Source organism: Mus caroli, unplaced genomic scaffold (assembly GCF_978045245.1).
Source record: "Mus caroli unplaced genomic scaffold, Mus_caroli_1 scaffold_3, whole genome shotgun sequence".
NCBI lineage: Eukaryota > Metazoa > Chordata > Mammalia > Rodentia > Muridae > Mus > Mus caroli.
The window spans coordinates 94,979,210-95,041,232 of NW_028227258.1; the positions used below are offsets into that span (position 1 = coordinate 94,979,210).

General features: G+C 44.8%; 1 protein-coding gene across 1 annotated transcript; it reads left to right on the top strand.

Moving 5' to 3' along the window:
• Nucleotides 1-24,819: 24,819 nt before the first annotated feature.
• Nucleotides 24,820-60,032, top strand: Rarres1 (retinoic acid receptor responder 1). The gene is made up of 6 exons (XM_021158372.3): nt 24,820-25,269; nt 42,969-43,034; nt 47,884-48,064; nt 53,465-53,601; nt 59,173-59,235; nt 59,315-60,032. Exons 1-6 carry the CDS (start codon nt 25,015-25,017, stop codon nt 59,462-59,464), a joined length of 852 nt encoding a protein of 283 aa, XP_021014031.1. The 5' UTR covers nt 24,820-25,014; the 3' UTR covers nt 59,465-60,032.
• The last annotated feature ends 1,991 nt before the right edge of the window (nt 60,033-62,023 follow it).

Sequence of the window (62,023 nt, forward strand, 5' to 3'; positions counted from 1 at the left end):
GAGAGAATGCAAAGGGAGAAAGAAGGTGCTGTTAATGAAAAACACAAGAAGTGAGGGCAGATCACCTTGGGTCGTGTTAAGAGGCTTTGCATCATGAGAGGCAATGGAGTAATCTAAACATAGGAAGTAAGCAAAACAGATTGCAGTCTACAATCCCCAAGATGTGTCGACTCAGGGATATGGCAATACAGTAGAGAAGCAGCAGCAGAAAGAGGTGTCTTTCAGGACACTGTGGGGGAGGCCATGTTAGGTGACTGACGGGAAGCTCCAGTCAAGCCCAACACTTCCAGAAGGAACAGCTGGAGCACATGGGTGCTGTTCCTTGAGCAAGAGCTCCCAGAAGAGCAGCGACAGAGAAAGCTGTGAAGACGACTGGACTGTAGTCTGATCCTATTGTCGTCATGTTACCTGAGGAGACCAAGTTCTGTTAATGGTTATGGAAAACAAAACAAAACAAAACAAAGCAAAACAAAACAAAACCCAACTGGCTATCCATTTCACGGCCATGGCCTCAAGCAGCTAATTGCTTAGCATTTTCATCTCATCAATTTTCATTCTGAGGATGGGTCTCACCTCTTCCAGAACCATCAGCTTAGAGAGGTCTGATGAAAGACCACTTAGATCAAAGCATTGAATAATAGGTGACCCACTGGGAAAGCGAGCAGGTGACCTGGGCACAGACCACTCACATGACCTGAAGAACAGACCAGCGGGAGGAGCTTAGTGTCCTGACCTTATAGGTCCACGGTTCATGTTTGTTCTTTTCAACACAGATATCCAAAACCTTCCTAAGAAGACAGGGAGTTTGCACTTTTGCTTATTTTTTTTCCTATGAATTTGAGACCTCAGTGCCTACCAGACGCATGGGTTCTGTGCCCAATGGCCTTGGCAGGAAGGCAGCTCAGGAATTTAGCATGAATCCTGTTGATCTTTCCATCTGTGCTCAGAACCTTTTTCCAGTTACTCTGGTTTTGTTTGGTTTGCCACTGAGAGTCCGTGTTTTTGTTTGTGACTGTACATTTATGTTTTGCCCAGATCAAATTTAGTTTCATCTCCATTCCAAAAAGAGAGACTTGTTCATTTTTTTCTTCCATGTCCTGACTCCTCTGTTTCCAAAGCTCCCAATAAAAGCAGAAATAGTCTCAGACCACGGCCTCCAAGATACATTTGCTGGTTTCTGCTCAAGGAGGTCTCCACAAGCTCCAAGATGATGGAAAGAGTAAAAGAGACGTCTTCTGATGTGACACGCATCTCCCTTTAATTAGAGAGCAGCAAAGTGCTTGTTAATAAAATTCGTCTCAGTGAAAGATGCTTGATGCTGAATCCAACACATAGTCAACATAGTTTCTTTAAATCTAAAAACAAGTTCCTAGAGTGAGCTTTAAAAATATAGAAGGTTGGTACCATACTAATAGAGAATCAAAAGTAACACTACAAGAATAATAACTCATCCATTCCATGAGATAAAATAACTGCATTTTCCACTATTAAATATTAAAGACAGATATAAATTTTCTTCGAAGTCTCCAGAAAATTCATAATTAATCCCCAAAGATATAAGAATCCTGGAGGTCAAAGAGAGAGACATAGGAATGGATTTCATAATCCATAAAGCACTAAGATTTTTGGAGATGTGATCTTAGGTCAGACTCCTTTGGACTACAGGATTTTTCTCAAGCAAAGCAGAATTAGAGTTGCCAAAATCTCAAACAAGCCCCTTCCAAAAAAGTACTTGGGTTATAGCAGGACATGGGTCTGTGTGGTTTTGTACGGCTCATTTCTATATGTCAGTAACAATATTTAGCACTCCTGTGGAGCTTGCAACACCTTAGAAGACCCTCAAAACCTTTCTGCAAACCTGAAAGTTGCTGAGGAGGGTAACGTCTCCAAATGTCCTGTAGCTTGATGCCATCTACGTTGGTGAGCACAGAGAGGAAGGGGCCCCTTCCCCCAGCTGAGTGTCCTACGTGTCATATTCTCACTGAGCCTCAAGCAGCCTCTGCCTTTGGGGGCATGTTCACTGCAGGGCAGCCCATGTGATGCCCTCAAGACATGTGTTGATTTCAGCCCCCGTCACATCCCAACAGAATCTTCTGAGCTTCGTGTCTGTCCCACCATTCATTCTGCTCTATCAGCGTGCCTTAGCTTAGGTGACTTACACATAACAGGCACTTACTACACATAGCTGTTAATGCTAGAAAGCCCAGGATGGAGTGCCAGAAGTTCTGCTGCCTGGTGAAGGTTTCCTTCTAGATGGAAGCATCTTCGTTAATCTCATAGAGGCAAATAAGCTCCCCTAGGTCTCTTTTGTAAGGCCACTAATTGCTTTCATGAAACACCCACCCTAATCAGCCAACTCTATGGAGCAGAGGAAAATGGGATGTGGTTGACATACATTCAGTCTGCAGTCATATGTGACTCATACTCATTCAATTTATTGAGCTCTTCCATGTCCTGACCCTCCTACATGAGCCTTCTATGAGTTCCTCAAGTACTCCATGTGGTCACCCTCTGACCATGAAGCCAGACTGCCCCTTTACCTGCAACATTCTCCCTTCCCCACTCCCTTTACCTAATCTCATAAGCACACGCCACTTCTCTTCAGAAGAACCCTTGCTCTAGATTAGTATGCCTTTCCTTCAGGAATTTATCATAACATTCAATTATATATGATTATTTGTTAATATCATTTCACAAACACACACACACACACACTAAGCTTTGATTTCTACCATATCTATTTTGATTACTGTCTTATTTCCTACTGCCTGGCCTAAGTATATCAGAATCTCTTAGTAAATGCTTGATGTGTGGATAAATGTTTCTGAGGCAAACCATCCTCTATAGAGGATCCGAGTTTACTTTCAACCACTGCAGCACAGGATAGAACCATATAAATCTCTATCCTAAACACAGATGGAGGTTTCTCTTGAATTATGTTATCTAGAATTTATTAATAGATGTTGATTATCTTAACCCATGCAGAGTTCCATACATCATTAAAGGGTTATCTCATCTATATAGTTTGTGTGTCAGCTAAATGTTGCATGATCCAGTTAGTGTGACTGAGCTTCCTCAAGTTTTCCCGTTAGAGCCTTGATCCCTGCCTTTAGCCAGAGAATGAAACATCATCCACCACCATCTAGCTGAGAGTAAAGGGCAAAGGTGAAGCTGGTTTGAGTTGTGTGCTAGACAGTTTTATGACAACTTGACCCAAGATAGAGTCATTGGAGAGAATGAAGCCTCAATTGAAAAAATGACTCATTAAGATCATGCTGTAGCAAGCTTATAGGGAATTTTCATAGTTAGTGGTTGATGTGGGAGGGCTCAGACCATTGTAGGTAGAGCCACTCCTAAGCAAAGATTCTGGGTTCTAAGAAAGCAGGCTAAGCAAGCCATGGAGAGAAAGCCAGTAAGCAGCACTCTTCCATTGTCTCTGCATCGGCTTCTGCCTCCAGGATTCTGACCTGTCTGAGTTCCTGTCCTGACTTCCTTCAGTGATGAACAGTGATGTGAAAATGTAAGCCAAATAAACCTTTTCCTCCCCAACTTGCTTTTTGGTCATGGTGTTTCATCTCAGCCATAGAAATCAGGTTGGCTCTATGTCAGGCTAGCATTGATTTAGAGTGAACAGAAGTCTATTGGTCTCAGTGATAGAAGCTGGAATTTCACCATCTGATAGAGGCTCACATCTGATGAGACGCTGGGGTAGCTATTCTTTGTTGTCGACTACATATGGAATTAACTAAAATTCTAGGGATCTTCTTGCCCTCACTCTTTCTGGCAAGTCCATTCCTTCACTGGCATTGGAGCCTACTTCTTCAAAATTCTGACATCACTGAAGATGGGCTGAGACATCCAGCCTCATGGACTGAACAACTACTGGACTCTTGGACTTTCCATCGGTAGACAGTCATTTTTTGGCTATAAGCCATTCAAATATACATATTAGCAGAATACTGCTTCCAGGCCTCATAGGATGAGGGTTTTAAAGCTTAAAGCCCACACCCCCAGTGATATACCTACTCCAACAGAACCACACTTACTTCAACAGGGCCACACCTTCTACACATACAAACCATAACAAGAACCCTGACTAATACAGAGTTTTATTTATTTGGTTCTGTTGTTATTGATGATGATGATAATGATGTTGTCATTGTACAATAACATTGCTGAAGGCATCATATGGACAAGAGAGAGCAAGAGTGGAGAAGACCAAACACTCACCTATATAGCAAATTCACTTCCTAGTTAACTCATGAAGAGAGTCTTCAGGCTGTAACATCTCCCACTAGAATAAACTTTCAACACTATTGCATTTGAGACTTACATCATTCTCCCAAGAATGATTCTCTCAAGTTACTAAACATTTCCAGGTCAAGGTTATAGAACAGAGCATGCTGAACATGTGAGAAAAGGTTTGTACTAGCAGAACAGTTCATAAGGACTCAGCCTTGCCAAGCTCCTAGTGCAAGCCAAATGACCTGCTCCCCACTCACAGAGATGGCATGAGATGCACATAGACTCTAGCTTAAAGTTCTTCATCTGCTCCCTGGCACAGGTGCTTGGAAAAGGTTAGCTCTCTCTGGTGATCTGACCTCTCTGCTCCAGCTGTTGCTCAAGCTATTCTGCTTGAGGAGAATATGTGTCTGAAGCTGCAGGTCAAGGCTGAGCAAACAATCCTGTCAATCAAGCACTAAACTTCATTCATTTAAGGACTCATTTGATTGACAGGAATAATGTTGGCAAAAGTAACAAGGTGCAGTTGCAAGTTGGGGAGAGGAGGAGGAGGAGCTGGGAGCAGATAGGAGTGAGGCAGCTTAGAGACGGAACACCCTTGACCTACTTTGGGGAGTTTCCACCCACCCTTAGAAGGATAAGAGAGTCAATGGGCAAGGCGAGTTCAGGGCTACAGTAGATTAGACTAAAGTCAGTGTGAATCCATAGTAAGGATGAAGTCAAATGCCTTCAGCACTCAGAATGATTTACTTCATCGGGAAATCAAAGGGAAATCCTGTGTTTCTATATTAAAAAACAAAAAACAAAAAATAAAAACATTACCCTAGCTCATTCCTACTACCCCAAATGTAGCACATATGGTTATTTTGTTTCTTCACTCAAAGTGATTATAATTCTGAATTGGGACCTACACTCTTTCTACCCACCTATGAAGATGCCAGGAGGTCAAATAAACTGCAATCTGCTCAGTAGGTTGTAATGCATAATGACACAGTAGAGAAAGTTGTACAATCCCTGTTCCATAGATTATATAGGTTTCTGTATTTTTTTTTTAAGTAGGAGGAAAATCTTCAGACTACCTGGTTCACAACCAATCCGGTTCCTTTCAGTTTCTCAAGTAGAGAATAAATTATCCAGGATAGCTCCGGATGAGTCGGTAAATGACTGAGGCCAATTGGCTTAATCTCATTAGTGATTCTGTCGAGTTCAAAAGGAGATGTTTGAAATGCACTAGTCATGTGCTACAGAGAGAACCAAAGTAGTTGGGTAGGATGTGATCATTAGATCTCCATGACCCAACCAGGTGTCCATGGGACATCAGCCAGTCTAATCCAACTCCATGAAAGAGGGTCTGGAACAGCTATGCTCGCACACATGCCTCATGCCCGCCTGATGGTGTCCCAGAGTTTGTCATCTGCCTTCGGATCTTGAATAAAGCAGAGTAAATTCTCTGCTTCTCGGTGTTCGTTTTGCAGTACTGAGAATGAAAGATGGTTTTCTATGTGAACTCAAACCCCAAGCCTATCCTACTTATGGGGACAGAGCTCATGTTTACAGTTTTACTGGATCATAGGAATCTTGATCAAAAAATAGAAAAGAAGTGCTGGTCTGGGACATCCCAGACACTGAAAAATTAAGGGGAAAAAAAAAACCCAACCTGGGAGACTACCATGAAGGAATTAAGAACTACATTTTTAGACAAGTGAACCGGTACCATTAGAGATTATTTTCTGTCACATCTAAAACTGTTTAAAAACGTGAAGGTTTCCCAAATCAACCACTGACTAAGCAGCAAAAGTTACCTCCTAAACATCTAAATACAAGGCCAGATGCAAAGAGTACACCTGAAGTTAGAGTGCACCTAAGAGGGCAGCAGGAAAATCACGAGTTCAAGACTATCCTCAGCTGTATTGGAAGTTCAAGGCCACCTGGGCTATATGAGACCCTGTCTCACAAACAAAACAAATTTCAGAATCATTCAGATCAAGGTCTCAATAAAATAAAATAAAGCTGCAATAAAATAAAAATAAAAAACAGGGAGATTCAATGTATTTGACTCTCATCTAAATATTCATCACTTAGGGAATAAACAATTCAAAATAATAAAAAAGGTTATAAATATACAAAAAAAAATCCCACTCAACATAAGCGTGGCTAACAAAGAACATAGTTGGGAATGGACATTTTTAAAGAAAAGAAAACAATTAACAGCAGCTTTCAACTCAAGAAATTATAAAGCTAATAAGAAAAAGCAGAATAAACTAATAACTGGAAGAATGGAGTAAGGGAAAAAAAAAAACACCTAAGAACTAAAAAGGTAGATTTAGTAAAACCCAAGACTTTATTAAAACCCAAGTTTCTTTTCTGGTTGCTGAGATAAAATAGTCAGATAAACCTAGAGGAGAAAGGACTTATTCTGGATCCAAGTTCCCACTTACAGCTCATCATTGTGGGCAAGCCACAGAGGCAGGAGCTGCAGGCAGACGCTGGTCACAATGCACCAGACAGCAACAAAAGCTTGTGGTCAGCTAGTGCTCTCCTTTTCGCTCGGTCCAAGAATTAGTCTCACCCACAGTGAAGATGTTTCACCCCACTGGGGGTAGAGGGATGGCTCAGTGGTGAAGAGCACCTGCTACCTTTTCAGAGGCTCCAGGTTCCATTCTAAGCACCACCTACCTACCTTACAACTAGTCTGCAACGCCAACCTCATGGATCCACCGCCCTCTTCTGGCTTCCATAGGCACTGCAGGCATGTGTTGCACAAACATACACACTGACAGGTGGTATGTTTGTACACATGAAATACCTGTTCACATGAAATAAAGATAAAATACATCTTTAAAAAATAATATCAGCATCCTTAGTCATCAGGAAAACACAAATCAAAATGACCCTGATATTCCTTACACCAATCAGAATGGCTAAGATTCTTGTTGAGCTCATACACAGTCCCATCTCTGTACCATGGCCACTTTGTTCATGAGCCCACTGGGCAATGACAGGGGTGGCTGGAGAAGAGGCTGACTGTCCACAGGATGGGTCATCCTATCTACTTGATTACTGAACTCAGCTGAAGTCACCTTTTGGTGAGCATTTACTTGGGACACAAATATCTTCACATTCTTCATCCATTTGGAGAGATCTATTCACATACCTTTTCTCTGATGTCTTCCTTACCAATTTTTCTTTTCTTTTTTTTTTTTTTTTTTTTTTTTTTGGTTTTTCGAGACAGGGTTTCTCTGTGTAGCCCAGCTGTCCTGGAACTCACTCTGTAGACCAGGCTGGCCTCGAACTCAGAAATCCGCCTGCCTCTGCCTCCCAAGTGCTGGGATTAAAGGCGTGCGCCACCACGCCCGGCCCAATTTTTCAATCATGCTCTTTCCAAGCCTCTGACCATCCAGCTGATCCATTGGCTTCAGCCCATGAGTCAGTGAGCAATCATACATCTCGCCATTTCTCCTTCTAAACTGTATGAACATGTGTACCACCCGAAGTTCTGTCCACTGTGAAGATTTCTCTTCACTCATGTCTTTCAGGGTTGTCCCAGGGAAGAGGTTGTAATGTTGCAGCTCTCTGCTTCTGGGTGCTGCCAGCATAATGTGGAGAACCATCAGTAAACCAGGCCCTCATCTCGTCCTCCTCCTGAGTCAACCAATCATAGGGCACATTCCATGAGGCTAAAGGCACATGCTTAGCAGCAGACAACAAAAGTCGAAACCATAGGCTTTTGGGCAACTTCTTCATGTATGTTGCATGTGCCTTTAGGATCTGCTCAACTCAGATCACATGTACAGCACTTGCATTTGGTAATGGAAGGACACTGTGCACACCCTACTTTGTGACTTGGTGCACAAAACAACACCAGATCATGATGGATAACTCAGGTCACGTGGTAATTTGGTAGCCCATTATTAAACATTGTTTCCACTGAGACTCATTAATAGGCCAAGAGGTTATCTCTCAAAGGGATAATAGTTGTCTACAGATGATGGTAGAGCCTTGCTCCAAAATACCAAAGGTCTCTTCTATGATTAACCTATAGAGGTCTGTCAAAGGCCCCAAAAAGCATCCCTATCAGCCCCTGACACCTCAAGAACCATCAGGTCTACTGGATCATATGGTCCAAGGGTAGAGAAACATGCACAGCAGCCTGGACCTGTTGAGGAGCCTTCTTCTGTTCAAGGACCCCTCAAAGTAGCAGCTTAAATCACTTGGTGTACGGGCTGGTTTATATGACATACCCAAGTCAGGAATGTTCTGTCTCCAGAATCCAAATAGGAAAACTAACCATTGTGCTTCTGTCTTGGTGGTGGGAAGAGCCAAGTGAAATAACATATCCTTTACCTTAGAAGGAATATGTCTGCATGCTCCATACCTCTGGATTCAAGAATGCCATTGAAGTAAAAGTCCCTTGAATTTTGGTTGAATTTATTTCCCATCCTCTGGTGCACATATGTTACCAATGAGTCCAAAGTGGTTGCTATCTCTTGCTCACTTGGTTCAATCAGGATTACATTGTCAATAAAGTGAACAAATGTGATATTTTGGGAAAGAGACAAATTTTCAAAATCCATTTGACACAAGGCTGGAGAGCTAATATATCTTTGAGGTAAAACTGTAAAGGTATACTGCTAACCTTGCCAACTTAAAACAATTTGCTTCTGGAGGTCTTTACAGACAGGTACCAAGAAGTAAGCATTTGTTCAATCAATAGTTGCAATAACGTGTACCAGGAGATGCACTATTTTGCTCAAATCATGCCACTCCATCTGTTACAGCAACTGCAATAGGAGTTACTGCCTGATTTAGTTTTTGATAGTCATCTGCCATTCTCCACGATCCACCTGCCTTCTGCCCTGGTCAGATATGAGAGTTAAATAGAGATGTGGTGGGAACCACCACACCTGCATCTTTCAAGTCCTCAATGGTGACACTAATTCCTGCAGTTCCTCCAGGGGTATGACATTGCATTTGATTTTTGATCCACTATTTTTCTTGGAAGAGGCAAGTCCAATTAGCCTAACTATAATAGTCTTCACTCCACAGGTCAGGGAACCAATGTGAGAATTCTGACAACTTCTAAGTATATCTTTCCCAATTATACATTCTGGGGCTGGGGAAAACCACAGGATAAGCCTAAGGACCCACCAGGCCTACTGTGAGTTTGACTTCAGCTAGAACTCCATTAACTACTTGCCTCCATAAGCTCTGGAATTAACTGGAGGGCCACAATGTTTCCTGGAACCTCCTGGAGTCAGTGTCAATTCAGAACCAATAGACCCAGGAAAATCTGTTTATTTCTTCCCCCCCTCCCCCCAGTGTACACTTATCCTTGTAAAAGGCTATAGGTCCCTCTAGGAAAGAGCTGGAGAAAGACTAACAGTAAAACTCTTAGGTATTTTATCAGTGTCATTTTTCAGGGTAACCCCTTCATTCGAGGGGTTCTGGGTCTGCAAACTGGCCATTGGTTCATGAGCTGAGATTCCCTTTGGCCATGCTCCAATGGAGCCTTCTTTCATTTGTTTGAGAAATTTCTCACTTATGCAGCTCAAACAAAAATTTAGTAGGTGTCTTATCTACTTCATGTCTGGAAACACCATGATTAATTAGCTAGTACCAACGATACATATGAGTCATGACACCATAAAATTCACTTGCCTGTGCTGACCATTATGGATTAGGCCATTATGAACATTACTTTGTCTGTGCTGCTCATTACAAAACTATGACCACCTTGCTTTGGAGATTCATGCTTCCAAGTGGCCTCTGCTACTTTGGAGCCAGTTAAACCTATTGTATTTAATTCACCCAACAGAGCAGCAGTGTCTCCAATCCTAAGGTTTGGCACAAAGAGCATAGAGCTCTTCAAATGTGCTGGTGCCCATACATCAGTTTGTGTGGTATAGGATTAGTGAAACCATGTGTTCTGAGCCTTCTTTTTGTGAAGGAATAGTGGAGCCACTCTCACATTGCAATTTCCCTGAGCCTCAAAATCCCTTCATCAACACTAAGCCAAGGGATATCAGGCATCTCTGACTCTTTTTCAATAGGCCACCTTTTGACAAATGTTTCAACCAATCATTTAAACAAAAATATAATGCCATTTTAACTATGTGAGCTTCTATATTAAATCTAGAATCTCCATTCAGTGAGCCCATATCCATAAACTCAGCCTGATCCTTTTCATGTTTCTTACACCATGACCCCACAACCTTGAAACACACATATAACCTCACACTTATTCCCCGGACCTCTGTTTGAATGAATTAGCAAACTCATTATGTTCTTTAGTAGTGTAGCACAGCTCTGATGGACTACATTTTGTATCTCCCCTGTAGAAGCTTTCGTAGACTTAAATCTATTTATAGGTTTAGAGGCAACTATTGCTGGGTCCTGAGGAATGTCCATCTTGCCTGGACTTGCCTTCTTCTGAGGTAAGAGGGTAGAGCAACAACTTTCTCAGGTGAGATGAATCCTTGAGTGTCTGTGGGTTCAAAGGTCTCCGCTTCAATAGGGTCCTCCCCAAATCCCCATCCCAAGATACAGAATTCCATTCTTTACCAATTCATGCCCTGACTTTAAGAAACAACATCTTTGGAGGTTGGGACTTGAGTTTCTGAAATAATTCTGCCATATAATGAGGACTTTAGTTTGATTTTCTGAAACTTGAGTTCTGTGGAGAGAGATCCTCTTCCAGAGCACACGTAGGGACCTTTAGACTGTTTATGCATATCGGAGGCAGGTCGATGTTATCACTGAGGTCAGGGTCCTTCACTGTGTTCAGGGATGCTAGAAGTTGGATAATTTTATCAAGGCGCTCATTCTTTTCCTTTGTCAATTTATCTGAAAATGTTCAAAGCAACCAACAATTATCAGTGTTTTCCTTATTTTTCAACAAATTTTTAAAAGTTTTATTATATACAGAGTCACCAAATCCATTGCTTTCTTTCTCATTTGGTGAATTAGAGTTTTCGGTGCATTTAGCTCAAGTTTGTAAAATAGTTCACACGATGCACTGTCAGTACTCTCCAACCTTCCAGAAGAGGCACCAGGAACTGGAGAGGCTTCAGGAACTATAGTTTTTTGCAAAATAAAAAAGCCTATGCCAGATACTTTTTAAAAAGTCATCCTTATACTTCTGTTGCTCTAGACACACTCCTGGTACCAAATCTGTATGAGTCAAAGATCTTTAGAGGAACACAACTTATAGGAGATTTATTAGAATTCTTTACAGGCTGTTGTCCAGAGAGTCCAACAATGACTGACTACCAATAAAAGGTTCAAGAATGCAGTAGTTGTTCAGTCTACAAGGCTGGATGTCTCAGCTGCTCTTCAGTATATGCCAGAATCCTGAAGAAGTAGGCTCTAATGCCCAGGAAGGAATGGACTTATAGTGAGAGCAAGAGCAAGGAGAGAGAGGGAGGGAGGGAGGGAGGGAAGAAGGGAGGGAGGGAGGGGGGAGGGAGGGAGGGAGGGAGAGAGAGAGAGAGAGAGAGAGAGAGAGAGAGAGAGAGAGAGAGCTTCTTTCTTCCATGTTCTTTAGATAGACTGCCAGCAGAAGCTGTGACCCAGATTAAAGATCTAGATTAGAAATGGGTCTTCCTGGGGCTGAAGAGATGGTTCAGCAGTTAAGAACACTGACTTCCCTTGCAGAGGTCCTGAGTTCAGTTCCCAGCAACTACATGCTGGCTCAAAACCATCTGTAATGGGATCCGATGCCCTCTTCTGCTGTGTCTGAAGACAGCTGCATACAGTGTAGATTAAACAAACAAACTGATTAATTAATTAATCTTTTAAAAATGGTATGATCTTATAAAAACAATGGGTCTTCCTATTTCACATGACTTAACTAAGCAAAAATTCCTCACAGGTGTACAGAGTAATTTGTGTGATACAGTGACAACCAAGAATAGCCATCACAGAAAGGAATATTATCTATAGATCCTCAGTCTTTATTGCAAATATTAATCATGCTGGATTTCTTGCTCTTTAGCAGGTGAGAGGATTCAATAAGATGTGGTTAAGCCACTGCTTTCCTTTCTCAAATCCCCAAAACTTGCCTGTCTTTCTATCTTGCCTCATTCCCAGAGTGTTCTTCATATTACCGACCTAGTGATAAACATGGAATGGTCCTTACAAGGTGGCATTACATAGCCCGGTCTTCTGCACACCTGAATGGGCTACTTCATTTCCTTCCCCAAGAGCAGCTGTGCCTATCTGCAAGGCCAGGCCTCAGCAATTTCTCTTATTCCACAAACACAAGGTGAAGGTTTGAAGATCCACCTTTAATCTGGGTCACACCTTCTGCTGACAACCTATATAAAATGACATGGAAGAAGCTCGCTCGCTCCCTCTCTCCCTCTCCCTCTCCCTCTCCCTCTCCCTCTCCCTCTCCCTCTCCCTCTCCCTCTCCCTCTCCCTCTCCCTCTCCCTCCTCCTTCTCTCTGCTTGCTTGCTCTTGTTCTCACTATAAGGTGTAGCAGCTATGGCCCCAGGGGCTTTCCTGATGAAGGCGCAGGGGACTGTCTGTATGATCATGAGCTCCTGACTCCTTCCATGAGAAGACCTTTAAATACATTCACCTAATAGAAAACTCAGTGTAGTCAAAACCTCCAAGTTCAGTAATGTGTTATATAAAACCCACATTGATCATGTTGTTGCAGTCTAGAGGTCTTGAGTCTGTTCATTTTCTCTGCCAACTAAAGAACTGAAGTGTGGGAAGAATCTTGAACTCAACAGGCATCAACAGAAAAATCTCAAACATGGCCAACAGAAGCACACAGAATCAGTAGCTGAAGAAAGACTTTTATTGGGTGTGAGGAAACAGACACACAAGCAGCAAGCACATAGACCCTCCACAAAGCAGAGGGGGGACTTGGGAAGCCAAGTAGCTGGTCTCTTCTCAAGGAATGCTTGTTTGTTTGTTTGTTTGTTTGTTTGTTTAAGTCTCTGAAAGATCTTCTTCCCCTAACTTAGGGTTGGTCAGTTTGAAGAAAGACAGGATGGTTGATTGGCCCACAACTGTTCCATAAATGTGTCCTCTTTCCACCTGGCCTTGAATTTGTACTGTTCATCAGAAGGGAACCTACTGGCAAGGCTTTTCATCTCTGGTTAAGAGGATGAGGAAGTTCCCCACCTTTGTTACCTAGCTATGGCCCCTCTCCCTATCTTTTTACCTACTGAGAATCTATCAAACTCCTAGTCCCTCAATTGATACATTGATGCATTCAGAACATACCTGAGCATGTATGTAGAAGGCATGATTTAGTGTAAGCCCCTTCCCACACAGTTCTCTGTTCATGCAGTTATCAGGGGACAGAGAGACCCTGAGTGTTGTCCAATATCTTTCAACTCCACAGATCTATACTTTACAGATGCCACACATATCTTCCTTTATTACACACACAGCCTCCATTTGCTGCTTCATCTTACATAAGACTCTTGGGAGTTCTGGAAAGTGACATTAAATAGAATCAAACATTCAGGCAACAGCAAAGAATCAAAATTCTAAGGGACTCAGATCTTACCAGATACTCAGATCTACAGGACAACCTTCATTTCCCTGTATCCCCAAAGCCGTGAGGAAACAGAAATTGGTACAGAAAGTAGATTTACTTACAGTTTAGCCACACAGAGAAAAAAATCTATTTCCTCTCCAATGTGTAGGTGGCTGTTATGAAATAGATAGAAAACCACCAGACAAAGGCCAGAAAGCAGGTAGCTTTAGCTGTAAGGTGGTTGAACCCATTCTTTTCTCTCAGAAGGAGACTGACCCCCATTGTCTCTCTTCTCAGAGGCTGCCTCCATTCTCTGAAGCCCAGCATCCCTTTTAGAATTTAGAGTATCTTGGTGTCTTGCCTGGGTTCCAGACCATTTTCAGCATGGGAGCATGGACCTGGGCTTTTCCTCTTCTCAGTCCTGATAGGAGGGTGAGGAAGCAAACAAGGGAAGAGATGGTAGGCAGCATCCTCCAGGAATAGCCAGAGTGATGGTGGGGCCAGTGGAGATAGGGATTCAAGAAGGACATTGAGGTGGATCGTTGGAGATATAGAGTTATAAGAGAAACCATTGTTATCACGGACAAACAGACAGCAACAGCATAGTGGCACTCTGAGGAGAGTTCAGGCCCCAGAACCAGAGACAAACAGCATACCAAGGGCTCTGAAGAGAGAAAATCAGGGCCCACGGGGCAGAAGTGGGAGTCTCGTCTCATAGCTTTCTGAGGATGAAGATGGTTCTACAGCAAGGCTCTCTGAAGACAAGCAGGGAAGGAGCAGGAAATAGGATGTATGGTCACCAACACCCACTTGGGTATAAATTCCTCAGATAAGAACCCTGGCCCCTGGAAGTCTACCAGCTTGAGATCCACAGGCAATGTCTCAGTGGGCTGCTTGTGAGTATCAGTGAGATGGAGCAGCTGATGCTGTTGATACTGCAGCCTGAAAAGTGCTGGATTCTAACATTACATTCTCAAAGAGGAGAAGAAGAGAGTATACTCCAGTCCAGCCCTGAAAGAACAGTCGTTATGCTGATGAAGGGGTTAGGAGAGTAACCTGTATCTGGATGGGGTATATACAATGTGGAAGGCAGAGCTGTGAGCCTAAGATGATAGATAGATACTAAAGACAGAGCCCAGGGATTGAGCCTGCAAAGTCCACAGTGCTGATGTATGGGTTAGATGGATGTCAGACTCAGATCTGAATCTAACTCTACCTTAACAGCTGTGAGACTCAGATATGCTATCAACACTCTACGCCTTAGAGTCCTCGTTTGTAGGCTGACCTGCCAAGGGCTAGGCATCCAGCTCAACCAGAAAGTATTGGTTAACATTGCTGTGATCCTGCTGTTTATCGTGATCATCAGTGGTAGGGACACTTACATGACACTCCAAACCCTTCTCTTCTTTCCCAGACTTCATACTGCCAAGGCAGAGTCTGCAAGCAATGTTATGTGGCCCTTGTAGGAAAGATATGCTAAAGAGAGATGGCTGGGCTCCCCTCTCTCACTATCAGACTAGAAAAACAATGGGCCCTAAAGAATGAAAATCCCCTCTAGGATCCCATGCTGGGTTAAAAGAAAGGCTGATGCCTTCATGCCAACAAGAGGGAGACTTATCTCCCAAGAAGGGCTTTCACATTTATGTTAAGTTAACATATAAATATTTCCTAGCTTTTTTTTTTTTTCAACAAAATTGAAGCTATAACTCACACACAAGAAGACCCAAAGAACCTAGGGTCCCTCCCTCTGGTTTGGCAAAACTATAAATAAATCTATTATTAATTCTCCTCCTACTTCCTTTTAAGATGTGCAGGATTTATGGCTCTTTTTGTTTGTTGGTTGGTTGGCTTTGTTTTTGTTTCTGTCTTTTGTTTTTTTTTTTTTTTTTTTTTTTTTCAAGACAGGGTTTCTCTGTATAGCTCCGGCTGTCCTGGAACTCACTCTGTAGACCAGGCTGGCCTTGAACTCAGAAATCCACTGCCTCTGCCTCCCAAGTGCTGAGATTAAAGGCATGTGCCACCACCGCCCGGCTAGGATTTATGGCTCTTAAGAGCAGTCTTGTAATACCATCCCCGAGAGGACTCAAAGACTTTAGGAGGGAGTTAGGTACAGGCCACAGTGTTGTGCTTCACAAAGAACTCCAAGATTTCCCAAGAAGGGAGGCTAGTTAACCCTCAGCCTGAGTCCCGATTATGAGAAGCAGCCACTCTGGAACTAGGAAAAAGAATTAAATCTTTTTTTTTTTCCTCAAGACTTTGGTGGAAGCCTGGTGTGGTAGCACACGCCTTTAATCCCAGCACTTGGGAGGCAGAGGCAGGCAGATTTCTGAGTTCAAGGCCAGCCTGGTCTACAAAGTGAGTTCCAGGACAGGGCTATACAGAGAAACTCTGTCTCGAAAAACCAAAAAAAAAAAAAAAAAAAAAAAACCTTTGGTGGAATTTGCATAATGTTCTACTGAAACCCTCTGTTCTACAAACAAGAGCAAAGCAACTGAAGGGTGAGCCAAGAGGAAGCAGGGCTTGAGAAGAGGGGCATTGCCTGGTTTGTGAAGAAACTGAGAAATGATGAAGACCTAGACCTGCTTAGGCCTTTTCCAGCTCACAGTTCTGACTCCCTGCTTACTTTAGTCCAGTTGCCTCTGACATCTCTCATGTGCCCAAACACCCAGAGTTGGAGAAACAAAGGAAGAGGGTTTCCCAGAAATTCACCTACAATTTTCTACATGGCACTCCTTGTGGTCAAATGGGGACCAACAGCATTAATATCTCCTGAGGACTCGACAGAAATGCAGTATTTTAACCCATTTCAGACCCACTGACCTGAAAGGTCCAGGGACACGTCTACCAATTTGTGTTTTGCTCAACAGAGGATTCTGATGCACACTCAAGCCTAAGAGGCACTAGTAGAAGTCTGTGTCTAATTATAAATATTTAATGAAAATAACCAGTCTATGATTTTCTAACATATAGCACAAAATAAATATTAAAATCAGTTAAAAAAATAAAACTTATTGTAGGGTATCCGGACAGTGTAAAATCACCCTGCCATTGACCTGCTCCGAGCTCCAACACTTGGAAATCCCTGTCCCGGTATCTCAGTGTCAAAGGCCAAATGCTGTTTCATAGTTACCAACCAAGCAAACCTTCGGCCATGCTGTACTGCACATGCTCAATAAAAGACGTGCTCCTACAGCTCCTGACAGGTCTCCTAAACCGTTAGAAAGAGCTCAATGCCTCCAGCCACCAGATCATTGTCAGTCCAGCATGGAGTTGGATCCTACCTTTCTCACCCCCCTTCTCCTCCTCTTCCTAATCCTACTAATTAATTAATTGTGCCCTGTCTCCTAAACTTCTTGTCTCTTCAACAGCAGAGCCAAGAGCTTTTTAACCAGACATTTCATTTATTGTCATTACAGGATTATCAGCCCCTAACTACAGGACCAGAGGCCTACCACCCCTGATTATAGCCTGAGGGTGAAGATCAAGCATGCCCCAAGGACCTCAATGCCTCCTTATACAGGAAGTAGTCTAACCATGACATTGCCCTCTTTCTGACCTGATTAGTTATCAATAGTAAACAAAAAGAAAGAATATAAGGCAACTAGCCAGTGTAAAATCCCCCCTCCCCCACCCCATCCCTGGCCTGCCCCTGAGCTCCTTAATGGCCAATGTTTGAGTTAACAGCCAAGCAATACTTCTGGACACACTGTAATTTTCTACTAGCTCACTGCACGTGCTCCCAAGACCCTATAAAAGCCTGCCCCTCTGCCCAACCCACTGCCATCTCTGTTCCTGGTCAGAGGCAGCTACCATTCTGTTCTTCTCCCCAATAAATTTCGTGTGTGCTGTTTGTTGCATGGTGTGACTTGGTGGTTTTCCTTAGCTCCTAACAACCAGGATGCTCTTGTGCTAGAAAAACCTTTATTAGGGCACAGGCAATGCCGCTGGCCTATCCCCAGGGACCTAGCAATTGCTTACATCATCACCTACTGCCATCTGGGTGTGTCGAGTGTGTGCGGCTAGAGAAAAGGACTCACTGAGCACTCAAAAGCTCTCTCTTCCTGTCCTGGCGCCCCTCCCTCTCTGGTCCCCTTTTCTTCGCCCTCATGGCTCTGCTCCTGTCTGTACCTCTACCCCTTCTCCAGGTCCTCACTCCTTTCCCTTCCCCCAAATAAACCTCTTTCACACAAACAGGTGCCATGTTATTGCAGCACTTCCTAGCTTCTCTGGACTGCACCGCCAGCTTTCTCACAATTTAAAATGAGTTGTATAATTTGCCGAATTTCCAACACTCAATAGCTTTGTTTAGTGCAAACAACAGATGTTTCGAAACTATTCATCTCTGGGGGTTTGGATTTCTAAAATTTAAAAGACCTTACTAATAAGGCACCCACGTGGTGGTCAGAGGATTCTTGCAGAAGGTAGGCAATGCTATTTAGTCCAAAGACAAGACAATTTGACTGTATTCCCTTTAGAGAGTAGGTGCAATTAAATGAGAATTCTTCACAGTGGACGGTCACTCCAAATATCACAGAATCCACACATCTGCATCTGTCATTTTGCACAGGAGAGGCTGAGCCAGTCGGGTTAACTGTGTGGGGCCGGATCCCCGCTACTGTGCCATGTGCCTCAGTACTTTTCTTTCTTTTGTAAAGAATGTGTTGTTCTTGTTGTTCAAGTATGGGAGGCGAGGGGCTTACGTGAGTACAAGGGACCTTAGAGGCCCGAAGATGACATCAGATGCCCTGGAACTGGAGGCCAATGTACCCAGAATCAAATTCACCTTGGGTAAGCTCTTTGCAGCCCCGAAGCTTCTGAGATGTCTGCCAGACAGGTGTCCACTGTAGGACTCGGAGTTCTACTGTTCCTCTCCCTCGGGAGGTTACTGGCCCTGTTCCAGGCGAGCTCACTGTTCCCCTTCCTGATGTCCCTCTAATGAGTTCTCTCGAGCACCTCCTCATGTCTGGGACAGCCGCCCTTAGCTCTTCTGAAAACTTACAAATCCAGATTTTCTTGATTAGCTTCTTAACGAGAAGATCCACCCACGGCATCATCAAAGGAACTCAGGCCACTGGAGTCTTTGTATCCCAAGTCACCAAGGTGATTCTGTCATGGCCCCATTAGCCAGGCGGCTTCCTTATCAATCCACATAGGTTTATCTCTACTGTTGTAAGCACGTCTTGCAATGCTCTCTGTGGAAAGAATGTGAAGGAGGAGAAATACTGACCACATGTCCTCTCACCCATTGTTATCTGCCCCTGGGATGTGGGCCGTTCACTTTTTTGGTATGAAGGGCTGGCTTTGGTTTGCCGTGATAACATACTCTATGCAAATTTAGCTTATAAGCATTAAGGTCTTGCATACAGAGACTAAACAAAGGAAACAAGAGGAAGGGCCCTTTGTACTTTTATGTGTTTCTCTCTGTGATGAATATATCAGCTTCTTAACCAGGAAATAATAAAGCTTATTATTTCAAGCTTTATTTCAACGTTCTTTGCTTGGAAAAAAAATGTAGTTGCAATGTGTAACGTATTTGATGTCTCAGTTTATAGATGACAGATACAGTGTCAAGTCATTCTTGGAATGGCAAATGTCTGGCCTTAAGTGACTGATGGAAAATAAAACCAGGCCAAACTCAGCAGAACCATAGGACTTAGCTTTACAGACGCTGTCTTCTTAACTAGCACGGCATGCCAAGATCGATGGCTTGCTTTGGAAAATTGAAAAATCTAACAGACGTTAGTAATTATTTCCATTTCATTATATTAAAAAACAAAACAAAACCATCTGCTGGCAATTACATGTTAAAATCGGTCTATAAAGTCTTTGCAAGAGAAGCATTTTTCCCCCAGAAATCCATATAATTTAAATTACCTTTAGCTTCTAACATGAATACATGAGGATTTTAATAGAATGGTTTCCTGACTACAGCTAAGTGGAGTACAAAATTGAATAACAAGTCTATTTATTAATCACCTCATGCTTAGGGATCCCCCTTCATCCAGAGCAGAGGCACACACACAGGTTCCACTGTGAACTCTCATGTACAGGCAATAGCAGGATCACCAAATAAACACAGGAAACTTGATACTTCATCTCCAATAGGAACTATAGAAGTTTCTATAAAGTTTCTGGTTAGCCTAACTAACTGCTACATAGCTAGGCTTCAAGCTTCCCCTAGACCACGTGTTAGACTTATGAAGACCTGACTCCAGGCAGGCTTTTTACTGGGCACCTGGGTACATAAACCATCACCTCGGTTTCCGTGTATTTCAAGAGAAACTAGGAGAGTGATTTTTTTTTAAAGTCAAAATAAATTAGGAAATGGGAATTGGTAAAATGAAATTATGGTCTATCATGGTCTAGACAGAACTGGGGAAGCTCTTTGTTTGTATCTCTACTGTATGTGCGTGTATGTAAATGTGTGTGTGTGTGTGTGTGTGTATTCATACATACATACATACATACATACCAAAGGCAGGACATAGGCATGTATGAGAACTGTCAGGGCTCTAGGCCTCTCCCCAACCTACCACACTAGCATGTGATTCCTGGGGAAATTTATGTTCCTTGTTGTAGGAGGTTTCTTTGTTTTGTTTTGTTTTGTTTTGTTTTGTTTTGTTTTGTTTTGTTTTGTTTTGTTTTGTTTTGTTTTGTTTTTTTGAGACAGGGTTTCTCTGTGTAGACATGGCTGCCCTGGAACTCACTCTGTAGGCCAGGGTGACCTTGAACTCAGAGATCCTCCTGCCTCTGCCTCCTGAGTGCTGGGATTAAAGGTGTGCACCACCACTGCCCGGCAGGATGTTTCTTACACCATGTCAAGCTCACTGAGATGTGAAGGGAAAAAAACTTTATCCATAGCCTTCATCCATTTCCCTGTGAACTACAACATAATGCTTTTCACCAGCTGGAAACAAGGAGAAAGACATTCTCGTAATAAACAAACAAAAACAAAAACAAACAAACACCCTGCCTTTTAGTTGAATGTCTCTATGAGAATTCTTCTTCTGAAATAAAATCATCCCAACTTGCCTCAGTTCATTTTGCTTCCACAGTCCAAACTCTTCAGCTCTCCCTTAGTCTCCTTCCTGTCCAGGCAAGAGCAAGATGCTCTCAGATGTTCTGTGCCCTCCTTTTGTTTCTCAGAATACTGAAACAGTGGAACCCAAAGAATTACAGTTTCCCCTAGGGTATCCCATTTTGGGGGAAGGGGAGGCTGGCACCTGGTACAAACCAAAGAAGTTTACCTCCATAAGATAGATGTCACACTGTTGTGGCATTCATGACACCACCCTGCAGGACAGACTGAGCAGATGGCCTGATGGGTAAGTCACGGCAACAGCACTGGGGAGAAGACTGCTTGGCTGCACACACTTCCTGCCCGTAACTCTTGCATCAGGACCATGAAAACTGATTTCTTGCTTCTTTTCACTATTATCTCTGTAAGTGGCCATGTCAGCTTGGTAGGACTGTCAGGGCTCAGACTTTGACTCAAACAACCCTGGTAACATCTGAAGCTGTGGAAGAGACAAGAAGCGCCTGGTGTGAACCTGGCCTTACTCCCTGTTTTTAGGATGATATAACCTGAGTGAGCGACTTAACCTCGTTTAGTTCCCAGTGCACTCCACTAAACTGTGAAGACTTATAAGATCATCCTGCAAGAAGAAACATCTAGCACCTGTTCTAAAGCATGGCTTTCCAAAATATCACATCCCATTTTATTAAATCAGACGTCACAGCCAAAAGTCAGTCAAAGTAAGCTTTCAAATCTGTCACCAGCCACAAATAGTTAAGTAAGTTTAAATTAGGATTTCAGGTCTTCAGCTGCATTTGGCGTATCTGACGCATAGCTGAAGTTACATATACCGAGTGTAGATATGACATTTTCATCAGAAAGTTGGGTTCTGAAGTACAAACATCAAATGCAATACGTTTCTTTGAAACCTTTCCTTGGTGGTAGAAGAAAAACTGATCACCCTGTCTTCTACAGCATCTCTTTGGGAAAGACCTTCCTTGTCTCTAGGTCAGCCATCAGAAAGAATTTGCTTCTGCAGGGAAGCCTCAGCTCTTAACCCCCCACCCCACCCCCCACCCCCAGATTTAGAAAACTCTAGCAAGTGGCTCCACAGCAGCTGGTCTCCCTTTGCCCTGCAGCTTTGACTCCCTTCCAGAGTGTGAGACAATGTGGATAGGTGCTGGACCCCCAAACTCAGGGTCTTTCTCCTAAGCAAGGACAGTCACGGTGATCCTCAAGTGGCTCAGACACACCACGAAATCCCCCATGAACCCAAAGCAACTCCACGGCAGAGACCAGAGATGCCATATCCACTAGAAAAGTATTGGCACTAATCAAGTAGGGCTCCTGTTTTTCTGTAGACAGCCAAGAGCCTTCCTCAAGGGGTTCTGAGACAGATATTGTGGGCTAAGAACACCTTAAAGAGCCAAGACCTCCCAGAACATGAAATGAAGCCAAAGGAATCAGACGAACTACTTTTTCTCCACTAGTGTCCCTGGTTCCATGGCTCAGAAATAAATATCTTTCTCATCCTGTCTGGACTTCACTGGACTTCAGCAATATGTAGTCAAGGTGGAGTTACCCCTATCCATCTGCCAAACCCATGTACCTTCACCTTTGCCAGGGGGAAGAACTACAACAGGAATATAGATTTACATATGGCTTGATTGCTAATAGTACTTATAAAAGACTAGGTGATAGAAGTTGGAGGAAATATCTTTATTGATTAGCTTTAATTGAATAGCCCAGCGGTTTCTTTTAATCACAACCCCTTCTTCATTTATAAAAAGAAAGTCACAGCTGGATTTATTCTTTGTCAAGATTCTATCTTCTTTTCAATTTGTTGTCATGATTCTTTTTAACTAGTTAGCAGCAGCAACAATGATAGCAATTTCAAACAGCCATTACTTTCTGCTCAGCACATACATGTAGATATGAGCACACTCGAACCCCACAATCACCCAGTAAGGCAGGACGTGCCACCCAAGCACAAATGGGGGAGATTCAGCTTAACCTAAGTATCCTAGCTCCAAGCAGGGGCCCCAGGCTCTGGATAACCTGGGGGTGCTATCTCAGGTCAAAAGACCAATACTGTAAGCCCACTCACTTCCATTATCCAAAAGCAACCACTGTAGCTGTTCCTGGTTGGTCCTTCCAGAGGTATTCTGTACATTCATAACTATACAGCAGGCACTGGGAAGTCTTGACAGGGGATATGGATAGGGACGCTTTTGAATTCAAAGTGAATTGTGAACGTCAAAAAGAATTTGCATGTATGTGTTAACAGCTTAGTACACGCGCCCTGTGAACCAGCTTACTTGTTCTGAGTTCAGGCCTGGACAAACGGAGGGTTGACTCCAGAAGACACCAACTACATTGCATATTCCAGGAAAGTTCCTGAGCCTAGATGTTTACAGAATGAGAGAAGCTTTCAGGGAACATGATGAAGGGGCACAGCCATCTCTAATCTCAAAGATGTGACTGTCCCTGTGAGCAGAGCGGCGTGGCAGCTCCGGGAGGATTGTCTGCCTTGTTCTCCTCCTCCTGGCTCGGTGAGATGGGAGGCAGCTTGTCCTAAGGATGTCTATCCACTGCCTTCTCTGGCTGCCTGTCTTTCTGTACAAAGTGCAACATAATATTCAACCCATCTCTGCATATTGGCATTTGTGGCAGGAGCAGGAACAGGTATCCTGGCCTCTCATGTACACTAGGAGGCACATGTTTTCTGACAGTTGATATCCACTTTGCTTCCTAAGTGACCATATGGGTACTGACCATGGTTAGTCCAGAGGCAGGGTGAGAGAGGGAAAGAAAATGGAAACAAAGGATATGTGGGCCTTTTTGGAAATACTCCATCCACCTACCCCAATGATTCTGCTGTCCCCTCTCGATATGACTGCCAGCCCTGACCTGGGTTAAGTCACCATCTTAAGGCTTCTGGCTCCCTCCTCAATTTTCTGCAGAGCATGCTATTGCAAACAGCACAGGACAAGTTCCCCTGGCTCATCGACTGTAGGTGTGCTCCAAATGTTTATCTGGTTGCTCATCCTCATCTCCCCATGACCCAGGTGTTTCGTAAATCTGCAGAAGGAAAGACAGTCCACAGATGGGCAACAGGGAGGAGTATTGTTTGGACAGTTTCTTTGTCCACAGGCGTATGGCCTGGTGATCATGGGATGGCTTCTTCCAGAATTCCATCTTTGAGCACTGGAGTCTAAGGCGGATGGCAGGCAGTAGGCTGCAGGCCGGGATGGCAGGAAAGATATCCAGCCAACTGCTCCCTTTGTTCCACAGGTGTCTCCCGGCATAACAAGCAGTAGTTAACAAACTGGGTCTCAATCATTCTTTGGTCCTTCAGAATAGTGACTGCTGCTGATGAGGTGGGCTAGACCCCTGGGTATCTCCAGTTGTTCTGTCTCCCTTACATTTCATTTCATTTATTATTTAATTTGTTGTGTGGTATGTAGGTGGGTGAGTGGTGGTCAGAGGACAACTTGCTTGAGTATGTTCTTTCCATCCACTACATTGGTCCTGGCAAGACTCCAGTCATCCGGCTTGGTGGCTAGCACCTTTACTCACTGAGCCACCTCACAGGTCCCCAAAGGGCTTTCTCTTACCTGTGGTTTAGAAAATAGTAGCCACCTCTTGCCTTCAGTGACGCGTTGATTCCACACCTCACTACACTGATATCTGGCTTCAACCCAAGGACCCTCTCCAGTATTAATTAATTTTCTTGATTCTCAAAACCTCTGTCCGGTTGCCCACCGCTCCTCCTCCCTACCTGGCCTGCAGGTGCTCACTACCTGCTCCCGCCCTCTGCACACTTTCCCTGTTTCCAGCTGCCTCTTCTGAAATTCCCCATCAAGGCCAAAGCCATTGGTCCCTGTCACCACCTGTCTCCTCTTTCACCTCAACTAACCTTTGGAGTGGGTTCTAAGACCTGAGGGTTGTGAAATTGCAGCAGCCGCAGGCGACAAGCCAAGTTCCCAGAGTTGGAGTCGGGGTGTGCCCTCAAGGAGGCGCCCCACTGTCCCATGTCCCCTCTCACCGCGTCATGGGGACACGCTCCCTGACCCGCTCTCCAGAGGCGCCTTCTGGTCCTTCTGCTTGGACAGGGGAGGCGAGGAAGGGCGGCGACCCGGGGGCGGAGGGGAGTGGCCGCCGTGGCCTATTTCCGCGAGCACCGCGAACCGGGTTCGGGGAGCTCAGCGCCAGCTTTCCCCAGCCACGCAGCCCCGTGGGCCCCTGCCGCCCGTGTCCATGCAGCCCTGTCGACCCCCGATGCCAGCGCTGCTGCTGAGCCTCTGGCTGCTGCCGAGCCTCGCACTAGCCGCTGCTGTCACTGAGCCCGCGGACCTGGAATACACCGTAGTCCCCCGGCAATCCTCGGCCGTGGGGCTGCCACGCGGGATCCTGCAGCTGGCGGCGCGCGCTGCGCTGCACTTCTTCAACTTCCGCGCGGGCTCACCCAGCGCTCTACGGGTGCTGGCCACCGTGCAGGAGGGCCGCGCGTGGGTGAGTGAGCCGCGACGCGGCGGGACACGCTCGGGGACCGTAGCGTTCCCAACCCGAGCTTGTGTCGCGCGAGAGGCACGGAGCCCTCCAATGCTGCCTCTGCCTTTCCGGTATTTCCGAGGCCAGAAATACTTAGCGTGTTTGGGAATGTAAGAAAAAGGTCCCATGAATAACTGCCCCTGGTCCGGGTACCCAGTGTGGATGTTGGCATGCGCACTGTGTACTCAATCTACCCATGGCTTAGACTCTATGGCTCCTACCAAAGTAGGGGAGGTGTGTGTGTACAAAAGCTAAGCCAGCTCTCTGCATCACAGACACGTTTCTAGAGTTTCGTTGTTCATGGCAGACCACCAGTGCAAGGCTTCGGGATAAAGTGGTAAAGGTTACTCAGGGGTCTGACCAGGGACCATTCAGTTCTGGTGTCCTCTTAATCTAACTAGGGAGTGGCAGGGCCGCAGTCTTCTGCATAACTGAAAGGGCGATCGAAACTTTTCAGCTCCTGGATCGCTTGCTGATTTCCGGGCAGTGACTGTAGATGTATTGCTCTCTTCATTAAACAGATTTTTAAAGGTACACAACTGCGGAGTCCCGAGGCAATGAGGCTCCCGGGATGTTCCACAAAGCCACAGATCCTCAGCCTTGCATCTTCTGTAGAGTGGAGCATAATATTTAAATTGGTGTGATGATAAAGACCATCCTCTGTCTAGCATCAGGTGATGTGAATCACCTTTGCGACTCTCAGCCTTATTTCCTTATTTCTAGAAAAAGGCAAACTACTGTGATTGTTAAATAAACAGCAACAACAAAACAATCTTTACTGTCTCAGGGACAGTCTCTACTCCAGGCTCCATCCAGCCTTTACTAGTTCACCGGAGAAATGAAGTCACAACTTAAGAGCTTGTCTTCTTCTTTGAGGAAGAGGAGCCCTGATGACAACCTCCCTCGTTATTTGGGAGGAGAATTCTCTATTAAAACAAAGAAAAAAAAAAACCCAGACTGACAAAGTTCACCAATTTTCAAATACCAGGGATTATATTCTTTTAATCCAATATGATTTTTAAAAGAAAATCATAAAATAGGACTAGTGAGATAGTTGTTGGGTAAAGGTGCCTGCTGGCAAGCTTGATATTGCGAGTTTGACCCTCTGACCAGGAGGTGGATGAAGAGACCTGCCTGACTCCCCCAAGTTGTCCTTTGACTTCCACGTGCCTGCTACGGCATGCATGGACACACATAATAAATGTCATTTAAAAATTTTAAAAAACTCCTAAAATACCTAGCATTCCTGGGCTTTTTCAGCTACCCCTTGGCATCCTTACAAAAGAAGCAGCTAGCTCTCATCATCTGAAGGAGAGCTCACTCCTTTCGGGTCAGCAGGAGCTTTGGTGCTGTTCAGCATCTGTAGTGCGTCACTTCAAGGTGACCCTAGCTCATCCCAAATGGTGTATGCACATGAACACTGATAAACGTGGGACTCTAGGCCCTGAGAAACAATGTTACATTTCCCCTTAACCTCGCTGATAATTTAACACTTAATGTGACTGCGGGAGCCAAGGAAAAGAGGCCAGTGTGCCAGGAATCAAGTTCTTCCACAAATCCAGTGAAATTGTTTTCCTTCAAAGGTTACTAAAAGTCCACCCTTAAAGACGATCAAGCAGGCCAGTGTCGAGGTGATAGACATATGCAAGATGTCTCTCACCTGCAAGGCTCTGTGAGAGTGAAGAAACCAGGGCTGGCTTCCTGGGATCTACAGCAGCTGCGGCTATTTCCTTTGTGTGTGTGTGTGTGTGTGTGTGTTGTGTCTATACCCCAGGCACCTGTCCTACCACTGAGCTATATTCCTAGTTCTTGTAATGAAATGATGTGGGCTATAGACCATGTATTCACATAATAAAAGCAGAGAGTGGTGTTTCAGATGCATGTGCATAAACTCGGTCGTGATGAGGGACTCAATTCTTGCTGTATATTTCGTCTTAAAACAAAACAAAACAAAACAAAACAAAACAAAACAAAACAAAACAAAACAAAACAAAACAAAACAAAACAAAACAAAACAAAACAAAACAAAACAAAACAAAGCATGAAAGCCAGGCACCCAAATGACTCCAGCTCTAAGATTACCTCGATTCTCTTTTTAGTGCTTCAGAGTCCTCATTCTAGAAACACTGTTGCCCTCTGGTGGTCAGATGCAGCCATCACTGCAGATTATGGTTTAAGAAAGAGCAAGGACCTGGTCCCCAGTTTCCTAATTGCAGAGGAGACTTTACAGCTGCCTGTGTTCTCTGCTATCCCTGCCTGCCTGATGTCACCTTGTTCCTGGTCATACCCTACCTTTTCATAATCAAAATTTTCAACTTTCCTGCTACCACACAGCATAGCCTCAGGACCACAGTAGGTATGGGGAAGATTCCAGGCAGTAGTGGAAGTTCTTAGGTACTGGTTGTCCTGGATCAGGCCCAGGCTCCATTACTAGAACTATTGCTTTCACTAAAATGTTGGGGATTTGAGGACAGTCTGGGCATATACTTCCTAAGAAAGCCAACACATTCTGGGATCAGCTGGTTTGGGGGAATTGGCAAACACCCATTTCTTATCCCAGATCAGACACAATGCAAACAGACAGGCAAGGTGCAGTGGGAGAAGGGGATTGCCTGTGCTTTATCGCAATAAAAACCAGTGAGTATAAATGGGTCCTTTTATTTTTATGGAGGGTCCTTTAACTAGAACTCCATGGGGTTTTCCTAGCAAGCAAGCATGTCCATAGCACATCATTTCAGTTTCAGTTATGGTTCTCTGCTAGTGGGGTGTGTGCTTGCAGAGGGTGGGATGCCCAACCCTCCAGCCTCCCTCTCCCCTTCCTCCACAATCCTGGCTCGCTCAAAACAGCAAGAGTTAAAGAGACAACCTCATCAATTCTTTCTGGAGCATTTAACTTGGATTTATGAGTGTGCTTGCTAGCTTGGTGGTGGTGGTGGTGGTGGTGGTGGCAGTGGTTTGGTTTGCTTTTGTCATCTTCTGACAAAAAGGAAGTAAGAAGGAACCTCAGCTGAGAACAATGTCTTCGTCAGATCCGCCAATAGCTAAGTCTCTGGGGGGGTGTTTTCTTGGTTAATGATTGATGTGGAAAGGTCCAGCCCCTGGGCAGGTGGTCTCAGGTTGTATTTAAAAAAAAAAAAAAAAAACAGTGGGTGCTGAGCAACCCATAGGGAGCCAGTAAAGCCCTGTGACCTTTGCTTGAGTTCCTGCCTCGGCTTCCCCCCAGTAAGAGACTGTTCTGGGAAAGTGTAAACCAGAGAAATCCTTTCCTCCCCAAGTTGCTTTTGGTCATGGTCTCTAAGCAGGTAGGAAGCCAATATGGCCAATGGCCTTGACACACTTGTATACCTATTCTTCACCGCTCACCCAACATTAGATTTCTAACTAGGTAGTAAGTGAATGGCAAGTGGCCAGCCTGTAGGTATGTAGGCAAGCTATCAGGCCACCCTTGTCAGGCCAGAAGGTAGAGCAGTGGCTGTACTTCCAGGATTCAAAGTAGCATGGATCTGAAGCAGGAGCAAAATGTGTCCCCTGGGCCATACAGCTCCAAGTGCACATACTCCACTAAGAAAGAGCCTCACCACTTTTCCATCTGCGGAGCACTTTAGTCCAGCATCAGACACCTAATCACGGCTCCTCTTGAAGGCTTGCCTCCATTAATGTCAATAATTCAGGGTCAGTCTTAAGAATAGGAAAGCAGTGCATTATGTAGAATGCATTACATGGAAGCTAACACTGGGGACCTCAAGAGACTGCGGTGCATATGCAGGAGGGAAGATAATACAAGAGGAAAGCGAAAGCATGTTTTCTTTCACTGAAAGAAAGCACTTTACCGCTTTTAGGGCCTTCACAAGACAACAGCCAAATCAGAAGCACCCCTGTGTGGACCATTCTCGCTTCAGACCTGCACCCCGCCTAATGGGGGAGACACTGTAGCACAGAGCAGAGAGGTAGCACACTCCCACCCTGGCATGACCATGCTTAGGCACAGTATAGTCTTTGCCCCATCATTCCAGCTCCCAGAGGGCAGAGTCTGGGTCTGCATTGGGTGTGGAATGTCAGCAGGGGTAAAAATTTTGCCTGGCTTTCTTTGCAATTTGCACCCAAATTACCTAAGCTAACTGTACCCAGATGAGCTAGCAAGTGGGCACACCCTCAACCAATCCATAGGCTTTGTTTCTATTCCCCCCTCCTGTTCACAACACTTTAATTTGGTTTCCTACGTGTAAGACCAGGATGTTTGTATTTATGTGGTATTGGTAGTGCTCCACCTAAAACCTAGTGGGGGTGGGGTGGTCGCTCTACACGGGATTCTGCCCTAGAGTCTTCCTTTAAGGCTCAGAATGGTGCTACTGGAAACTGAACACAAATACTCAATGCCTAAAAGAGTGATCTTTAATATTAAATAATACACAGTTACAATGACTGCTTAGCAGTGAGTCATTCCATGCTTAGATGTGCACACATGCAGGCAGGGCAGTGGCAACTCACCCGGAGAATGTTTATTAAATAAGAGAGCCAAGTCCACGCTGGTTAAGGCTAGTAGGCATAACAAGTGTCTAGTCTGGGTTATTTGTTATGGTTGTTCAGGGCATATCCGCCCCTAGAATCCAGTTACGAAAGAGAAGCGTGTGTGTACTTGCAAAGAAGATGAACGTGAATCCACAGGCTCACCCAGGGCACGTGTCCACGGCAAAGATTACATTAGGGATCACAACTAATTTTCTCTATTCCTTCTTATCACCATATGACAAGTTACCATAGTGCTAGTGGGTTTGAAACATGAAATAGATTCACTCGTAGTTCTGGAGGTCAGAGGTTGAACATGGGTCACACTGGGCTGACAGCAAAGTGCCCCAGGGCCTCCATTGCCCTGGGAGTGTAGGGGAAGCCCCATTGCCTTGCCTCTTCTTGGTGTCAACTGTGCTCTTGGTTCATGGTTCTGTCTCTTATGCTCAAAGCCATCTGTGTCACATCTGTCTCCAAAATAAACTAGGGTCATTTTATCAATCCATATAATTAGTGAGTGACCCTGGGGAAATCCCATTTCGAAACAATGTCTATAGGGACATTTTTTTGCCCAAGCACACCAGTCCCGAGGCCCTTTAAAATACTTCCCACATTACCAGGCATTATAGTTCTTGGGAACTGGCTGCCCTCGCTCCCTTTGCTTCGATCTTGAAACTGTGGCAGTATTTTATTGTAACTGCCTGTCTTCTGTCTAACTTCCTGGACCAGGTGCTATTCTGACCGGACTTTTGAACCGTCAGCTTTATTTTCTTTGTAGTCATGTCTTCTGATTATACCAGAAGCTTCTACGGGTCAGGACGTGTCACATGACTTCAGCTCCTTCGCTATGATGGCACAAGGCCTTGCTGCAGGCAAGGTTCAGATAACTGTTAAATGAAATCACAATAGCAGGGAGGGTGCTGAGATCACTGGGAAACTTAGAGACGGCCAGGCCAAGGCCCTTCTGCTCCCTCCTCACTGGACAGAGGAGACCTTGGAAGCTGTGTATATCCTATAGTTAGCCTTCCCTTCCACTACGGGCCCAGAGATGAACCAAGCTGCGGACAGGTCCTGGCAATTTCCCTTCTGCTTTTCTTCCCCAGGTCAAGAACTCGAATCCAGATTCTGCCAAATGGAAGTCAACACACCTTTCATCTTGGCCCACTGAGTCTGGCTGCTAATGCACAGTGTCCACAGCAAAAGATTTCCCTGTGCTCTACTGGCTGTGGCCTGTTCTGACAGTAACCAACTTTTGTAATATAAACTCAGTTTGTTTTATCAACCCTTGCCTGGAAAGAGAAAATGCAATAATATAATTCCGAGGTATAATGTAATATGCAGTCTGTCCAGAACCTAAGAATGGTACAACAATTTTTAGTCACAAATGAGTTCTTTTTCTCCAACTGAGCCTGACTCATAAAAGCAACCTTATGAGGTGGGGAGGTTTGCCTTTCTTGGAACAGTGTGGCATTTATGCTTTCTCACCCAAGATGAAGCCGGAGGGGACATTTAGAAGCAGAATGTTAGAGTGGTGTGTCCCAGTGGTTCCAGGGGAGACTAGAAGCCGCTGAGCTCTTGACAATGCAACCTGCTTCTTCTCATGTGCCTACCTCCCCCAAGATGGGCAGTAAGAGAAAGGGATCGGGCCAGGGCTTAGCTAGCAATGGCAGAGAGGAGAAAGGAGGCAGGATTTTCCTGGAGCATGGGAATGCCTTTCACACCGGAGCTTCGAGCTTCGGGTGACACATCATTCAAGTTCTTGTGTTGTAAATGAGCTTAGAGGGTTACATTTGTGACTGTGCTCTTAAGATGGGTGCACATCTGCCGTTTGTCTTTCGGTCCCTCAGTTTCTGTACTCTCTTATACTTTTATACTCACACCTCACAAACCAATGATTTTATACAGTAATTCAGAAACAAAGCAAAGGCTGGGAAACCATTACCATTAGTTAGAGCCTACGAAGATTCTCTCCAGATGCAGAGGGAACCATCTTGGATCCATTAGTATGAAAATAACTTTGTGGTTAATGATGAACAGCTTTTACTGAAAATAAGACCCGAATTAGTAGAGCTGCACTTAGAACCTGTGCTTTTTACTTTTTGGTGCTTACACAAATGCCATATATAGCAGCTGGCACTGGCACAATGGTTCTTGCTTTCTGTGGTTTGTTACTCATGGTCAATAGCAGAAATACTAAGTGGGAGATTTCAGAAATAAATAATTGCTAAGTTTTAAATTCCTTTTCATCCTGATAGTATGAAATCTCATGCTAGCCCACTCTGTCCCGCCCTGTATGTGAGTCACCCAATTGTCTAGTGTGCCCACACTGTAAGTGCTACCTGCCTTTGAGTCACCTGGTGGCTATCCCAGTTATCAGGTCACCTGGCACAGCACCGTAGGGCTTCTGTTGAAGCAACTTTATCTACTAAGGATGCTAGAGTTAGCATTGTTAAATGTTATCATTGAATATTATAGCTGTTCTATTTTATTATTGTTCGTTCTCACTGTATTGGCCAGGGTTCTCTCATGGAACAGAACTGATAAAATGTACATATAACTTAGTATGATTTATTAGCTTGCCTTACACAGTGAGAGGCAGGATGGTCCCTGAAGAATGGAAAGCCCATGAAACCAATGGCTGCTCACTTCTTTCTAAGAAGAAAACAAGCCAATGATTCAGTCCTAACGTGAGGCCAGCCAAAGTCCCAGAGTAACTGTGCAAGTGTCTATTCAAAGGCTGACCAATCTTGAGTCTGCAGATAATGGCTGCTGTAATAATGCCTGCCCACGATGTCAAATGTACCAGAACACAGTGTGCATGTATGGAATTATGAGAGAACAAACTTTACTATTAAAAGTAGTCACTCAACTTCTTTCAAAATTTTAAATAAATTCTAAACAAAGTGCTGCATAGGTCCAGAGGAGGAGAAGTCCCGAGTGAGGAAGCTTCCTCCTCCTTCCATCTCTGTTCCATCTGCACTTCGAGCTTGTTAGACCCACATTCAGGGTGTGTCCACCCTTCTCCCTCCCATTCATCACAGGGCAATCATCTCAGGAAACTCTCACAGACACACCCAGAAGTGAGCTTTACTAATGGTCTAGGCATTTCTCTATCCAGTAAAGTTAACTCCTAAGATTAGCCTAGCAATCCCTTACTGTGCCTACATTACTGACAGTACCATAGGCATGCATTTATAGGACAAACACACCACATATGGGGCTCAGTATTGTCTGTGTTTCCAGACATCCACTACAGGTCTTAGGACACACCCCTGCTGTGATATCTAATATCTGTTGTCAACTTGACTATATCTGGAATTCACTAAAACCCAAGCAGCTGGCTACCCCTGTGAGAGATTTTTCTTGATGTCAACCTTGAGGTTGGAAGACACACCCTAAATCTGGGAACCTGTGAAGTCAGAAGGCTCACCTTAAATCTGGGCCACACCTTTTGGTGGCAGCTCACCTTTTGGACAGGGGAGAACAGAGCTTTTACTCTGCCTGTTTCCCTCACTCTCACTGACAAGTTTATCTGCCCTGATGCTGAGGGCTTTCCAGGTTGCTGACTGCTACAGTTACTGAAGCCTCTTCTGTAAGCACCAAAAAGCACCGGAAATCCTGGTGTGAATCATTTAACAAACTCACTGAGACCAATGTATTTGATTATCCGGATTCACTTATTATGAGAAGCAAAGAATTTAGGGACTTTACGCATAAAACTTGAAACATAAGGAAAATAATGGCTCTGGCTCATTGCTTCTAGCATCTCTGGATAAACTAACAAAGGAAAAGAACGCACTCAGTGATACAGTTGCCTGGCCCCAGATGTGTATAAAGAGTCTAAAGTTTTCTCAGTGTCCCGTGGAAGAGTATCTCCAGCAACCATGGAGTTCAAGTTGTAGAAAATCAAACCAAAGCCCTAACTCTGATTGGCAGAATTACAACAAAAATTAAAATCCCAGCCTCAGAGGGTATCTAGAGTTTAAATACTAATTAGTAAGGCATGAGATGCGGTAACTAGGGATGGAGATGTGAAGGAGGACCCTACTGAATGGAGAACTTTGACCCCTAAGATTCTCAAGGGTTTAATCTCACCTGACGGAAGTCCCATACCCTTCCCAGTTAGCTTTCTCTGCCTCATGCTTGTGGATAAGATAAAGTTACTCAGCCCCCATGTCTGCCTACCTGCATGCCTGCCTGCCTCCTGCCTCCTGCCTGCCTGCCTACCACCTGCTGCAATGCTTCCCAGTGTGATGGCCATGGACTCTAACCCTCTGGAACCAGGAGCCCGGTATGAAATGCTTTCCTGTATAAACTGCCTTGGTCACACTGTTTAAGACACCTGCTCTTGAGAGGGGAATACTATTCAGCAAAGTACTTATTCTTGTAATAGGAAGCGAAGAGTGATTTTTCTTTAAAAACTGGAAACCTGCCCATACCAGATTGACAGTGTGTCAGTTGCTGCTGAAGCAGAGGGTAGACTTACCACCTTGATTCCTGAAGCATCATAGCTTGATTCTCCAGAGACTCCAGGTGTTCACACTCACGCTGATTGCGAGACTTACTGGTCACTCCCTATCCCTCAGAACCTCAGCAGTCCCACCCAGCAGCTAGACAGAACTTCTCCAAGTGTGGTCCTGGGCCCAGCAGCCTTGATATCAGCTGGGATTTGTTGAAATGCAAATTCTCAGACTCCACCCCAGACTGACAGGATTAGTCCTCGGTGGGTGGGCCCAGCACACAGAGTTTTGGCAAGCCCCCTGGGGCACTCTGCTGAACACCCGCAATACAAGAATAAAGTCATTAGAAGAGACCTCCTCTAACCCAGCCCCTACCCAGTACTGTGACCTCAACCCCAAGTCTACCCGGTGTCAATGTGTTAGCTCTCCAGCTGGGCTGCTCCTGAGTAGTGGCAGTTTTTCTTTCTCTTGTTGTGTTAGTCCTAATTTTTTCTGGCACTTTGCACAGCTATCCTGAACCACGATTCCATTCACAATTTGTCCCAAAGGATCTGTCCTTGGGGTTCTTTCTACATCTTTGTGACCAAGCTGTTAAGGATTGTATTGTATCTTCCCAAAGGCATCTGTTGAAGTCCTAACCCAGCTGGTGAGTGTTCCCTTACTGTAGAGTCTTGGGATAGGTAATCAAGGGATGATGGGTCATACTGTATTAGCCTGGGCCTTAGATCCAGTGACTTCTGTCCTTATAAAAGGACCATGAGAAGATACAGACAGCCAGAGGGAAGAAATGCATTCAAAGGCAGAGGCAGAGACTGGAGTGATGCAGTTGCAAGCCAGGGATGCCGGGAAGAGGAAAGATGGATTCCACCTGCAGTCTCAAATGGAGCTAGTCCTGCTGACACCTTGACCCTGGACTTCTAGCCTTCAGAACTGAGAGAGGAAAACTACCTGTTGTTTTCAGCCACCCAGTTTGTGTTCCTTTGCTAGGAAACCCTAGCAATCAACACACAGACCCTTCCTGGCCAGTCCCTCCCAGAGAAAGATTCTCATCTACAGGAGCTGGTTTGCAGGCACAGCACAAGGTCCATCTGGAGCCAAGGCTTCATCTCACCTCTTCCTCATGCATACACACCAGCAGACAGCTTGCAGTCTCCTTTTTCTTAGAAGGGACTGCTGAGATCTGCTTTTGTCACCTCTGTGCTTGCAATCTGGGAAGGATGGGCTCTGGGGATAGGCCACATGCGACAACTGGGGGCTCTTGACTGGGCAATCCCTTGTTCTGGGCCAAGTTGCCTGTTTCTTCGTATATAAAATAGCAATGGTGAGAATATCCTACCTCAAGGTGTGGTGATGTAAGTTCCTGCACAGGATCTATGTGATGTCAGGTAGGGCAGAGAGTAGAGTGGTAGATGTACATGGGTGGACGGGTGGCAAGATAGATGGATAGACAGATGGATGGACAGACAGACGGATGGATGGGCTTGACTGAATGTAATAGGTACAGACATAGAACTAAATCCGTTCCCTCCCTGTGCTTTGCCACTTGCTTTGTTTGTTTAAGTACTAAATAGACACAGTATTGATTTGATAAGGATCTGAGGAGTGTTTCTCTTACCAAAAAAGAAAGATCGATGGATGGTGAATCTGGGTCTTTGAAGGCACCGCACTGTATGCAGTGGGCCTTTAAAAGTAGGCCTCCCGCACTGTCAAACGACTGCAGGTCAAGCGCAAGAATCCAGAAGGACAGTACAGCCAGGAGAGGCAGGCACAACTCTTCCCATGGCCACTGGAAAGCAGGCACTAAGGAATCTGCAAGCAAAGTGCCCAAAGCCCAGATTCAAATATAACCCATACACTGCTAATGGTCCAGGTTATAAGGCATTGTGTGCTAGACTGGAGCACATAAACTGTTCACCCAGAATTGAAAAGAAGTCTGCAGTAAGGAGTTGCTAATCCCCCTGTGGTAGTCACATGACCACTTGCTTTGTTTGCCTTTTCTTAGCAAAGAACTTTATTTTGGAAAACATGAGAATAGTGCTTTCTGCCTCTGGCTATGTTTAAGAAAAGTGGGATGGCCTCATCTGTTTTGCAGATGGTCAGTTTGGGTGGCATGAGATGCTGGGCATTAGATGCTCTGACTTCATTGCAGCCTGCTCTCTGTGGTGGGAAAGCTAGGGCTGGCTCCCCTCTGCCCAGTGTTGGATTCACCTCCAATAAAAATGAATTGAATGGGCTCACTTTTCACAACACAGATGTAGCAAGCAGTCTATTGTTCAAGATGCTGAGAAAGATTGTGTGGTGGGCAAGAGGGATTCAGCTGGCCATGAGTAGCTATCCCAGGACCTGGGAGTTGGGCTGGATTTAAAACCTTGCATTGTGTTTCACACATTCCTGGACCCAGTTGCTCTAACAGTGAGAAAACTATGAAAACACTAAGCTAAGCTATGAAATGGGGCACTTACACCAAGTCACTGTGGGTTGGACTAATTTAAGTTCTTTGGGTTTTGTTGTTGTTGTTTTAAAATTTATTTATCTTATGTATATGACTATACCGTCATCAGACACACCAGAAGAGGACATCAGATCCCATTACAGATGGTTGTGAGCCACCATGTGGCTGCTGGGAATTGAACTCAGAACCTTTGGTAGAGCTGTCTTAACCGCTGAGCCATCTCTCCAGCCCAGGTTTTTGTGGTTTTCTTTTTTTTAGAAGCCTGTTTCTAAATTTGTTTTTGGAAAGGTACAGGGATGGGTGGGGGTGGACGTCAAAGATGTTGATGAAACAACTTCCTGGTTCAAGGTCCATACTTAACTTTCCTTAGTGGCAAGGGTGGGGGAGGAGAGAGAGAGAGATCATTTTTATGCTTGTCCCCATTCCCACCACCCTCCCAGTGACAACAATTTCCAAATGTCAGCTGCATATGCTATTTGAAACTGTTTTATGGAAGACATGTTGGTCTGTGTGCGAATCAGGGTTTTTTCGGATTTGTCCATGCTGCTGGACATGTGCCTGCTTTGTTCCCTAGGTTTGCTGTATACTATTCCACGCAGGCTCCGCCATGTTAGCTGCTTGAAGTCAGCCTCTAACATCAGCATACCACACGATAGCACAGTGAACACCCTCATGAGTCAGCCCATCATCAGTCGGCTCACAGCTCCTCTGAGACATACAGAGCAGGGTTTCTAGGTTGGGGAATGCCCATACAGATTTGGTTTGGTCAGTTATGAAGACTGGTGACCCCCAGGTTGTACCAGGCTAACCTCCCAGCAGTCAGGCAAGGCAGTTGTAACCCCAAGTCATGACCTACAGCAGATCCCATCTACCTGGCCATGGCGCGTATCTAGGAGCTACACGGTGACAACCCACACTTCTTTACTTTGAATTTCCTTCTGGTGAGCTCAGACAGGCTTTCAGAGCTATCTTAGAGTGCTTAGCTCATGGAGAGTGTTCAGGAAGTACCCAGTGCTGGCCCAGTCTGATGTCTATTGTTTTGCAAACAGGAGCATTTCAAATAACCCTTGATGTTAGCATGTTGTCTCAATATAAAATGTGTTCCTGGCATTGAATTATGGCCTCTTGTCACTAAACAATGGAGACATGTACTGAGAATTGCAGAGTTGGGCCATTTGCCCTTGTATGACCATTATTGTGTGTCATCACACAAAAGCAGATGGAATAGGTCACTCAGAGTGGCTCATTAATGCAACCAAGAGATGCGTGAGGACAAACTGTGCTCAGTTGCGGCTAACCTAGTACATCATACTGTTCGACCACAAACCTTTGCTTTTTAGGTAGGATATGTTTTAAAATGTTAAAAGCATACCACAATAAGCACATGACCAGGAACATGGTAATGTATTATCAAGTGTTGTACATTATATGTAATTCGAGAGGCTACACTTTTAAGATTAATTTAGTGTGTGTGTGTGTGTGTGTTTAGGAGCCCATGGCGACTAGAAAAGAGCAACAGAGCCTCTGGAGCTAGGCTTCAGATGCTGTGAGCCACCTATTATGACTGCTGGGAACCAAACTCAAGTCTTCTGAAAGAACAGTTAACCACTGGGGCATCTCTCCAGCCTGTGTGGTACATTTTCATTCAACCAGAGTGGCATATTAATCTTATAGAACCACATATTTGTGGTCCATGGTTAACCAAATAGCACTGTGCATAACGTGTGACTGTGTACAACTTCTTTTAGTACCTTCCTTTTCAAAATTCAGATTTACTTATTTATGTGTGTGTCTGTCTGTCTGTCTGTCTGTGCAGCACATGTGTGCCTGAGGCACACACATCATGAGAGATCATCAGAGCCCCTGGAACTAGAGTTAAGGATGGTTGGGAGTCACCATGTAGGTTCAGGGAATTGAACCTGGGACTTCTGTGAGAGCAGCCAGTGCTCTAGATTCTCCAGCCCCTCCTTTGTACCTTCTAATGGACTTGTGCCACCACAGCATGCACTTCTGACCACGTGTACTTCAGGGTCCCCACCTTGGCTCCAGCCCCTCTGCCCTTGTGTCCCCTCAGGAAGCTTCCTGCGTCCTGTTCCATCCTACCTCCTTGTAGTGGGTATCCATTTTCTGTAAGTCAAGCTCACTATAACATGCTAGGCAACCCTTGCCCACCTAGTCAGCTGCTTCCTCCACTGATTTTAGCCTGTCTGTCCTTCAGCCCCCTAGCTGCTCCTCAGACCCTTTGACCCTTCCTTCCCCTGTGTGAGATGACACACCCGCTCCCGTCCCCGCCCCCAGAATCAGCTCCTCCCCAGTCTTCAGAGTTGAACTCAAACGTCACCTCCAGACTCCTCGATTAGATCAGTCATCCTTTCAAAGCCCATAAGTCAACTCTAATCAGATCTCCATGTCCACAGTGGCCTATAACTGAGTCCTTTCTGCTCTGGGCTGCCCGAGGGCAGACAGTGGTATTGTTTTTGCCTGCTTTCCCCTCACCTAGCCTAGGGTTGGAGTAAGGCAGACATGCTGTCATCCTAGAGTGGATACTGCTGAATGAGAAGGCTGCCAATCAAGGAATGGGGTGAGAGTCAAAGCTCAGGCCCCACCCCAGATGAAGGCAACCCCCCCCCCACTTTATGCTGACTCCTGGGTTTATCTCACACAGGCCAGCTAAGTAGCTTGTGACTTGGGGTAAGGAAGAGGGGAGAGGCTTTGGGGAGATTAGATAAGAGCGAGACTTGATACTTGATAAAGGACAACTAAAAGTACTAGAATCCTATTTTGGATCTAATGTAGAAGCATTCAAGGGTATCTAGTTAAAATAAGCAAGTCCAATAGGAAAGAAGTAACTCTCCAGAGACGCTGACTCAGCTGGAAGCCTTGATGAACCTGGTCCCGGTCCTCTGCTTCCCCCTCCTACCCAAGAATAGTCTATTGGGCCCTCACTTAGCTTCATGTGTTTCCAAACACCTGGTCATTCAAACACTCTTAAGCCCCTCCCGGCCTTTAATCCCAGCACTTCAGGGCAGAGACAGGTGGATCTCCTCCGTGAGTTTTAAACAGTGCTAGCTTTTTCAGGCTAGCCAAGGCTACAAGGGAGACCCTACCTCAAACAAACAACAACAAAAATCAGTAAATGTGCAGAATTATTTAAGAAGAAGGAAGCCCCTCCCCCAAGAAGTGCAAATCAGCAGCCCTGATCTGTTCCTGACATGAAAGCTGACGTTCCTCTTGACGCTTCTGGATCTCATCGCTGGAGGGTCTCGTCTAGCTCTCTGCTAAGTCCTCCTGCACACCTCAGATGCTTCCCATCCGGCCTGGCTCCTTCCTCCTTCTCTTCTCTCGCAGTGCTCCTCTTCACCCCTGCCCCCTCCACCCCTGCTCCTCTCATCTGAGGGCCATTCTGGCTCCCACAGAGAAGACAGCACAGAGTAATGACAGCCTAGGGAACATACCAGGTCCTCAGGGTCACATGTGGAGCCCAGAGCCAGAGCAGCCCTTAAAGGGCTAGAACCTGTGGCAAGGAAAGTCGCCTTCTTTGGGCTCTGACCATCCCCTCTGATATACCAAATCCTACCCTTTTTTTCTGCATTTTTGTGGAGCTAATGATGACTCAGTGCAGGAGCTGGTAAGATGGCTTAGTGTGTATAAATGCTTGCACTGTTAATCCCACCAGGTGAGAATGAGACCACTACCACAATTTTTTTTTTGAACCAAAACAGGCTTTATTAAATACTGGCCAGGACCATGGAAAACAGACAGCTCCATACCTAGGATTCCGAGTATGGCACCAGTTTATATTAGCCACAGGGTTATAAAGGCAGAGCCCACGAGGCTATATACTTCCTGGCTTCATTCAATCAGAAGCAAGCATACGCCTTGACTTGCATCCTGCCTACAATGTGACCAAGCGCACATCCTGTGCAGTTGGTGCAACCAAGCTTGTTTACAGAAGCGAAAACCCAGAGCTTGTTATCTTACATGAAGTACAGCCCCCAGCATTCCAAGGAAGCTACTTGTCATTGAGCAAGCGGTACTTACAGGTTAGAGGCTTTGTGTGTGTGTGTGTGTGTGTGTGTGTGTGTGTGTGTGTATGTGTGTATGACAAAATTATTTAAGGTTAAAACATCAGCCATCACACCACCAAGTTTAATGACCTGAGTTTGGTCCCTGACACACCCACATGCTCAGAGAGAACCGTCTCTTGCAAGTTACCCCTCTGACCTCCTTCACACACACACACTCACACACACACACACACACACACACACACCAAAGAAATAATTTAGAAATTTTTACAAGTTACTTCAGGCCTTGCCTGCTGCAGAAAACCTTCCTAAACTCAGGACTCACACTCGGCCACATTGACTGTCCATGGCTTCCATAACGGAAGTAGGTTCTGGGACAGCTGGCTAGGATAGTCTGTCTCTTAGCTCCCATTGCCTGATGGAGGAATGGGTGGACAGAGAGACTTTTGTGCAGCTCTGGTAACATATTGAAAGCTTACAAGGAACCCCAACAAGCACCATTCTCTTCCACAAACAGCCATACATTTCCATATTTAAGTATTTTCTACATAAATGAATGCCATTTACTGCTGGCTCTTATCCAGATATAATTGTAGGGATGGATGGCATCTGATCTATTTAAGATAAAATAACTATGTTTAGTCATTGTGTCTTTGGGCCAAACTTCAAATGAAATTCATGATAAAATTCCATTTAATCAGCATTATGTGAGATGACTTCAGCTCTATGTAACACAAAATTCCCTTTTTTTCTAAGATAATGCTTTTTAATGAATGATCATTTTGTTTTGTTTTTTAAAATGATGGCAAATAATATAAAAATTCTAGATAATTTAAATGTACTCAAAAAAATATGTGCTAGAATTAGTTCAGAAGCTTAAAACATGCAAACATGCATAGGGAGTTTGCCTGCCTGCTACAAGGGGAGGCCGTATCAGCCAGCTTTTTGTTGCAACATGTGCTTAGGACAATCTATTCACAAAGGGATAAAGCTTCACTTTTGACTCACAGTTTCAGAGTTTCCATCCATCATGGCTCTGTCTCACGGTGTCTGAGGGGAGAAAGCAGATCACAGGCCCACTTCATGCCCAGGAAGGAGAGGATAGAAAAGGGTGGAGACTAAGCAATGTCTCTCGCAATGGCATGTGTCAGTGGCCTCAAGACCTGTCATTGGACCCCACCTCTCCCTGTGGTGCCCTGAGGCGCTAAGCCTTAAAGCCTTTAGCACAGGATCTTTAGGGATCACTTAATATCAAAGACTATGACAAAGAGCATAAGATCTGAAAACTTCTCCAATTATTTCTGCCTGTAGGGCATCACTAGATCTAGACGTGGCGGCTGCCTGACTGTCCTTCATTCCCCTGCGTGGATACTGCATTGTTTCAGGCACCTCCCTTGATGCTCTTACTCAAAAATTCACTGCTCCCTTGTTGCCTATATTCTATTTGACCAAGCATAACACAAGGAAGCCTTCATCTATGTTCCTGTTGCCTGTAGCCCGAGTGCCCAGATCTGGGCCTGGGGCAGGTGTAGAGCACCCAGGGGAAGGAGGAACTGCCACCCTGCTGGTGCATATGTCCGTTTCTCATTTAACTACTGTCACAAAAGTCAGCTTCCACTCTGTGTTCACCACATCCTTTCCCCAGCTTCATCTTTCTGAGTAGGTACCAAACCGTAAGCAGAATAGTCCAGTCAGTTCAAAGTCTCTCTTTTTCAAGACTCTCCAGTTTTACTGGGGCATATATACAGCAACTCCACAGACATATCACAGTGCTCCAAGGACATAATGCTTTTAATATTTTTTAAAAGTTTTTGTGTATGAGTATGTATCTGCATGTATGTAAATGCATTATACCCATGTCTCCCTGGAGTCCAGAAGAGGGCACTAATTCCCTTGGTACTGGAGTTACAGCTTTAAGCCACAATCTGGGTGCTAGGAATTGAACCTGGGTCTCCTGAAAGGGGAGAAAAATGCTCTTAACCAATGAGTCATCTCTCCAGCCCCAAGAACATGATTTGCTGTCCCTGTACCCCTAGATGTCCTAGAACGCACTATGTAGAGTGGGCTGACCTCAAACTCACAGAAATCTGCCTGCCTCTGCCTCACAAGTGTTAGGATTAAAGATGAGTGCCACCGTAACCCAACAGGAATATTCTGGATATGAAAATGATTATATTCCTCCCAATGTGTTAAGATGAAGTTTTTGTATTTCAGGTTGACCCTCAAGAAGGCTGCGAAGTGGACTTGGTATTTAGCACAGAGCAATATAACCCCGAGCAGGTAAGCCGTCCCGATTAGCGATACAGCCTATTAGCAAGGTCTTGCCTTTGGAGGAAGAAGTGAGAATATGAACAAGTAAAGCCTGGAGGTTTTCATTTTTCATTCTATTTGTTTGCAAGAATAAAAGAACAAAGCATAAGAGACTGAGTGCCCACCACAGCAGTGGGGCGGACCGGTAGGTGGCAAGTGAACTCACCCTTTACAATGATAGGAAAATAGCTTTTTGAGCATGCTGCAAAAAGGGCAGGGGGATGGGCTGTAACTAGAAAGAAAGTAGCCTGCAGGCAAGGCAAAATTGCTGGGGAGACTCCATTGAGTTTTACAATTATAGCAAATATTTTCTTAAATCAATATGCTCAGCTTTCATTTTTAAGTATTTTAATTTATTCTTTGAAAATTTCATACATATACAATGTATTTGAACTTCTCTACCTCCCAAGGACCTGACACCCACCAACCTACCTTCCTCCTCCAAGGACATTATTATTACTACTGTGATTATTAGGAGTAGCCCATTGAGGCTGATTAGTATTGATCACATACAGATATATTGGGGGCCATCCACTGGGGCATGGGCAACCTACCAGTGGCTACATCACCAAGGAAAAGTGAGTCTCCCCTCCCCATCGGCCATCAACTGCCAATAGTTCCTCAGCTAGGGGTGGGGCCTCAGCAGGCCACCACATCTACCATGTCAGGGAAGACAGCTTTAAAAAATGGTTCTGTGCCGGGCGTGGTGGCGCACGCCTTTAATCCCAGCACTTGGGAGGCAGAGGCAGGCGGATTTCTGAGTTCGAGGCCAGCCTGGTCTACAGAGTGAGTTCCAGGACAGCCAGGACTACACAGAGAAACCCTGTCTCGAAAAACCAAAAAAAAAAAAAAAAAATGGTTCTGTGTATGGGTGCTTTGACTGCATGTATGTCTGTGTACTGCGTGTGTGCCTGGTGCCCTTGGAGGCTAGAAGACACTGGACTCCCTAAAACTGGAGTTGCAGACAGTTGGGAGCCAGAATGTGAATGCTGGGAATCAACCTGGATCATCTGGAAGAACAGCCAGTGCTCTCTTCTCTTCTCTTCTCTTCTCTTCTCTTCTCTTCTCTTCTCTTCTCTTCTCTTCTCTTCTCTTCTCTTCTCTTCTCTTCTCTTCTCTTCTCTTCTCTCCTCTCCTCTCCTCTCCTCTCCTCTCCTCTCCTCTCCTCTCCTCTCCTCTCCTCTCCTCTCCTCTCCTCTCCTCTCCTCTCCTCTCCTCTCCTCTCCTCTCCTCTCCTCTCCTCTCCTCTCCTCTCCCCTCCCCTCCCCTCCCTTCCCCTCCCCTCCCCTCCCCTCCCCTCTTCTCTTCTCTTCTCTCTTCTCTCTCTCTCTCTCTCTCTCTCTCCCCACCCCCCCCCCACACACAAGGCAGCCTTTCCGTCCTTTTCATCCCCACCTTTCTGACTCCTCCATTCTTTCTGCACTCTTCCTTGATGTTCCCCAAGCCTTGGCTGAGGGAGGTTGATGTAGATATCCCATTTGTTCATCTATGGCTGAGAACTCAAGACATTTATCCTCAGCATTTTGACCAGTCATGAGTCTGGGCATTGACTTCAACTCACTGCAAAAAGAAAGTTCTCTGACCAAGGTTGAAAGTGACCAAAACCTATGGGAATAAACATAAATAGTTACGGCAATGTGACAATGTGACCATTTATCGAAACAGCACCCCTGGGACCTACAATTTCCCAAGATAAGGCTTATAGTACCAGACATGAAGTCACTCCCATGGGGTAGACCTCACAATCTAGTAAAAACTGTCTAGATGGTTCCCTCTGCAACCATCATGACAATGGTGCTTTCCTGGCAGGCCATGTTGTAGCCTACAGCGTGCTGAGTCTCTGATCACCTTTCCACCTCCAGCAGCCTGCAGAGCACCTTCCAGCTCTATGAGGACCAGGCCGCAGGGAGCTTTTCCTGGTCAGTTTGAGACTGACTTCTTGGAGTTTCTGCAGCCATGGTTGATGTCTTCCGTAACAGGGCCCTACTATTTAGTCATGATGTTTTGAGGACCTCCAGGGCCCACCTGACCAAGTGACTTGTAGCTTGGTCTCTGTGCCCAGCATTTGTGTTTCTGTGAGTGCCATTTTATGATGTACAAGTCCTGTCATGTGAAGGCAGACCATTGTGATTGGCAGGTACTGTTGTAGGAGTTAGCATGAGCCACTTTGCACATGATTTCCAGATGTGCAGTCTCAGCCATGTAAAACAGGGGCCATGCAAATTAGAGGAATTCCGCATGATCACATATCTGTCCTGGCCAAAGGCTCAGGTCCCAAATGTCAGGATGCAGTTCAGTGGCTACAGCACTCTGTGGCAGCAGTTTGGAATTCCTAGACCATGCCTGGGGACCAGCTCCCTTTTCTGATCTTTTATTAAGGCCTTCAACAATGAGCGCTTTACACATCTGCATTTTAAAGTGTCCATATGACAGTCATTTCCCTCTTCCTTAGGGCCCCTGGAGAGAATTTCACAGCTCTTTTGGGTGTCCCTCCTTACACTTCATAGTCCTTAAAGTGACTCACCATGGAGTGCCAATATGTTCTTCTTCCTGTCAGCTGGTGACATTTCTAGTTGGCAGGCTGGCATAGCACGAGGCCAATTCCATATCAGGTTAAAGAATCACATACATAGATGCATTGCATAGAACACGGAGCAGGGCCCGTGCAGGCTTCCGGCATTACCTGCCTCACTGCAATCCTGGCCACGCACCCCATGATTCGCTAAGTTGCCTTCACCTCATTTTCAGGAAAGAGTAAGCAGAAACCCAATGTGGAAATCAGAAGCAGATGAACACCCCTGTGAGGAGCTAGGCTTAGGCCAGCCCAGATTGTCAGCAGTGGTGGTCTGAGTCTAAGCCTGGGAATTTCAGGCCATGCTGCACATCAAAGGGTCACAGGGAGGCAGAGCATCAGGGACAAAGCCATCCCTAACCCAGTGCCTCTGGAAGAAAGCTTACCAGAATTCACAAACAATAAACCCAGACTTGGCTTATTAACCTTAGAATTAATTTGTTTCAAAGGATTAGGAAGATGCCTTTAATTTTTAGTTTTGAAAACTGACAGCCTGAGAGTAAAGCTAACGGGGATAATAATTACTGGTTTTTTTTTTTTTTTTTTTTTTTTCCCTGACCAACAACATGTTCCTCTGGACTTGGGATGTAGTAAGTCCACATGAGTGCAGCTGGCTAGCAGGAGTGGAAGTCAGCTGTTCATCTTCCAGGCACTGCTTCCATGGAGCTGTCTGGTGGGTTGGACAGAGGAGACATTGTGCCCAGCTCTTGTCCTCTTCCCTGTGGATGGCAGACACCAAAGGAGTGGGAAGGCTGCTCTGATGGGAACTTTCCAGTTCTTCTATGCTGCACCAGCAATTAGCATGCTAATGTGCCCCAGAAGCCCCTCCTCCCGCCCAGAACAGGCACTGTAAGAGAAAAGTTGCACCACGGCAAGCTTATTTCAGTTTTTAGAACTAGTTCTAGAAGCAGGCTTACTTTGAAGACCCAACTTGATTATAATTTCTTTCACTGTGGGCCTTTCGAGTTTATTTATGGGTCTTGCCTTAACCAGGATGCCATTTAAACCATAGAGAAGAAATGAAGGTTGCTGCTTTCGACTGTTCCACCAGCCACATTTGGATACGACACCCAGACTAGGAGCCCACGGCTTGGCTTGGGCTGTGGCTAGTGACTATGAACTCCTTGTTCTAAGTCTAATGTTGATGGTATGAGCATGCGCAGTTTTCTGGGGCTAGGTCCTTGGCTTTAATGGTCAAGTTAAAGACCATTGACCAAAATGGTCTTTATTGAAGTAGTCATATTGAATGACTACTATTCAAGAGCAGAAAAGTGAAGTCTAGGAGAATCTACGATGTTTTGGGATTTGAAATAAGTGAGGGTGCTCACAGAAGCCACAAGATGAGGATGACTGAGGAATCTAACTTGGACTAGATCTCAGGATAGGTACACAGAATTATAATAGCAGGGGTTAGTAGCTGAGCTCAGACAGGAACCACCGATTCAAGCACTGAGAACTTAAGATGTAGAGTGGGTTCCTTTTTAAACTTTAGCATTTTGGTCTTTAAACATGGAATGAAAGGAGCAAATTCATGCGTGGACATGCTGGTGTTTTCATTACTAGGAACCAGCTCTGTCTTCCAATTCAAGTTAGTAAGCTTAATATTCAAGGACCCAAGGAACCAGCCAAGAGTTGGTTCCAGATAGAGTGAGGCAGCCCCTACCCTAGACATTTGAGCCAAGAAGGGCTCAACAGACATCAATGCTATTTCTTTGCAAGAGGCCTGACATTATTATGTACAGAGGCGATCAGAAAGATAATGCTACAGGGACAACAAAGATGGAAGACTACCTTGTCGTGTCTCCCGTGTCGTGTCTCGGTTGCCTTTCTGTTGCTGTGATAAAATACTAACAAAAGCAGACAGACACAACGGATTTGTCTCATAGTCCACCCCAGCAGGGAAGTCACTGTACCTCCAACTGGAAAAGCAGGAGAGATGAATATATGGGTGGCTCAGCTCATTTTCCCCATGTATACAGGCCAGGATCACAGACACCCACAGCAGATAGGTTGATTAACATAGTCATGCCTATAGGCCCATCTCCCAGGTGTGTCTGGGTTCTAGCCAGGTTACAGTTCACATTAATCACAAGCCATGAGCAGGAAAACCCACCTTCTATAAAGTAAGCTCCGTCTGTTGTGATGGCTTGCCAAGCTCACTGGATTCTCAGTCCGTGTGTTTGTGTGAGTTGCGGTGAGCACAGTTGGTAAGGAACCTTCCTCGGTAACGTCAAACCTTTCTTTCAGGAAGGTGAACGTTTGGGCAAATGTTCTGCGAGGGTGTTTTTCAAAAATGAAAAACCCAGACCGGCCGTTAATGTAACGTGTGCACGGCTCTTTGATAAAGTGAAGAGACAAGAGAAGGATTATCGGCTTTACAAGCAGATGAAGCAGTTGAAGACTCCTCTGCACAGCGTCAGCATACCTGGTATGATCAGTAACTGGGTTTCCTATGTCAGGAAAATATATGTATACACGTATGTATAAAATCACTGAACCCTAAAAAGAACGATTATTTACATTTGCACATCTGGACAGATGCTCAATTTCAGCTATGAATTGTGATGTGTCTCATTATTTAAACAAGGCTCAAGGGTGTCATGTTCTGTTCATCTCTACAATAGACTAATGCTACCCAAAGCTGAGTTGCGTTAGCTGACCATTTTGCATCCTAGAATGAGGACCCAAGAGCTGACTCTACAAATAAGAAACATAAGTTTTTGAAGAAAAAAAAAGTGTATATAGATTATAGTGCAGATTTCAGGGACGTCTAGAACCTGAGGTGACATTTCTAGTGTTTTGTTGTTTGCCTTAGGGCAGTTTAGCTGATAAGACACCCTGTGCCTGTGCTCAGCCCCTCTTCCCCAGGGCTGGCTGAGTGGCTGTCTGGGCCATTCTGGGCTGCTGCCGTAGGGGCCATATTTATCTCACTTCAGGTCAGCAGTTAATGGGCAGTGGAGCCGTCTCCAAGAGATGTGCCCTGCCCTCTGCAGTGACTCAGCTGGAGTGCAGCACAGCTCATTTATCTTGGCACTCAACAGAGTATGTGGGCAGCAGGAGACATTCAGCACTTACTGGCAAATCCAATTTCCCAAGCCACAAAAGTCATCTCTGGGTTTGCACTTGGGTAGGAGCTTGACCTCTGACCATTGCAGCACTCTCTATCCCACACTCTGTGCTCGTTTGCCCAGACACCCCTCAAATCCTAATCCACGCCTGAGAACTTCAGGCTCCATTCCTAACTGCATCTGCCCCCACTTACTGACACTAACTAAATACCAGCAATGAAGACTGCTGCTGACATTTCTAACCTAAGAGTCTCAAATGATTCTCACCCAATACTTCATTGACAACAGGACCAAATCTTGAGCCAAAGAACTACAAGAATTCAGAATATATTGTTGAAGATATTTATGCTGCTTGGAATAGAAATCCATAGTCACACGGGAGGCTTTATTTCCCCTTTCGGTTTGGGAAGTAGGGCTCATTTGCCCTTTTAAAAAAGATGTTTAATCATGTGTATATGTGTGTGTGTGTGCATGTGTGTGAATGTGCACATGTGAGTGGACACACCCATAGAGTTCAGACGAGGACAGCAGGTTCCCAGAGCTGGAGTTACAGGTGGTTGTAGGCTGTTTGATGTGGGTCTTTCTTCTGATAGAACAGTACAGGCTCTTAACCACTGGCACTGTGTAGGACTTTTTCTAGAAATAATTGCCACATTCTTATTAGCTTTGGGGTACTTTTCAGTAGAACCATTCATTTAGACCTTGTTCACTTACCAAGTTCTGTATATTCATAGGGGCCATACTACAGTCTACCAAAATTTGGCTACTATAAAAAGTAAAGATCCTGGGTCTGGAAAGATAGCTCAGTGACCAAGCATGGGGAACGGAGTTTGGATTTGGTCATCCCTGGAGGAAGCCAGATATCCCACAAACACCTTCTTCTGGCCTCCATGCACAGACCAGGACATACACACATACACAAGCAGAGATACACATGTGCCCACATGCAAAAATACATAAATAATTCAGTCACAGCGGAGGGTACTTCTCATCAACAAAATGTGAGTTCTGCTCTGACTCTAAATTCAGCAGCTGCTTCTCGGTTGATGCTGAGTGTTCAGGCAAGCAAAGTTATCTAATTAGGATCAAGGGTTGATTTACGAGACAGATACACCAAAGTCTGTGCGACGGCGGAACGGACCAGGGGCATCAGGCTGGACGTTCATGGAGCTCTAAGGTGAGCTGTATATTAATGACATCATGGTTTCTCGTATGTCCTTCCAGGGCATAGTCCTGCGTCACTGACTGAGCCAGGAGAAACCTTATTGAGGCAGTAGCCCTAGATTCTTAGACTGTACAAACTATCAAGAGGAGGTACAAAGTACAATTATTTTGTTTAAAAGACATGAACTTTTTTTTTTTTTTTTTTTTTTTGTTTTTTCGAGACAGGGTTTCTCTGTGTAGTCCTGGCTGTCCTGGAACTCACTCTGTAGCCCAGGCTGGCCTCGAACTCAGAAATCCGCCTGCCTCTGCCTCCCAAGTGCTGGGATTAAAGGCGTGCGCCACCACGCCCGGCTCAAAAGACATGAACTTTTGTTATAATGTTATGATTTAACAAATCACACACTATATTCCTACTTTGAGCTTCTGAAATGTATTTCTATTATTTGTTGGAAATATACTTTTGTTCAATATTATTACTCCTTTAATCTACTTATCCAGTTTTAAATGGAAAATGATTTTTTTGAGGAGCTACACATATCCATCCTGCCCTGTCTTGCTCTGAGCACTCACCCTGTCACATATCCTCACTGCTGACAGCATTTAGTGTGACTCTTTTGTCTCCCAGGGTAACGCATTTGGCTATCACACATCTAAAGCCACAGTAAGATAGAGTAAGTGTTGGTGGGCCACATGAAGAAAGTTTCAGTTACTGGAAAAGACAGGGCAAAGGTTGCCACAGCCCTGAGAGAGTGAATCACCGCAGAGGTGTTCCTGTCACTGTACAGGCTTTGCAGTCCTGCAGAACACATCCTGGAACCCTAATGGTTCAATGTCAAGGAGGAACTACATACAAGTGCATTCTTAAAACACCAGTAATTCTGCTAGACAGCAAAAGTCTGAAGCGTCTCTACAGTAACTGCCTCCAGCTCACGGCTCTCTGCTGACCAGCATGTCCTGGCAGGATGAACTGGGCAGAGTCACCCTGAGGAGTTGACAGAGTACGGCAGGGCACAGTTCTGAGAGTGCAGCACTTCGGTCTTAATGGAAGAGCATGATGTGACCAAGCCCTTAAAGCAATCGTGTGACAGTGGACGATGGCAGAGGAGGAAACCAAGGCTTTCAACTTTATTCTCAACAGGGTTTCTTCTAAAAGCAATTACCAAGTGCCAGGCCCCCAGAGCATGCATTACTTCTAATGTCTTCATGGTCTCTTCCAAACAGCCATGTGCGAGCCTTTGCCTGCCTACTGGCAGAGCATGAGTTCCTCTTACATCTGCAGTGAGACAATTTCCCTGTCTGCTCTACTGAGCATGAGACTTTCGCTTTATCAAATTCTATTTTTTACTTATTTTTGAGTTCTGTGAGTGGTGGTGGTGGGAGGCAGGCATGTGGAGTCTAGCTTTGTGGAGTCAGCTCTCCCCTTCCACCTCTGTGTGTGGTCCGAGGATTGAACTCAGGTTTTCTGGCTTGTATGGCAAGTCCTTTTCCTGACCCCCACATCCAACCTTCTCTTTCCACAACTTTCCACCCCACCAATTCTTATCTTTCCAAGCTCTCTCATCCAAGAATCTTTATTTAAAACTTTGTATTGTTCTGGGTGTGGGTGTTTTACCTGCATGCATGTCTGTTCACCGCACAGGTACAACACAATGGAGGCCAGGCAACATCAGATCCCTGAGGACTAGAGTTACACAAGGCTGTAAAGCTAGCAATGTGGGTGCTGGGAATGGAATCAGGGGCCTCTGGAAGAACAGCTCATCTCTTAACTGTTAAGCCATCTCTCCAGCCCGGGGTCTTTTCCCTTATATCCTGGATTCTGATTTCTCCAGCTTCTCCTATGCTTTTGACCATCAGTATCCTTCTCATCTCTGAAATCCTGCCCGAGGTGGTGCTCTGTTGTCCTTGTGCTTCATAGAGACATTGTCCTTTTCCTTCCTCTCTGTTCACTCTCCAAAAGGAGACTCTCTTCACATTGCTCAGCTTCAACCATTCCTGACTCATGTTCTACACTCTGCGTAACTGAAACTATTCCATCATCTACTTCTGTAGTTTTTCTTTTTTTTTTTTTTTTTTTTTTTTGGTTTTTCGAGACAGGGTTTCTCTGTATAGCTCTGGCTGTCCTGGAACTCACTTTGTAGACCAGGCTGGCCTCGAACTCAGAAATCCACCTGCCTCTGCTCCCGAGTTCTGGGATTAAAGGCGTGCGCCACCACGCCCGGCTTGTAGTTTTTCTTAACCTCAGAATTCATACATCCAATACCAAACCTCTATGCTCCCTTCCCCCACAAGGGCCTTTAATTGTATTTCTCTTCTAGGGTTTATAGAAATGTGGTCATTGCCATCCCCATCTCTTAACATTTAGTAATTTGTCACTTCCTATGAAGTTGGCCTCCAGAAAACATCTGGGACCCATTCTGCTCTCTTCAAACTCAGTCAGCCACTCTTTCCGTGGGACTACTCCAACAGTTCCTCTAAGGTCTTAGACTTCAGTCTCCTCCTGTCTGTCCTGTACAGACCTAATACGGACACAGAGTCCATGCCCACTGATTCTGCACATGAGGGCATTCATAGTATGATTCCATTCATTTATGCCATTTTGAGACCAGCCTGAGTCTGAGCCTGCGATACCCTCCTTAGCTCACCCATCCTTCACTGCACTCCCCCCAAAAGGTGCCCCACAAGACTGGGATTCCAATCTCTGAAAGAAAACCTCATTCCTTTGGAGCCTTCCCCCACACTCTCCAGCCTAAAGAAACCTCACCACTGCCTGTTTGTCCTTCTGTTGTTTCTAAGAATGCATCAGCTGTGCCTCTAGGCCGCCCAAAGGCACCAACGTCATCGGGGAATAATCTCTGACTGGTGTATCACCATAGACCAGACATCTCTGGTTTACCAACCAATAGGATTTATGCTAAAATTAACTTTACCTGAAGAACGGTTCCTAATCCGCTTGCCCTATTGTGGTACTGCGTTGCCGGCAGGCCATAACAGAGGCTGTCTCCACCAACCCTTGCACAATGGCGATCTGTGACATCATCTTAGAAACTAATCACTAAAGTCTGACATTCTAAAAGTAATTAACCATTGTATCCTTACCTCTTGAAGTCTGATATTGAGTGGGTTTAAGTGTTTGTTGAATTAAAAAAAAAAAGGTTCAGAAACGAATGGCCCAGGAAAAATCCATCCAATTTTTTTAATGCATTCAAACAGTGACTGGAGAGCCACTCACCAATAGTTAGTTTTAAAGCCAATAATTAAAGGGCATGATGGCATCGACTCTCAGGCCAAGTCAGCATGTAACAAGAAGATGCTGGTGGACTTTTTCACTAAGTTAATGTTTTCTCAACTATCATATGTCTAGATTAATGTTTAATATTGCTGTAGCATTGGTTTGTTTGTGCATAGTGCTACAAATTACCATTAAGTTTCTACTATTAGCATAGCAAGCTGGAGCACAGGAGCCATCTTAACCACATGCCCCAATCAGGATACTGCTGTGAGATGATCCAATACCACACTCCTGACGTCATTACCCAAGTCCCTCAGATTTTGTCTTAAAAAGGTCTTAGTACAAATGTGCCTCTTTCTTCTCTCAGACAGTCATGGACACATTGATAACTCACTGAGACCCCTGTGGGACTTGGCTTTCCTCGGCAGCTCGTACGTGATGTGGGAGAAGACAACCCAGTTTCTACACTACTACTTGGTCCAGCTCAGCAGTGTGGAGCGGCTGGTAAGAACCTGACCATTAGCTGGGCCAGCCGAGCTGCAGGGCGCCCAGTGCTCTGGGCTGAACGGATGGGAATGGTGACCGTCATGGCGAGAGTTTTACTTACATTTCATTCATTCAGCAAATGTCAGAGTGACTGCAATGGTCCAGGTATTGTTTTAGGGATTGAGGAGGCAGCAGTGAACAAAACCACATTTGTTGACTTGAATAATAAGAGCATTCTAGAAAAGAAAAAAAAAAGCCAAATAAAGAGTTAAAGAGATGAATATGTATATGTATCAAACGGTGATGGGAAGTGCCATGGTGGGAAAAATAAAAGTGGGGTGAAGGAAATACAGGATCCTGAAAGACAACTTACGTAGTGAAGTAAGGCTAATGGTACCAGAGCTGGCACTGGAGCGGAAGCCAAAAGGCACAAAGAGCAAGAGAAGGGAATCTGAGACAGGAAACCTCCCTCGCCAGCAGGGCTGCTGATGGATGGAAGGAGCAGCAAGGCTTGTTTGGCTCTACAGAGTGAGCAGAGAGTCTGCAGGAAATGAGATGAAATGGCAGGGAGTGGAGGGTGTCTGTCTGGATGTGTCATGGGTCCAGGCTTGCCTATATCCTATTAGCAGATGTGATTTCCCCAGGGTCTTTCTGGCTCCACTCTGAGAACAGACTACCATGAAACAAGGGAGGAAGCAGGAAGGCTTGCTGGTGGCTTGGACTAGCGGGGTAGCAATGGAGATTGAGGATTCAGGTGGACTGGCAATCTTGGTTATAGGTTGTTTGAGAACATCAGAAAATGGTAAGAGGTAAAGGACGAGTCTTAGGCCTGAACCTGGAAGCAGCGTCTCTATTCCTTGATTAGAAAAGACATCAAGAACAGGTTTAGGGAAGCTGTCTTGATTTGTGGCAAGAAGACAATTTGTACAGTCATCTTACCATAGAGGTTTGTGTTTAAGAGACAGGCATGGATGACTGTAATCATGCTGTGATGATGGTGTTTAAAACCACTGACTGGGAGAGACCAGAAGTGGTGGTCTACATAGAGTTACATAAGATTTAGTCTCGTATTCTTCCTACCTCAGATCTGGCAGCACAGAGTCCACCTGGGAGGCAGACACCAGCAGCCAGACACTAGTCACAGATGACACTAACCAGTCTCACTAGATGACACTAGCCAGTCTCAGTTCCCGGGTATCCATCATGTCCTCTCAGAGAACAGAGGCCTGAGTCAAGGGTGAGGATGGGAGGAATGTGGGGAATGTGAGGTGGACTCTGCTGGTTAAGGTGGGGGTCTGTGGTTAATGTGAGGATCTGCGCAAGGGCTTGTTAGCAGGGAGAAGTAGGCAAACAGTTGCCTTTAACCAGGGCTGGGAATTTTCTCAGGTACGTGATATTGGAAGAGAGGGCTTTTTCCAGAGTAAAAGCCAAACCAGCTGTAAGAAGTCCTTACTAACAGGAAACATCTTCACTATTTACCCATGAGGGATCATCAGTATTTTCTGAGGAACTTGCCAAACATTTGGCATTTTTAACGCTAATAATAATTTTGTCTGCTCTCCAAAGACCATTGTAAAACAGGCATCAAACAGAACTTAAGTTTTTTTTTTCCCCTTTTTTACTGATCTTTTTAGAGAGTGCTTTTAAACAGCAATTACCCTCTGATTGATTATTACTATGTAATAAGGCAGGGACTTCTGTTAAGTCTCCCCAATCTCTCTAACAGGGCGATGGAGCTGATAAAGGCAAGACAGCTCAGGGGCAGGAAGTGAGTGTGAGGCGGGGTGGCTATCACTCCCCCTCCCCAAACTTTCTGGATGAGAATTATTACCTGAATTTTCAGGGTTCAACTTACCCGCTAGTGCAGTGGTATAAGGAAATACAAACTTCTGAACGTACAGCCCTATATGAACAAGACCCACTGTCACACAGCCACTGCTATTTCCCTAGACCTGAAGACCAAATGGCTTTCCCAATACCAGGGACGGTGCCAAGAACAGGGGAGTACATCAGCTAAGGACAATGGGGATAAGGGCTCTCACTGTACCCCAGCCTTTGTGATGACTTGACAAAAGGAAAACTACACGTTATTCTGACTCCAACCTACCTGTACCACATCTTGTAACCACTCTTATAACTATAATCTTTTCGAAACCTAATTTTTAGTGAGGGCAGTGGGAAAGAAAGGATACAGGGGAAGTGGACTCGTTTAGAAAGGTTCTTTGGAGAAACTCCGGCTGTGTTGTCTGGAAATGGGCAGTTCAGTTCACAGGTTGGCAGGGGCAGCTCGATCCACTGGTAAACACTTCACGAATATACCATAAGCCCAGTTCGGTAGAGTCAGGATAGCAAACACGGATCAGCAGTGGTGGCACTACTTAGCAGAGACAGCCAGGCCTCAGCCTTGGCCCTAGTCAGCAGGAAGAACCAGGAGGGACACCATGAGAAGTTCTCGGTTGTGCTTTTCTCAGTGAAGTGAACATCATCAAAGATGTGTGACCCCACAAGGGCTACACAGCTAGCTCTATAAGCAAGCCTAGCTCAGCCTCTGTCACTGTCCCTGGAGTCCTATTTATACCCTCCAAACATCATGTATCCTCCATGTGTCTTGCCACACCATGTGTCTTGCCTCAGCATGTGCAGCTGTCTCAGCTGACATCACTCTGCCAATCAGCCCAAGTCCTCGGAAGCAGCAAGAAGCTGCAGCATGCTACCCAAAGTTTTTGTTGTTGTTGTTGTGTGTGTGTGTGCGCGCGCGTGCGCGCGCGCGCATTTCTCTCTATGGACTCCCAACAAATGCAGTCCAACTACGCAATGTAAGACAGACATACATGTGTGTTGTTAGTGAGGAATCCTTCATCACGTGTCCTTTCACAAGCTTGCTTTCTCCTGTGTCTGCTTCAGTGAAACGTTCCTTCACGGGTCTGCCTTAGTCTTTCACCTGTGTCCTTCACGTTTGTCCCAGCGAAACACCATCCAACTGACTTTCCAAAGAACCCTTAAATTTCCACTTCACACTCAAAAGTATCTAACCCTAACCCTAAGTATCTACCAGGCTGCCACTCACGATTAGTCAGCTCCAGACTTTATTCCAGCTCGTGGACTCCCTCCACTGACCCCAGATACGTAACAGAGATGACCTCACCAGCCGTATCTACTCTGCTGAGAAGTCTCTTTTTGATCACGTATATTAATAGCATAAGCCTACTTACTCTACTAAAACCACATTGATGCTATTAGGGCTCAGTCTCTCCCTTTAGGAGATGGAGGGGACATGGGGGAGGGTCGGAAAAATGGGGCTCCTTCATGGCTTCCAGGAAGATTAAAGTGCTACGTTACAGAAATAAAATAATAATAATAAATCACCATCAATCTGGGATATAAGCACTTGGCATTGTGATAATTTGAAGAGAAGCCAAAGAGGTTATTTCTGAATAATATTAAAAATAATGACTTCTTGGCAGGGCTTGACATGGTGAGCGCAGACTGCGAGGTATACTGTTTACCTCTGCAGTTCTGTAGCAAGCTGTGCTTTGGGCTTGGTTTCAAGGGCCCATCCTTCTGAAGGAAGGGTGCATACAGGCATCAATGCAAAGCTTGCTTCAATAGCGTTAGAAAGGAGCATCGTAGGCACAGCAGACTATAATTAACTTACACATTTAACATGGGTAATACCTTTCTTTTTGTCATTGCTGGGGAATGAACCTATGGCTTCCCCCACGTGAGGCAGGCTCCCTGAATTACGCAGAGCCTAGGCACTACTCTGTGGTTTGAACAAAGCAGGTTATTAAGTCAAGTTGCAGTTCTATTAGCTATGTAAAGCCCAGCCTGTTTTTACCTAAAACTTGAAGACTACCATAATTTCATTAAAAAAAAAAATGACGCTTTTAAATCCAGGCATGGTAGTTCTTGCCTTTAGTCTCATTATTTAGGAGGTAAAAGCAGGAAGGTTAGGAGTTCAAGACCCACCTCAGCTACAGAGTGCCAGGCCAGCGTGGGCTACATAAGACTGTATCCAAAGATACACACATTAAAAAAAAAGTGTTATTTTCAAAAGGAGAATAAGAAAGCACTGCCTTGAAAAGATGTCTGTAAGTAAAAATAGTTTTAAAGGTTTAAGAACTCCTGGGAAAGCCGGGCCTTGAGAAAAAGTACAGGCAGCAGCTGTCTGTGACAGGGGTCCACGGATGGGCAGCTTAGGAGATGACTATCTGTTCCTCCCGATGAAAAAAGTCATTAGATGAGGGCCAAGCAAGGCCAAGTACACACCTCCAAATGATACAAACTGACAGCCCCTTGCCTCTGTGGGCGTGGCTCAAGCACAGTATTTGTTCATAAGCCTCACACATTCTCTGATGTGCTTTATGCCTAGTTTGCCCAGGTACAGTATAAAGGCTCCATCAATTGCTATTCTGTTCTATTTAGGGAACAGCAACAAAAAAAAACATGCCTGCACATGTTCAGAATTTATATTTTCTATTCTTGGTTGCACAGCCCACAGACACAGAAGGGTAACTGTCAAAGAAGTGCTGGTAACTTATTCTCTAATGAAAGACGGTTTTCCCTGGTGAGTTCTGATTGTGTGGCTTGTGCCTCGGTTGTTTGAACACCCCTGTGTATACTATCCTGCCAGGCCAGAGAGAAACCTACCCAACAATGCGAGAAAAGTCACCGCACAAGAGCATCTGTGATATATCTGCCCCTCTTGCACCTTCCTCTAATAGCCCTCTCCTCACCTAGTGCAGACAAGGCCCAACATCAAGTCCTTTTACATCATCAGCCCTTCATATCCTTTAGTAGTTTCATTAAAAACTTGGTAGAAGGGGCGGGGGGAGACTTTTGGGATAGCACTGGAGATGTGAATGAAGAAAGTACCTAATAAAAAATATTAAAAAAAAATAACTTGGTAGAAGATTGGAGCTATATTCTAAAGACCAAAAGTTTTTTAAAAATCCTATTTTTGCTAGTAAAGTACCCTTGATCTATAAAAATAAGAAATACAAAATATTAACTAGGAAATTGACTATTAAAAAAGTTTATAAAAAAACAAAAAGTGTGTGGGGACAAATGCCCACCAGCCAAAACATATTTAACATACTGGTTTTAACATTATGGAAGGGCTTCGTGCAGCACATATGAAGGACACGGAGGCTGGAGTCAGACCTAGATCTGAATCCTGTAAGACAGAAGAATCACAGGAGACCATGCATCCACTGCGGGGCGCGCCATCTGGCCCGTGGCAGGCCCCGTAGAAAGCGTGCTTTTCTCCAGTCTCTCGGAGTAGAGCACAGCGGTCGGTCACATGAGAGTAACTAGGTCACTAAGATTGCCAGCACATTCTCCTTATCCTCCCAGACTTCAGACTTTAGCCAAACCCATACATACCAGAGAGAAAAGGCCTTTCACCAGACTTCCATGGAACTGAGTGACAGGATCTGTGACTTCTAGAACTTAAGGCCGCAGCATCACCACGGTGTTTCAGCAGAAGCTATAAGGCACCACCCACTGGGGTCACATGACACAGCCTCAAGAATCCTGAGCTTACAGAATCCCACCGTGTTGGTTATACTAACGTTTTCCTTTCTCTAGAAAACGGATGATGACAGCATCGATTTTGACTTCACTGTTCTACTTCATGAATTCTCCACACAGGTAAGATGCAAAGTTGTGTATCGAATTGTTTTTATTTTAAGTTCTTCAAGTTTATAATATGTATTCCTTTGCCTCCTAGGAAATCATTCCCTGCCGTATTCACTTGGTCTGGTACCCAGGGAAACCCCTTAAAGTAAATTACCATTGTCAAGAGCAACAGAGCCCAGAAGAAGCCTCTGGAACTGTGGAAGCATCAGCTATGGCACCGACAGAGTTCAATAATTTCTAAAGAGAAGAAATGATCTGCTTCTATTATATTCTAAACAACACGACTCCACTAGCCAACGTCATCACTCCTGTATAAAAGCAGAGGTCCAGACGTTCCAGCAACCCAGTAGGCAAGCTTGCAGTCAGAAGCAGATGTTCAGAAGTGCTGCCTTGTTTCTCACCTGACCCACGGTGGTGCTGAACGCCACGAGCATGCGCACTTACCTGATTGGGCTCAGCAGGCTCAGCACATCCACCACATAGCAGATGGATCAACAATTGCTTTGGGAAAAGGTTTCGTCTTTTTTGTTTTGAGTTTGTATTTTTCATTACTCTGGACATATTGTGGTTATTTTATGTTGCTAAATTGTTCTTATTTTGTCAACTTTTCTTTTTTCAGTGAAAGTAAATGGTAGCGAAATATTAACTGCTAATCTCAGGCAAATATTTCCTTTTAGCGTGATACCCACTTTCGAATAAGTGTTTATATTTCTAAGTAATAAAATGTGTTTGTAAGCTTTGGTATGGATGTAAAATTTGAGCTAACCTGGAATTAAATCAAATCCCAATGTTGATTCAAACCTTATAAATAGCACTGTCTCTACTGTCTCACATGATAAAAGCTGCAAACACACATTTAAAGGAACATTGATATAGCTCACCAAGTACCAGATACTTATTTTTATTCATCAGGAAAACTAGGACCCAGTGTTGGCGTAAATAATCTATAAAAGCCAACATAATATATAACGATCAAATTGAGTGACAAATCTCCTCAGGGCGGGAAGAACTCATCCAGGGAATGTCGCCATCGCTCGCCTCTCACAATTATTAAAATTTAATGGAACATTTATGTCATTGTCTTAAACCCTTGAGCCAGGTTCTTGGGCCACTGACTGATTGGGAGGCATCAGCCTTAAAATAAAAAAGCACCCAGAAGCAGCCTTACGACGGATGAGGTCATGTCCCAGTCTGCCCACCTAGAGTTGAAATACCAGAGGCTTGAAATGCAGTTAGTACACCTGACCTAAACAGCCCAGTTTAGCGACATCATAGACTGCTGTTCACCCTAATGATCATGTGGCTGGCAGAGCTGTGTCCAGCTGCTACTGTCCCAAATTCTCAGAGTCTCAGATAGTATATTCCGAAGTGAGACCAAAATTGTCTAAGTGGATTTCCAGAGAGAACACAGTTTTCTTATCACTGTCAAGGCAATTACTAAAAATGGATCCTAACACTTAGCCTGCACCATTAGATAATGAGGAAGTTTACTGTGCAGATAAAGATGATATTCATTCTTTTCAACAAGTGCTAAATCCTCTCCATAATCCTTGAAGGAGGCACAGAAGCTCTCCCACCTGGGCAACAGTGAAGACCAAGTACTCTTTAAAGATACCCAAGAAGCAATATAGAATGACTGCGTTGAGCCAAACTCAAGCCAACAGACAGGTTTCCTAACCCAAGTTCCCTAAACGACCTTTCAACAGAGATCCTATGAGCACTATGGACATTATAGCGCGCTGCTGTCCTAAGAATGCTAACTGTTCTTTTAACAGCCTCCTATAAGGTATTTCAGCTTTAGCATTTTAACATATGGAATCTTAAATCTGGCAGTCACCAAAAAAGAGTGAATTGTGACATGTTGGAATGATCCCAATTGCAGAAGGTAGCTCTTTGCATTGCTGAAACAACACATTATACCAGTGAAGTATTTCTTACTTTCAAAAGACATTCTCCATGATCTTACAAGTGACCATAATTTAGACAACATAACCCTTCAACAGACTAACTTTGGTATAGAGTGTTAAGAGGAACCGCATGCAAAGCCCACACCGCTAAAACTCTCTCGGCACCATGGCCAGCTCAGCTTTCCTAACAGACTGCTAAGGATGTGAGCTGGACTTCATTAACATTGATTTCACTGGCTAACAACAGAGCAAGGACTTCATTTGCATCGGCATAAAGTAAACCCTGAACTCCCCAAGCCCTGTTTGGGTTAGGATTGTAAATTCTGAGTCACCGAGCCAGCCACAGTTGTGTTTAGCATTACATGCACTGAAGGGCTCCACAACCTTCGGAATTTCAAGATGTATCAAAAGTAGCACCAGGACTTTTATTCCTCTCAGTTTCAACTTTTCATACATGAGTGATACATTTTTAGACAGTAAGCACGGAGGTTTGAATGAGAACAGCCCCTGTAGGCTCACAGATTGAATGCCTGGTCACCAGGGAGTGTAAGTATTTGAAAGGATTAGGAAGTGTGGCCTAGCTAGAGGAGGTATGTCCCTGGGGGTGGGGCTTTAAGGCTTCAAAGGCCAAAGCCAGGCACGGAGTCTCTCTCTTCCTGCTGTCTGCAGATCCAGATGCAGAACTCTGCTACTTCTCTATACCTGTGTGCCTATGTGCTGCCATGCTCCCATCAACGAATCAAACCTCTGAAACTATAAGCCAGCCCCAATTAAATGCCTCCTCATATAGGAGCTGCCATGGCTCTTCACAGCAACGATAAGACAGTTCATTTGAAGGTCAGTTTAAATGTCTATACTTGGGGTTGAATGTCAGTCCTTCAAGACACCATACT

Bases quoted from the DNA above. Each gene is read 5' to 3' on its own strand.
- Rarres1 (XM_021158372.3), top strand. From the start codon at position 25,015: ATGCAGCCCTGTCGACCCCCGATGCCAGCGCTGCTGCTGAGCCTCTGG. The intron at 43,035-47,883 runs GTAAGCCGTCCC...CCTTTCTTTCAG, and splicing joins AGCAATATAACCCCGAGCAG to GAAGGTGAACGTTTGGGCAA. The intron at 53,602-59,172 runs GTAAGAACCTGA...TCCTTTCTCTAG, and splicing joins TCAGCAGTGTGGAGCGGCTG to AAAACGGATGATGACAGCAT.